Here is a 72,089-nt window from a genome sequence, read left to right as displayed (position 1 = left end):
GACAGGCTATGGCTTCAGCACAACATCAGCCTAACGGTTGTCAAGTTGTTCATAGACAACACAGCAATGCAGGGTTTTAAGTAGGATTTTGAAGGAGGATAATGCATTCGTTTTGCTGATGTTTTGGGGAGCTCCTCCCAAGCAAGAGGGGCAGCATTAGAGGTTGCCACCTGTCCAAGATTTTCCCGGGATCATCCCTTTTTTGAGGTAACTGTCCCAGAAAGTCTGTACGAGTGCTCAGTACATACAGGCAGCTGTCCAGTTTTGTGAGCTGAGGATCATCCCTGATGTCCTGGTTTTTTGTACCTCACAGGTGGCAAACCTAGAGAAAGCAAAAAAAAATTTTGTTCAGATATTTAACAAATGTCTTAGAGAGGCTGGTATCATCAGCTGACTGGAAGCAAGAGTCAATTTTGATACTGAATGAGACACGATAGGTAGAGTGGGGATAATTTGTAAAGGGCCTTGAAAGGGAAAACAAGTAGCTTACGTTTGACGTGATAGAAAATGGGGAAGCCAGTGGATTGATGCAAAGAGTGAGGTGATGTGGTCAAAGAATGTAAGCTCTGCAGTGGCATTCTAAATGGATGAGCAAGGCGGGATTTTATTTGTCAAGACCAAAGAAAAAGATGTTACAATAATCAAGACAGAAGATAAGAGCCTGAACAAGAGTTTTCACTGTGTGGATGGATAGGAAAGGCAATATCTTAGATGTTTTGCAGAAAGAATCAGCAAGATTTTGATATAGTCTGGATATGAGGACCTAGACAGAGGACCGAGTCAAAGATAACACTCAGATTATAGCCCAGAGTGACAGAGAGCTTACAAGAGACAACAGATGGACAGATATATAGACATGGCTGTCCACAGTATAAAGAAAGGAAGTAGTGAGGAGGGGGATCAGTTTTAACCATGTTGAGCTTGAACTGACTACTAGATATCCACAAGATGTCAGAGACAGGCTAAGACTTAATTTTGGACAGAAGGAGACAGGGAAATCTGTGAGTCATCAACACAGAGATGGTAACTGAATTTGTTTATGGATAATTAATAGAGGGAGAAGACAAGGGACTGTGGACAAAACCCTGTGGAATTCCCACAGAAAGTTGGAATGGGAATGAGCAGGATCTTCCAAAGGACACAACGAAGAAGCAATTAGAGAGGTGGGAGGAGAACCAGGAGAGAACTGAGTCACAGACGCCTAGGGAGGACCAGATTTCAAGAAGAGGAGCATAGTCAACAATGTTGAAAGCAGCTAACCTGTTAAGGAGGAAGAGGAAGATAGAGTACTGGTTCTGAACTCTGGCTAGGAAAAGGTCACGATAGACTTTTGCAAGACCTGTTTCAGTGGACTACAAACGGGAATGGAGAGGATCTAGGATGGAACTGGAGGCAAGGAACTCCAGACAGTGATTATAGACAGCATGTTCAATGAACACAGAGATTCAAGGGAGAACGGCTATGATCCCACTTGCCTTTTCATCTAAAGCTCCTATGGTGGGGATTTTTTTTAAGATGGGAGAGACTAAGCATGCTTGTACTGTTAGGAAAAGAGTCAGAAGAGGGTAAAAGATTAGGAAAAAGAATAAGGGATTAGGATGAGAGTGGGTGAGAGTTAGATCAGGAGATGAGATGGGGTCACTGGGGCAAGTGGATGGGTGAAATGAGACGAGCAGACAAGAAACTTCTCCCACTGTGACAGAAGAGAGTGGTAGGAAGGGATGGAAATGGAGGGGGAGAGATTATTAATAAAAATTTTAAAATGTAGGGCCTGATTCTCATTTGCACATTAGCAGTGAAAACTGGCCTATAGTGGGTAATTGTAAATTTATTATCTGACTAAATATACTCAAGGGCAAATGAGACCAATGTACAAAAGATTTATACCTATTTTACAGGCCCTTTACACGACGGAAAGTTTGGAAGTGATGGAATTTAGCAGGGATGAAATCAGAGACAAAATTCAATAGAAAATGCTAAACTTTATAAATAACTTAAAACTACCAGGTAGGATTTTATAGTAGGGATATAATTTTCTATTAAGTCTTATGGGTTCATCTAAAACATTACATTTCTCTATAGAATTCTATAGGACTTTTCTATAAGGGCTACAAACACCACTACTTAAAGCACTACTTGTGGAGCTGAGTTTGCCAGCAGCACTGAGGCTGAAACATATTTACATAAGCCACTCATTGAATAATTTTGGCTAATGAACAAGTTCACAAAGTCAATGCCTGCTTGCCAGTAATCTCTGAACAGACAAAGGGATAATTTCATTGACTAAATTGTTGGCTGTGAATAGTTCACCCAACAATACTGTTCAGTCTTTAAGGGACAGTCTCAAGGGTTTGGTATTCCATAGCACTCTTGCCAGGCAATTTGTGCCGCATTTTGTACCAAAAAAAAAAAAGTTCAGTGAAGAAAGCCCTTATGGGAAAGTCCAAAGATTAAACCCATAGGATTCTACATAAATTACTCTAAAACCCTCAGGTGAGATTCTAACCCTGACTCCAGACCCTTTATATTGCATATACAAGTCCTGAAAGACCCAGTTCCTGCCAGGGAGGATTTCCCCAGTGCAGCCACTATGGACAGTAACCTGAAGGCTGACTCCCAGGAATCTCTCCATGCCAAGCCCCAGCATAGGAGGCATCCCAGGAACAGGGCTGGGGTGTATTGTCTGGAGCGAGTCCACCACATGCAGCACTGCAGAGATTCCTGGAAGCACTGTGGTTCTTAGGGCAGCCCATGAAGGTGCCTTATCTTCGACAGTAGCCCAGGGCTGTCTCAGTTATGGCAGGAGCCTCTTTAGCCCTTGGAGCAGTCCAGGATCAGGCAGGCAAAAAAAGGTGACTTCAGGCCAAAGCTCTCTCGCCGAAGAATGCAAGCTCTATGCTTCACATTTAAGAGGCAAAATCTCCTCCCTAAGATTTGATAGACCATGATGTCCCTTCTATAGAATAGCCACCAACCCATAGCCTGTAATATGGAATTGTATTTCTGGTATAGAATCCTATAGGTTGCTCTAAGAACTCCATTAGAAAGGTTACCCTTTTCTGCTCTTTTCTAAAAGTTCTTCACTTGCTGCTTTTAGAGGCTGAGGTAAGGAGTCGCATTACATTTACTGCATCAGAGTAAGAGAGAGATAATAGGTGGCCTGGGAAAAAGTCAAGGAGAGAGAGAAAAAGCAAGACAACCCCAATCTCTTTTCCAACCAAGCAATATATCCAAAAGGTCCCTACTTCAGAATACATAGAAAAAGTAAGGCCCTGATCTTGCAATAAGCTCAACATCGGTAGATGCCTATAACTTTGTGGAACCCTAATGAATTCAATGGGGCTCCATACAGATGCAGGGGGTCTGTTTGCATGGTCCTCACTGAAGGTCCTAAGAACTTATGTTGGGTACATTTGAGTTGACATGGATAGATAATATTAGTGGTACCTTTTTATCCTAGTTGATGATTTCTCAGTCTGCTCAGTGAAATTTAGCATTTGGAGTAGAAAAATCTTTGCCAGGTTTAGAAGTTATTTTTTTCTCTTTATCTAGTTTTCTCCAGGGCTGGTTCGACCATATTCTTACTCTGTAAGGAAAGCTACCTCAGCAGGAGAGGGAGGATGGTCCAGTAGGAGGAAGGATGATCCGTGGTCAGGGTACTATTGTAGGAGTCTAGAAGCCTGGTTAAATGACGATAATGGTCCTTCCCTACTTCACATGGGTGTTCAGAGGGAAATATGGTAGAGACCGTGAGGCATTCTGATATTACAGTGACAGGGACCATTAAGAACCTTAGAAAGAAGAGATGGAAGAAGAGACAAGAAGCTGCAGTTTTAAAGAGAAGCTTTAATTCTATGGAAAAATAAGTGAGTAGTACATTTATAATTTTTCCCCATGCTTCTAATTTCTAGCAGCCTCAACATCCTCAACCATGAGTTTAGTCACCCAAGTTCTACTTTAAGAAGCCAGATAAACTACACAGGGATAGAGGGAATAAAAATACAGCTGAAGCCAAAGTTCTATGTTCAGACGTGTTTAGATATCATAGTTTTCTTTAGGACTGAATAAATTCATTAAAGTGCAGTTACCACTATAATGCATGTAGATGTCGCTAATTACAATATTAGATTTTAAATGCAACTTGAGTGTCTCAAGTGGCCTTTAAAATGGTTTAAAACCATAGCCAATTCAAACTTAATTAAAACTATTGGTTTAATTTACTTTATATTTACAATAAAAAGAAACTAATAACCCACTAACTCCATTCCAAGTGTCCCCATTAGATAGAGAGGAAAAACCTTCCACACTCATTTCATTCCACACTAGCTAATCCAGTTAGTTATTTACCTTGTTGCCAGCCCATGCTTATACATAGTCTTAATTTAGTAAAGAACAAAGAGATGAGTGTGCATGTTTCCATTCGGTGCTCAGGGAATTAGGCATGCAAGTCCTACTGATAACTACAGAATTTGCTTGTCCCCAAAGCCCAATGTGTTGCACTGAAAATCTTTCTCATTTTGTTTAAAATTTGGATAAGTTCCAAAGGAAGATTTCTGGGGTCTCTTGTAGTGATTCTAGGCAGGGTTATGTTCCCTGTGCTATTCTCCAAGAGCCAAGTCCTGCATCACTGAAGTCAACAGAATTGCAGTCAATTCTTTCTGTTGACTGCAATTGTAGCAGGATTGGGTCAACTGATGTGCAGTGGATTTGTATTAAGCTTATGACTAGTCAGGCTGTGACTATAAAAGGGCCCATGGAAACTGGGCACCTAAGCCCAGAGACTGAGCCTGCAGCCTTGTGTGTGAGAAATCTCACTCCTATGTATTTGTATTATGGTAGGAGTTAGAGGCCCCAACAGAGGTCAGGGCCACACTGTATTAGGTACTGTACATACAGAGAGAGAGAGAGAGAGAGAGAGAGAGAGACTCTCTCTGCCCTAAAAAGCTGGCAGGCTAAGTAGAGAAAACAGACAAAGATTGGGAGGGAAAGCAGAGGCAGAGAAATGAAATTACGTGCCCAAGATCACACAGCAGACCCATGATTAGAACTCAGATCATCTGATCCCCAGTTCTTCAGGACATAAGCCAACTTCTGGCAGACGGTCTAGGAAGACACTTTATGGACAGTATTTTCCCTAACTTCTCACTTCAGGGTTTTTTGCACCTTTCTCTGAAGCATCTGGTACTGGATACTATCATAAATAAGGTACTGGACTAGATGGACCGCTGGTGTGTTCTAATGTGACATTTGGAATGAAGATTGATTTCAGGGTCAGGCTTTTACCATGTAAGTTCATTATGCATTAGCAAGAAAGCAGAACCCCTTACTCTTTATTATATTATACTCAATTTTCTCCAAATATTACTACTGATAAACACTAATTTTATGGAAAGGACACGCACTTTCTCCAATTGCAAGAAGAACCACTGCATGATTTAGTTAGTAGATGATAACCGCACAAAATTCCAATAAGCAGATCTGCTTTTCTTAAGGACATTTTTCAGTAACTAAGGTATTGATTTTTCTTAGCACCATTGGCAGTTTTTATAGTCACATGTACACTCCACTCTCATCATTCTACCATTTAAGAAGTTGAGTACACTGAGTGCAACAGAGGCGTTGCGGTGGCTGTGACAAAGTATTATATGATCACTAAATGTACTCAGAGGCAAAAGAGGGCAAGGTACAAAGACTGCTACTCAGGATATTTAAAAGAAAAACCTTGATTACGTGGGTGGGGTGCACTTACATGCACATAAAAAGATCATAAAAAGGAACTGATTGGGTGTGAGCCAAAGGGATCACTCCAATGTGCTGGGGTCCAAATTCTGAGTTGACTTTGCAACCTGCTTACTTGCTTTCTTCCAACATTGCTTTTTGTCCTCAATAGAAGCCATCTTCTTCCTTTTTGGCTCTATGTTACGACTGCCTTCCTTTGCCAATGATGGCTTACTGGGACACCATCCTGACCCCATCAGCACCATTACTAACAAGGCCAGTGAGGGCACTTCAGAGAGCACATGGTACACACCTCTCCAATCGAGAAGCTTTACCTTCTGTCCACATGAAAGAGCATTTGCATGGCCCCAGGTGAGACGGAGCAAGCAGTGAAACTGCAGATTTCCCCTTTACTTTGTACAATACATAACAGGATCCTATATTTTTAAATAAATACCACATAATTCCCAAGGCATGCAATGTAATTCACAATGCTGCTGTAGGCACCTTAATGGTTTCATTGCCTATTTTATTTTAATTGGACAACCTTCATCTTACACCAAGATGATTTCTTCACTTAAACATGTAACTTTTGTCACAGCAAAGCAACCTGCTTCAAAAACACATCTGTCCCTATAGTTTTTGTAATGTAATGAACTGGGACTTCCAAAATGGATCATGTTGCCTATGTTTGTAAAACTGAAGTCCTTGAAGCTGTAACAGGAATCTCTAGGATACTCCTTGTGTACTCATTTCAATAAAGGTATTTTTTTAAAAGTCTCCCATTCAGCCCAGCATGACTGAGCTAAAATTCATTATGTCAGGCAACCCCAGCCAAAAAACAAACTTAAGCTTTAAAGCAGTACCTTCTACTCTCTGCTATCTGCATTGTGCCTTTGCTGATCAGATCTAACCTTCTCTTTCTATTTCATTCACCAACTTGAAAAAGCTACGGGTAGGGGGTGAAGAGGAAGAAAGAGCTTTATGTGGAGAAAAGGGGAAACAAAACCCAAGTCTCCGGGCACATACTTAGGGGTCTGTATTTTTTTTTTAAAGGGGGGAGGGAGAGCGGGGGGATATCACAAGAAGTTATCCCAGCAAAGGTCTGATATTGGGAAGTGCTGAGTGTCCTAAATAAACATTGAATTCGACAGGCATTGAAGGGACTCATCTCCACACAGGATGGACCTTAGATGGCAGTCTATTGTTTTATTTCTGCAATATGAATTTGTTAAGCTAATCTTGCTGCAATGAGATGTATTTGTACTTTCCTTTTATTAAGTGAACAGTAGGGGTTATATACATCATATGAATTTTGCATATGTTCTATATAACAGTGTGGTGCTACATAGCATTTTACATAACAAAATTAGATACTTATTGGAGAATCAAAGACCCCCATCCTGAAATCCTCCTTTAGGCAAAATTTGAATGGAGTTGAGTAGCAGTCTTGCTCGTATTTATGGGATTTCAGGCAATGAGTCTCTTAATAATTAAAATGATTTCTGCTGTAGGTATCTGAGTCTATTGTTTGATCGTATTTATCTTCTCTTCTTACAAATGGTGATAATAGTTTATCAACTTGCTATTGAACTTTATACTGTTATTTTCTCATAACAGCTGCTATGAGTAAGGATACTGGCAAGTGTTTTAGATTTGCATTCATATGTAACTACAGTGGATGAGGTGAGGAGACAATTCCAAAATGAAGAATTTTAAATTGTAAGAAGGGAGCCTATTGCCAATAATCAAAATAATTATTCTTCGCATAATAAACACTGTAGCACAGCTGGCTGCAAAGAGATAACACCAATGGAAGCAAAAACGTAAAACGCAGCCGTTTTTACCTTTTCACAATAAATTTTGTACTATGGGAGGATTTCTAGGGTGCTTTATTGAAACTGAGATTCCAAGAAGCAGAAAAATCCACCCACAAGAATACATTAATGTACAGGCCTAGGAGGTCAGAGCTAGGAACAGTGTTCATAAAGGTGCCATTTTGAAGAAAGCTATGCATATAAGCAGGACTGTAGGGAAGGGGAGTGTCACATTTCAAGACAGTTGCACCTGTATTCCCCCTCCATGATCCACCAAGGGCAGGGCCGGCTCTGGCTTTTTTGCCGCCCTAGGCAAAAAAGCCACCCGCCGCCCCCCACCCCCCTAGCGCGGCAGGGGAGGGCGCCGAGCGCAGGGGGGAGGTCGGCAAGCCCGGCCGGGTCTCTCCGCTCTCCCCGGCGGCCAGAGCGCAGGGGGGAGGTCGGCGAGCCCGGCCGGGGCTCTCCGCTCTCCCCGACCGGCCGGAGCGCCGGGGGGAGGGCGGCGAGCCCGGCCGGGGCTCTCCGCTCTCCCCGACCGGCCGGAGCGCCGGGGGGAGGGCGGCGAGCCCGGCCGGGGCTCTCCGCTCTCCCCGACCGGCCGGAGCGCCGGGGGGAGGGCGGCGAGCCCGGCCGGGGCTCTCCGCTCTCCCCGACCGGCCGGAGCGCCGGGGGGAGGGCGGCGAGCCCGGCCGGGGCTCTCCGCTCTCCCCGACCGGCCGGAACGCCGGGGGGAGGGCGTTGAGCCCGGCCGGGGCCCCGCCGCGCCGCCCCCCTCCAGGCGCCACCCCAAGCACATGCTTGGTGGGCTGGTGCCTGGAGCCGGCCCTGACCAAGGCTATACTCTAGGCTCCAGCACCTCTCTTGGGCAGAGGCCCATGTCTCTTTCCCCCGACATGGGTTTTTCCAGCCTGCACAGTTCCCTATCTACACTATGGTATTCCCAGCAAGCCAAACTGGCTAACCAGGCATATTGCTTAATCTTCGAAGGATATGAACAATGTCATAGCCAGCATTTGTAAGTTATCACAGAGCTCTATATAAGCAAGCACATTTATTCTTAAGGTGAAAGTATTACATAGAAAACATACTAAAACAACAGGAGTTCCTATATGCATGCTTGAAGCTTATGAGAGGTCACCCATCAGTCTTATGGGGCCTCAGCAGGCCCAAGTCCTTCCAACTCTTCCCAGGAAGGATTGTGCTCTCCCCCCGACCCTTGGACAGAATGTCCAATCCATTTGCTGGATCAGAAACAAAGCCCTGAGTCAGTTAAAACTCAGACTATTCATCCAAAAGCCCTTTTTTCATTCGTGGGTCTTTGGATAATCCAGTGTGAATTAACATATGTGAGTCTTCCTAGGTGGGGGTACCTCTCTGGAGGTGTTACAACCTGAGCAAATAGGCCTACTCACCACCCACTGTTCTTAGTTCCTGGAGGGCTGTCGTCACCCTCCTGCATGCAATTACATACAATCCCTGGCCCACAATGAGACATAAGCTTAATAGAATAAGATCTACAAAGATATTGCAGGACATTGCTTTATCTGTCACAGGGAGCAGCATCAGTTACAGGAACCATGTGGGCAGAGGGACCTTTAAGAGCAACTAGTGGACTAGCAGAGGGCAGCAAGAGAGGCTAGAAAAAAGCTAGAGGCTCTGGGAGGAGGAGCTGCAGAGTCAGAGGAGAAGAGGTGGTGCCATGAAGGAGGGTTGTAGCACAGCAGGGGACTGTATCCCTCTAAGCTCTGAGCTATTCCCAGTGCATCGCAATAGTGGAACAACAGCACCAAAATATTGTTAATATTGTTGGGGCAGATGACTGGATAAAATGTTAGGGGCCACTGTTGCTCATGTAGGTTGATCCCACCTTGTCCACACCTTCCTCTTTGAAATGGAAGGAAGAATGGTCTTGCAGGTAAGACACTAAGCTAGAGGTGGGAGATCTAGATTCTGTTGCATTTTTCCTGTGCGATCTTGAGCAAATGGCTTACTTTCTATGGAGAAAGTTTAAAAAAAAAAAAAGCCTAAAGGCATTAAGGACCATAAGTCCCATTTTCAAAATGAAATAAGCACCTACAGGTGATGTTTTCAAGAGCTCCTAAGCAAGTTAGATGCCTAATTCCCACTGACCTTCAGTGCTACTAGGTTCTTAAGTGCCAGAGTCACTTTTGAAAATGAGACTCCAGTTTCTAAGACACATAAGCACTTTTGAAAAATTTTCCATCCGTGTTTCAGTTCCCCATCTCATAATACCCCCCCACACACACACCTCATGGGGTGTTGCAAGCATAAATTTAATAGTGAATGTGAGATAGGCTTTTCAAAGGTGCCTATTAAATAGATAAATTACAGTGTAACTCAAAAGAGATGACATCAAATCAAAAGAAGCCAGAATGCAGCTGTGGGAGTAGACAACAGTAAACTGGCTTGAGAGAACATTAGTAACATAGTCAAAGTGGAAAGGAAAGCTGGGATAGATTGATAGTTGGATCAGTATCTTCAGCAACACTGCTCAACGTTTGGCACTTGAAGCTGCTGTACTCCATGTCGTGGATTGTGTGATAATGACAATGCATCAAAGAATCCATTTGAAGTCGGACAAGGAATCCCATGAGTCATGATCAACAATGCAACGTGAGTGGTGTTTGGAAAACATGCATCCTCATTTACATTTCATGTGCCAATGGCTATTATTTGTTTGATTTACGTAGAAAAGCCCATGCAAACATTTCCATCACATGAAAGATGACAAATAATTTTGCTTAAACTATAGCACCCCATTGTAGCATTTGGTTCCTCTCCAATGATGTCAGAGTTCTATGTTATTTATTAACTTGCTTACCAGTAAAGCACTCAGTTTTGAGAGCACCAAGTAAATGCAGGTCCATCAAAGGAAAGCTATCCTCACACCACTTCTAGGGAAATAGAAACAGATTTACCTGTCTCTTTGCTGGGGGCTGGGTTTCCGCTTACTAGCTGCAGAGGGATTGAACTGAATCATGTATTTTGCTAGTAAACTGTCAGGAAGCCAGAGAAGGTGACCAAAGCATTTAAGGGTTCACTAAGTTACGATGGCAGGAAGGAATTTGACTAGGGAGATTGCATTGCCCAGTTACAAAACAACTCAATAACTAAATCTAGTGTAAATCCCCATTGCTTCTGAGAAGTTTTACACTGACCACATATCACCATTGAAATATCTGGTTTAGCTGCTGGATTTCTTGTTTTGATTTGCAGAATGACACAGCCATATAGTCCATGCATCCATATTGGGGGGGGAGGGGGAAATGTTAAAACAATATATACAATTCATTAGCCAACAGCAAAATAAAGAGATTCTTGCAACATCAAACATGGTGTCTATAATTCCCTCCAAAGCCTGAGAAACAGACAGACTTAACACCTTGGTTGAAGGTCAAGCTTTGGGTTCTGGCAGACAACTAAGGAACATGAATGCAAGACAAAGGGCCTTCTACCAAGAACTGCCCTCCCTCTATCTCCCAACTATTCCAGTGTAAGGGTTGTTAGCAAAAGAACACCTCAGCTACCCTCAAGTAGCAGCACTGAGGGAGACACGTAGTGTCTTTGGTAGCCAAGTTTGGTTTTCAAAACAAATCAGTGATGCGAGGAAGAAGTTACACAGTTGTACGTGGTCTTCCAGGAAACCAGGAAATTTGACCTTGCCACATAGACAAGTCAGCAGATTATGACGATATAGGTGGATTCATTTTTTTTTTTAAACTTAGAGAAATGATTACAGGACAGCTCATTCACCACTCTTCCAGTGATATATTCAGGAACTCTCATACATGGCCCTTAACAGTCTCTTTAATAGCAACTAAGACCTTTAGGAAAACTGATGGCAAATTGGGTCCTTAAGTACTTTATGTATGAGCATCTTTAAGGTTAATCATTAGTGCTGAGAAAACCTCATGAAATTCAGTTCAGTAAGTATTCGAAAGTTCAGATGTTTGTTTTGATTCTTTCAGGATTTCCAAATCACAAATATTGTTTTTCTTATGTTACTTTGGTATTTCTACTTCTTGTTAGGGATGTAAATATTGTTTAAAAAGTTAACTGTTTAAACCATTAAAATAATATCATTTAATAGGTTAACCCAGGGTTTCTCAAACTTCATTGCACCTCGACCCCCTTCTGACAACAAGAACTACTACACGAGCGAGCCCAGGACGGGGGACCAAAGCCTGAGCCTGCCCAAGCCCTGCTGCCCCAGGTGTAAGGCCAAAGCCCAAGCCCCACTGCTCCAAGCGTGGGGGGACCAAAGCTGAAGCCAATGGGCTTCAGCCCCAGACAGCGGGCCTGTAACCTGAGCCCTGCCATCCAGGACTGAAGCACTCTGGTTTTGACCCCAGGCAGTGCAGCTTGGGCTTCACCCTGGGCCCCAGCAAGTCTAAGCCAACCCTGGCGACCCGATTATAATGGATCACAACTCACTTTGGGGTCCCGACCCACAGTTTGAGAACCACTAAGTTAACCAATTAAAGGAAGAGGGGCTGGAGCTGCTCCAGCTGGCGTGGAGCTGGGGTCGCTCTGGCCAGCCCGGGGCTGGCGGATGCAAGCCGGTGGATGCGGGTTAACTGGTAAGACTAATGCTTACTGTTTAACCATTTTATATTTTATATCCCTACTTCTTGTCCTACCCGAAACTAGGAAGCAATACTGCACTACTACATTGCATTTTAATTGGGAATGCCCTTGAAGACCTGGAAACTTCATACCATGGAAACAAGCTACTCACTTGTTCAGGAAAGTCAACATGTGCAAATACACCTCAGTCCCAAACTCGGCAGAGGCTTCCTATTCACATCTAGTTGTATTCCCAGATGATCATCTATAGAGACATAAATGACCTAGAGCCCAGCTTCCTCCAATCCTTTATCTCCGAGGGTTACAATTACAGCCAGCTGGGACACTCTATTCTCAGATTTGAATTCCCTAGGTGGGAAGGACGCTAACCCCAGTCTCCATCTCTCACTATCACCCGTGACCTGCCAAATCTCAAGGTTAGCCACTTTAAGGAGGTTGTGCGAGGCATTTGTTTAATCAGATTTTTAAAATTTAGCCAGGGTCTTTAGGGGTAGGAGTAGAGAGAGAAGGCAGTGAGCCATCTAATTTTTTGGCCGCTTTTGTACCTGTGCGACAATACACTGTGCATATATATATAAAAACAGCTGAGAGATCCTACACTAAGCAGCTGTCATCCTGAAGATCTCAAAAGCACCACACAAATATGCAATTTTTTCAGATGTTCACTGAACTGAAGCCACTTTGAGTGGAACACAACGGTGGTTTCACACTACATCATAGCTTAAGGAAATAATATTAGACCAGATCCTCATCTGGTGTAAATTGGCATCTCTCAATTGGCTGCAGCTGAGAATCACTCCCATCTCATATAACAGATGCTACAGAGGGATTTTGGACAGGTTGTCACTACCCAAGTTGGAATTCGGCCAGGAACTAAAGCCCCTACTGTTATGAGGAGTACTATAGGCTTTTTTAATTACCTTGAGTGGACAGGACTTTTCCTTTGTCTTATACAAGAGAAATACAAAGTCATTTTAAATTATTGATTTAGAAAACATTTACCAAAGCATTTTTAGCCTCAGAAAGCATCTGAAGTGCAAGATGCCAGCCTACCTCAGAAAGGATGCAATTATCCATGTAAACAGAACTTTTAAACTGTAACTCCATGCTCATGATGTTCCTTCAGCACTTATTTTCTGAATAGCTATGTGCAAAAAAATAAACCTTTCATGTTACGGCCAATAACAAATGCTAATCTTAATCCCAGCCACTGATCCTTGCTCAAAATTCCTGCTGATTACAAGGGGCCCTTTCTGTGCAAGGCAGGATTGAGAAACATCAACAAGTTGTGTTGCAGAATACCTCATTCCGTACCCTCCTCCTGAACCATAAGTAAGGCTACGATTTTATCACGGAGGTTGCAGAAGTCATGGAATCTGTGACTTCCAGAGATCTCTGTGACTTCAGCTCATAGTGGCTGGGAGCTGTAGGGTCCCTCCATAACCCGCAGCTCCCAGTTGCCTGGGGCCCCTGGGAACTCCCAGCCACCACGGGCAGCAGGGGGACCCCCAGGAACTCTGAGCTGCCACAAGCAGTGGGGGCCCCCAGAGCTCCAAGCAGGGCTCTGCAGCTGCCCAGCCACTGCAGGCAATGTGAGGACCCCACAGCTGAGCTCCCTATTTTGCAATGCATATTTTTAGTAAAAGTCACAGACAGATCACAGGCTTCTGTGAATTTTTCTTTATTGCCCATGACCTGTCCCTGACTTTTACTAAAAATGCTTGTGACTAAATCTTAACCATAAGCCATCCTACTCTTATATTCTCTGCAGACCACACAAAGCAACTCGCTTTTATAATGGAGTCTCCCTGAGACAAGTCTACTCTTAAGTTTGATTTGCTTATTTCTGACTAACTTTTCACCCCTCTGAAAGACTATGGGGGGCAGAGGGTTGGGTGTTTCCTTACACCTGGGATTGTGGCAAAAAAGCATGCCAGCATGAATCCATATATCAGTCTGCTGGAAAAGTGCCAGGCTGGTAGAGATTGTATTTAAAGTGACAGGTAGGAATAGGCTTACTATTCAGGGTTTGTTCTAATAGGAGAAAAGTCAGCAGAATAACAAATATTAATTTTGATAAAGCTCTGCATAAGCTTATAGCAATTATCAAATGAAGTGTCTATATAGTTTCTGCCTCACAACTGAGCCAAGGTTATTATCAATTTGCTCTTGCTATAAGAAGTGATTTTCATGTACTTATATCTGCTCTCAGAAGGAAGGGAAATGGTTCATAAAGTTCCTATTAGCATACAAAAGCAGCAACATCTGCTGAGAGTCTTAAGAAGCTGATTGCCTTCACTTAAATCAGCAGCACAGGTTACACTAGTTGGTCACTTCTGCCCTCAACAGCACTCTAGGTATGGAAGCATTAAGGAGTTATTTTTATGGAAATTTCAAAGGATGATCTGGCCACACAACTGCTTCCTACAGGTAATTAATTAGTTATAAAAGTGTTCCACCCTTTCTAATTAGCAATGGGTACGTGATTCCTGTACCCTGATTTTTCCCTGAATAGATCTGTAAACAGTATCATAGCAGAATCTGTTAATACTGTAGTACAATGCCTGAACAAAGTTATTTGGCATTTACCAAGTTAAACATTTGTTTTGATAGCTAGCAGCTTCTTAAGCATAGTATCATTTCCATAGGATATAGCTGTAGCACCATCTAGAGGATTTGAGAGAGAAACTCAAATTTACCTGAAGTTAATTTCTTGAGGGTAAAAAATTAAATCCAAATAGCCAGTGGCATCAACTTTAGAAGTTGTGATAGGTTATCTTTGTGCCACCCAAAATTTTGAAAGGCCTTTCATTCCACTGTCTATAGAATTGTTTTACCCTGTATTAAGTTATGGATCATGTTCATATGATTTTTTTTATTAAAAAAAAAATCTCACTATAGCTTACAACTTTTGGAATTACCAAAATAAGATTACAGCAGATGGATGGTGGAAGAATATTTACTGTCAGCAAGTGGGTTTGGGGAAACAGTCTGCATCTGTGCCCTGGCAAATAGTGTTGTTCATACCCTGCAGGATTACTGGCTTTACTCAGGCTTCCTGAATTCCACCCTTTAAGAGTAATTTCCAATACAGAGAACATGACCAAAATTTCAATGGGAAGGTACTAACTTGAGCTGAATAATAAAGAACTATGTTTTGTCATTGTTATTTCACCAACAGTAGTTGCTGGTTATCAGTGGTTGCAAGCCAACAAGAAATGACCTGGTCCAGCAGGTTGCTTTGTTGTGTGTGTTCCAGGTCTTTTCCATCCATCCCTTTGGCCCCTAAGAGTTTGACTGCTCAGACCACATGAAAGTTTCCTTTGCTCCAGGAGTGCAGGTTCTACAGTTTAACTCCATAAACCAAGTTATTAAATATGCCACAAAGCTCACAATCATTTGCATGCCCAGTAATTAAAGTGTATTTTCCCCTGTTAGTTCTTATTTTCTCTTCCCTTTGATGAACTGTGTGTTCATGTTCCAGACTTTTGATCTTTGGTTCTGTGATATGGTGCACGGCCAGTAAATGGGATCTGCAATACTACAACAAGGTACTATGCTGAGCTGCATGGAAAATCCCAGCTCAGCATCCCTTTGAACAGGGACTCAGGGGGAAATAATTACACTGGGCTGTAGCCTGCAAGCCCGTCAGACAGTCCATGAGCAAGGCCAGAAATACTACTGGAAGTTCACCCCTGCAATGCTAGCTGAAGGAATCAAAAAGAGGCAAACTTTTTCCTCCTTTATTCACATGTGCCAGTCCTGAGGCTCCCCTAACTTCTTCTCTTTCATGTAAGGATGCTACTCCTCCTCTCATCCTTTACCTGCCCTGAGCCATCCCATGCCCTTCTGCAGGAAGGAGAGGGAGAGCAAAGCTGGTCTCATCACCTCTGACTCCTATACAGGGTCTCTTGAGCCAGGGGTGTTTCCATGGGGCCTCTATGTAGCTACTAAGTGAATTAAAGCACATGAGCTCAGGTCTCTCCATTGGAGTTTTATGTTCATAGCAAATCTGTGAAATACATTGTTGAATCTAGTGTAATTACCCAACACAGCAACAATTCATTCAGATCACTCTTATAGAACTTTAAGGCTTGGGGGGGGGGGACTCCTTTCATGCAGAGTTTTATATAGCACAGGCACTTTTAACACCCAAGTTATGACTCAGGAGACAGATAATGGGATTCTCAGCTGTAGGTCACTGGATCAAGTTCAGCTGGGAGTGATAAAGACCAAAATCAGCTGCCTAGAGCTGGGCAAATTGTAATGAATACTTTCATGGATTTTAACTCTTGCAATTTGCCCATCAGACTATGAAATCCTCACCTGTATTCCTTAGTCTAATTTATCCAGATTTTTTTCCACCAGATAGACCTGCAGGCCAAGAATTAACGGTTTGCTAAGGAAGTTAAAAAATATTCCCACTCTGTTACGAAAGGCACAAGATATTGGTTGTTCTCTGACTGAAGATTTGTGTCTAACCAAACACAATTTCAAATTAAATCTTTAAATGTAAATTTTAAATGCAAAGCATCTGACAGACATAAAATCTTTTATATGTGTAAAAGACAGGCATACACACAAAGCAAGTTGGTTTTCAAATCCAAATGAATATCCGCAGTCAGTTTTATGAAGGATTCACCCAATTCTTGTGCTAACAGGCCCCGATCCTGCAAGCGGATCTGCTAGCATGGACCTCTGTGCCCATGTGGGGGAGTTTTACTGATTCCACCAAATTCCTCTAGTGAATATTTAGTTAAGAAACCAAGATCCAAGAAAAAAAAATGAAACTTAAGGGTTAATTTCTTTGCCCAGGTAAAATAGTCTCTCTTAACTTGAAAAGCCAGATTCACTGGAGATATCTTTGTGCATACTTTCTTCTAGGTGAATGGGAGAGGCTAAAGGAAGTTGAGCTACAGATGGTGATAGCTTGGAAGTGGACATTGACATTCATGATTATATATAGTGAACTCAGTTCTGGTAAGAAGATGTGATATTAACAGGATGGTGAAGCTTTAGCCACTTAATGTCCTATTGTTCTGCCATTGCCCAGTCTGTAGTGTCTAACCAACGTATTTCAAGCTAGACTTGTCAAACACACCTCTAGAGATTGGGATGCAATTAAAACCCTGGGCCAGATTAATGCTATTTAGGAGTCTAATGTCATTTTCAAAAGTATCTAGGCACCTAACATCTATTGAAATCAATGAGTTTTAGGCACCTAGATGATTTTGAAAATCCCACTAGATGCTTAAATACCTTTAAAAACCTGGCCCCATCTATAATGCCACCAATTCTGCAATTGGATCTGCTAACAAAGGCCCTTATGGCTTATGGGGCTTTGTTCAATTTCCATAGGGAGTTTTGGGTCCAACAGGAATGAGAATTATTCATCTGTTAATTAACAGGTTAGGTTTGTTTAGCCTAACCAAAAGAAGGCTGAGGGGGGATATGATTGCTCTCTTTAAATATATCAAAGGGATTAATACCAAGGAGGGAGAGGAATTATTTCAGCTCAGTAGTAATGTGGACACGAGAACGAATGGATATAAACTGGCCGTGGGGAAGTTTAGGCTTGAAATTAGAAGAAGGTTTCTAACCGTCAGAGGGGTGAAATTTTGGAACAGCCTTCCGAGGGAAACGGTGGGGGCGAAAGACCTTTCTGGCTTCAAGATTAGGCTTGATAAGTTTATGGAGGGAATGGTTTGAAGGGATAACGTGATTTTAGTCAATTAGGCATTAACGTGCCATCGCGGGTAAAATGGGGGTCCGGCTGTAGAATCTTGCCTGTATGCTCGGGGTTCTGCTGATCGCCATATTTGGGGTCGGGAAGGAATTTTCCTCCAGGGTAGATTGGCAGAGGCCCTGGAGGTTTTTCGCCTTCCTCCGCAGCATAGGGCAGGGGTCGCAGGCTGGAAGATTCTGTTGTGGGTGGGTCAGCTTTTGTGGCCTGCATCATGCGGGAGGTCAGACTAGATGACCATATTGGTCCCTTCTGACCTTAAAGTCTATGAACTATTTAATCAGTATTCCCACATCTTTCTCCTAGCACTGAAGAAGGTATATGAAAAATGAAAGCCACTAGCTTAATATTAGTCTTGCAGCACTGCAGTCTTTACTGTTTTGCGTACCCTTATCTAAGCTGAGGTTTGCTACCATGTAATTCATTTTACTGTGCCACACATGCACACAGTCTTCACATATTATTCCCAAAAAGCAAACCGTTCATATGACCTTCATTAAAATGAAGAGAATTTCACCAAACTTGGGGAGAGATTCCCCACTCCCCTTTGATCCTAAAGTAGGCACAGGGCACATGCCTGGTTTCTACACTATATTCCCAAGCATTCTGCACATCCCATGACACACACAACTATTAATTTGCTTTTTTTGCTCTCTTACACTTCAAGCAATTCACCTCCACTTCATGCTTTCAATATCATTTTACACAACCCATCTGGGTATGTCATACCTAGCTAACCCACTCCATCACAAGTGCGTAACCTTCTCAGATTTTCAAGGACAATGGTGGTCAGAAATATAAAACCATTCTTCCTATCTTTCATGAACACAGCTTGATGGTTCTTCATATGAGTGTTTGTCCTTTTGGGGGGGGGGGGGAATCTCTGTTGCTATTCTGGAACAACAGAGTTCAAGTGTCTAGGTCATGACCTTGCTTTCACTTGGTAAAAACAAACACACTGTTCTAGGATGCACAATACCAAAACAATGTGAAACTTGAGCACTTTTGTATTCAACACATATAAAAACCTCAGTCACATTCTACCATCTTTGTGTTCTCAGCCATGCTAACAATTCCCCTCCGCAGTGATTTAAATAAAAATAAAGCAATATCTAGATTTTTAAGGCCTGATTCACTTTTGCATTATTCCAGTTTAATGATTGTTTAGGGTGGGCAATACTGAAAGTTACTCACATGGTATGACAGAGTGACTCAGCCAGCATGCCCCTCGTGGCTAGGCACAGAATTGTAGGGTCTTCCTCTCTCCTGCCCTCTCCACACCAGATGGTTTACTTTGTCTTGTGACTCAGCCCTCCAACTGATCACGTTCAATCCCACCTCTTCTAGGGTAAAAAAGGGTCCAATGCAACAACAGTCCTGCAACCTCACACCAGGTCTTCAGACTTGCTAAGGGCTTAATAGTCCTTCCACCCATTTGTCTGTGAGCCTGCAGAGGAACTCCATATGCCCTGCGGTTTAGTCCAAGGAACCTGTAGCAAGTAGTTAAGAGCTACCGCCTCAGCCCCCTTGCTTCCTCCCTCAGCCTGTTTCTGGGCCATTCCCAGTCTCAGAAGCAAACAAAGGAAAACCAAAAAAAAAAACCCTACAGTCCCAAACATGTCCTGGAGGGAGTCTGCAAAATGTCTGAAAAAGAAAACCAAACTAACAAAAGTAAAAGGTTAGTAACAGACCTTCTGTCTCTCAATCAGCCTCCTGCCATCTAGAGTACTGCTCAGGTTTGACAGGAGTCCTAAGGTAGCCATTCAGGTCTGGCTCACCTTCTACTCAAGAAACTAATGCTAGTTACAACCACTCTTTGTCCTTAGCCACACTCTTCCTTTAGGAACTGAGAATGAGAGATGTATACTCCTTCCCACTGAAGGGGGTGGGGGGGTTCCCTTGTAAGGCTCCTCCTCCAAGCCTGACATGCTGTGCAGGTGCAGGGCTGCCTAAACTCTTAGTTGCTCTTTAACCCCTTTCTGCCTGGTGTGGGGTTTGTATGCCCCATTGCACATGGGCAAGCATTTGCAGGGTTGGAGTCCTAGTTTGTGGACAGTTCCTGGTTTTCAGGTGTAACTACAATACTGTGGAATGGCACATATATCACTGAGTAGCCGAGGAGTGTAAACATTTTTAAAAGCTGTTTTCAATATGATTTAAAAAGTAATCAGGAAGCTAGTTCTTTTGTTTTTATTTGTCTAGATTAAAAACCTAAAATTGGGGGCTTGAACTATGTAGTGACACAGAAAATGTTACCTCTAAAAGGGTGTGTATTTTAAACTGTAATGCTGGGCATAAATTATGCTTCTGCAATTAAATCTGCTTCTCACTTACTATCACATTAATTCCATTTGTAGGATTCCCTACAAAGATATATTTGATAATTTTAAGAAGATTTTAAAAAGAGTCCATACCCATGCAGGGAGGGATTCAAGGGCCATTTAAGATGAAGTAGCAGCTAAACTGGAGGATTCCTTATTCTTACCTCCATAGATCTCTGCAACTGAATCCCAGTTATTTGGGATGGGCATTGGGCAGAGAATTTCCCATGAAAGCACATTAGTATCTTACACTTACAGGATGTGATCCTTCAACCCCCATTGACTGCAATGGGACTAAGTGAGTAAGGGTCACTCCTGAAAATAAGGTTTTGCAGCATTAGACCCATGAAATATAATACATACCTTTTCATTCAAAAACATCTACAGAACTGTGCTAATAAAAAGTTGCCAGCCAGATGTTCCAGTTAGATTCAATAATCATGCACCAGTGCTTCCAATTATTTAAAAACGGGGAAATCTTTGAAGGGATATTTCAATTCCAAGGATTCAGAACATTGTACTTTTTATTATGTGAAAACTGTTTGGGTGCAGCTTTTCAGATTTCATAGTTGGCAGGTCTGAATTAAACATTTTGCAGAGAAATTAATTCTTTCTGTTTACACATAAAATGCACATCATACTGTTGGACATAACTCTAGTCACTCATATGAACCCAGTCCTGTGCATATTCAATCAATTACACCAGTGTAAATCCACAGCAACTCCATCAATTTGATTATCAATCTCACTGGTGTAAGAGACCAAAATATGGCCCCATGTTTGGGGAAACTGAAAGTATAACTTCAACATGTGGGGCTGCATTATACACAGGTGTTATTTTAATTCACTCATTAATAAGTTTCAAAATGAAGTAGACTTAAATAAAGGACCTTTTATAAATAAAGAGAAGGGATGGTGGGGAGGGGGTTGATTTTATTGTTCTGTACTGGGTTTTTGGTGGTAGTATTTGTTGGGTTTGTTTGGGAGGATACTGGTGGTGGTTTTCGTTTGGGTTGATTGGTTGGGGTTTTCAGGGAGGGGATGGTGGTGGTGGCTTTTGTCTGAGTTGGTTGGGTGCGTTTGTTTTGTTAGGTGGTTGGGTTTGTTTGGGGACATACTGGTGGTGGTTTTTGTTTTGGTTAGTGTGGTTTGTTACTTTGTTCGTTGGGTTTTTGCAAGGGATGTGGTGGGGTGTATTTCTGGGTTAGTTGGGTGTGTTTGTTTCATTGGGGGGAATGGTGGTGGGGTGTTTTGTCTGTGTTGGGGGGATAGTGGTGGTGGTTTTTGTCTGGGTTCGTTAGTTTCATTGGGGGCTAGGTTTCTGGGTGGGACGGTGGTGGGGTGTTTTGTCTGGGGTTGGTGTGTTAGTTTCATTGGGTAGTGGGGTTTGTTGAGCTTTTGTTGGGGTTGGTTGGGTGTCAGTTTCGTTGGGTGTGGTGGGGGATGGTAGTGGTTTTTGTCAGGGTTGGTTGGGTGTGTTAGTTTCATTGGGTGGTTGGGTTTGGTGGGAGGAATGATGGTGTTTGTCAGGGTTGGTTAGGTGTGTTAGTTTCATTGGGTGGTGGGGTTTGGTGGGGGTGGTTTTTGTCAGGGTTGGTTGGGTGTGTTAGTTTCATTGGGTGGTGGGGTTTGGTGGGGGTGTGTTGGGATCAAGGAGACGCGGAGTCAAGAGGTTTGTCAAGCAGGCGTCCCAAGCTCTCTTGAGCTGGGGTTTTTATTAGTAATTAGATCAAAAGGCATGAGATCATAGTTACTTGTAACATATTGATTGGTTCACCCATAGCCATCTCCCCTTGTGCAATAAATCATGATTGGTGAAGGGGCTACGTGAACTATTCAAGGGGACTACGTGAGCTATTGCCTAGTCTATGCTTAATCAATAACCTGAGCATAGTTTTACCTTGCATTGCTTACCTTGAGAATAAGCCAGGAGTAAATGTAATAAACACGTGTGTGGTTTGCCAGCACAGCATGTTTCACTACACCTCCCCCTTTTTGTTTTTAAGCAATTTGCAGGCATAATGAATGCTCTGTTTAGTATTAAGTCGTTGCCAAGGGCAGCCTTGGACAAATAGGCTAATAAGGGAAGGAATACACTGTAATATACAACAACAAACTATTAATCCTATAACTATAACAATAACATATGCAAACATTTGCTTTAGCCAGTATAGGTCTGGCAGCCACCCAGTAAGCCAGTCCCAGAATCCTGAAAAACCAACATCCATTGTAACTTCTTTTGTTAAAGTATGTAGTTTTACAATTTGGTTGTCCACTGCTTTTTCATTATTGCTTAGGTTAAAGCAACACATACCATCCAATTTTTCACACCCATAATGATGTTGCATTAAAAGATAATCTATGGCCGCTCTGTTTTGCAAAAGTCCATGTCTTAATTCGCTCTGTTCCTCATTTAACAAGGCTAGAGCTCTAGACGTTGTATTTAAGGCTTTTACTGCTGAGCAGGCTAAGGCGTTAATGTTTTTACTGTTTCGTGCCGCCAGACCGGGCACCCCAACCAGGGATACGGCCAGTGCGACGTATTCGGCCTTACTAATTAGGGCCGCGTGACTATTACAGCTTTCATCAAGGAATACACTTCGTTTTGTCTTAGTGAGTGATGTACCCTTAGCTTCCTTTTGAGGCAAAACCAAAGACAGCCTACTAAGACAGCATGGAGTTTCATGACTGATGTTGGCTGGAATGTAGTTAAAGGTATATCCGGGGCAGGACCAGAACCAGCCCCTTGGCAATTGTAGGTACTCATACATATATGATATATTAACCATACTTGAGCAATTGAAGTTCCCTTTTGGGAATTGAATACAAGTCTTTTTGGTACAATTAACCATTCTAGCACAACTAACATTAAAACTAGCAACATGCGGTGTTAACAGGGTAACAGCAAAACGCGGCTTGTGTGTTAGTCGATTTCCCCAATTATGGTACCCAGGGTACCCTAAGGCCCTAAGGGTAGAATTTTGTTTTAGAGAATTATAAAACCATGTATCATTGTTGATGTCTGTGGGATTATGGCACACTGGTATTAGGCAAGATCCTAGCACCTCCCCCACCGCCCTCTGCTCCGTTAAGCAGAAGGTGCTTAGGTTTAAAGTCTTTGCAAATACCTCCCATATATTAAGACGAACCCCCCCAGTCACTACCGGCCCCCCTTCTGTAGGGACTATAGTTAAACTGCAAATAATGATTGTTAACAAAAGTACAGAATTGGCATTTAAGGAGGCTATTAATGCCATCATATAGTTCTCTGCCGTTTTCTCTTGGTTTGTTTTTTCCAACAGTTGTTCAGCCTGATTAGCTAGGTTCTTCACTTGGCCCCATGTGGCAGGTGCATTTCGTTGGCCCCCTCGTTTTCGGCCCGTTGTCACTTTTCCTTGTTCATCATATAAGTGTATGTTGAAGTCAGGGATGGGGTTGCTCAGTCCCTGATGCCACGCCATCCTTGTATGGTCGAACGTATCGTGCAGGTACCCAGAGCGGGCCGCTTGGTGTTGATACAGCTGCGTAACCGCGCCCCCAGGTGATTAGTGGCACAGGTTCGCTCCACTCCGGGCCAGGTAGCTGACGATAGGTTACCTTTGGAGCAGGAAGAACTTCGGTCGTCCGATAATGCCGTTGTGCCCTGGTGAAAAATTGAGAATTGAAAGGTAATAGATTTAAATGATTGAGTGTAAACAGTACTTGAGCCAGCCATTCTTCCTTTTCTGTCAGGCTGCCGGGGACAATTCCCCCTTTCTGTTTTTGCCGCAGGAGAGCATTTTTTAATGTGCGATTAGCTCGTTCTACAATGGCTTGTCCTTGGGAATTGTATGGGATGCCAAAGGTATGCTTGATTTCCCATCGCGTGCAGAACGCTGCCATTGCTGAAGAGCAATAGGCTGGGCCGTTGTCAGTTTTTAAAGCTGATGGCTTTCCCATCACTGCAAAGGAACGAATGAGGTGATTACAGACGTGTTGTGGGTTGGGCATTGTTTAGGACTGGCACTGTGAATGCAAAATATTTTTTATCCTTTTCCTGTAATGGTATCGTAAAGAAACAATCCTTTAAATCAATTATTGCTACCTGGTAGTCATATGGGATTAAATTTGGATTGGGGAGGCCACACTGCAGGGGGCCCATTGGTTCTAGTATTTTATTAATTTCACGCAAATCATGAAGGAGCCTCCATTTTCCTGATTTTTTCTTAATTACAAAAACAGGAGTATTGTACGGGCTTGTAGTTTGCTCAATGTGTTCATCTTTTAATTGTTGCTCAACTAATTGCTGCAAAGCTTCTAATTTCTCTTTAGGTAATGGCCATTGTTCTACCCAGACTGGCTTATCAGTTTTCCACTGTAACGGAAGAGCCTGAGGCTTACTCATCTTCCAAAACCAGTTTTGCCCCTATCTGTTCTAACAAATCTCTTCCCCAAATGTTAAACTGTAAAGGCAATATGCAGGGTTGAATATATGCTATTATGGGGCCTTGTTCCTGGGATTTTACTGGTAACCATTGAGAGCTCTTTTGAGATGCTTGGCTTCCTCCTACCCCGAATACCGCAGGGGCTAGCTTAGAAGGCCATGTAGGCTCCCAATCCTTTTCAGCTATGACAGAAACATCTGCCCCTGTGTCCAACAAACCGGTCAGCCACTTACCTTGGAGTATATACTTACGTTGAGGTTTTTGCAGGGATATTCGGTGTACCAATGCTGCCACCTGTGGGTGAAAGGAAGAATCGCTGTCGCCTTCAGTACGGGTGGATCCGAATCCTCCTGTGCGTGTTACCTGTGATTTTTCTCCAGGGAGCTCATATGGCAACAGTATCATCTGTGCCCAGGAGTCCCCTTGTCTTAAAGTAAAAGGCAGGTGACTCCAATACTGAACATATATTTTTCCCTGATAATCAGCATCAATCACTCCTGGAACTACCATAATTCCTTGTTTACTTGCTGATGACCGAGGGAGTATAATGCCCACCGTCCCTTCAGGAAGGGGCCCTTTCAGTTGAGTAGGCATTAAAAGAACTTCCCCCGGTAAGAATGAGGATTTTTCTTCTTGATTATACAAGTCTATTCCAGCACTGCCGGTCGTTGCCGGTTGTGCCCTAGTCAATTCTTCCGCCCCCGTTGTTTTTCCGGGGCCCGGGGAGGGCCCGATTACTGGTTTCCCTGCCCTAGTCCTGATTGACATTGATTTGCCCAATGATACCCCTTGTTGCATTTAGGACATTTTTTGGAGGGCCTACCCCCTTCCTGGGGTCTTCCTTTATGTGCTCCTCCCCCGGGTGCCCTACACTGGCTTTTAAAGTGTCCCGGTTTTTTGCAATTAAAACAATTTCCTGCTGGTTTATTACCTTGTCTTATAGCCCCCGCCAAAAGAGCCATAGCATGGGTTTGACTACCGACATCAGCGCAAGCCTGAATCATGTCCGCTAAAGTGTACGAGGGGCGATGTATTATAGATTGCAGTACCTTTTTGCAATCAGCATTAGCCTGCTCATAAGCCAGTCGCCGTAAAAGCTCTGTCTGTGCCTCCTCGTTATCGATCTGCCGCTGTACTGCTTCCTTGAGCCTATCTATGAACTGCGGATACGGCTCTGTAGGCTGCTGCCGGGTGGCTGTGAAAGACCTAGTCGGTTTCCCACTTACAGGAACCCTTCTGAAAGCTCTCATAACACTAAGTTTAGTACGAATATATGTGTCTGGGTCTAACTCCAACTGTCTCTCTATAGTGCTAAATTGGCCTGCTCCATAAATCTGGTCGGGTATGGCAGCTGGGGTTGAGTAACCTACAGCAGCTAACCTGAACTCACTATCCCACACCATATACTGGGCGGGGGTCAGCACCATACGAAATAAGTCTTTCCAATCTTGTGGAGCCATTGTGTAGCCATTTCCAATTCCTTCTAAGATGCCTGTCACGAAATTAGACCTGATGCCTGTCTCCGTGATAGCTTTTCTCACCTCCCTCAGTACTGTATACGGTAGCGCCGTCCACTGTCTGACGGCATTGCCCTGTGCATCGACTTCTGCCGTTATAGGCATTAGCATGGGCAACTCCCCCTCCCACTGATGTTTTTCCTCCAAACTCAATTCCCCTGTCTCACGCGCCAACGCAACCGCCGCCCGGACGCAGCCCCCACGATTCCCCCGGAAACAAGGCTGATCAGTTCCTTTATCAATGGGGGGATCCGAGGGCCGCTGCCCCGTATCCGACACCGCAGGCGCTGGTGGTAGCACCCGCGGGTACGGAGGCGGTGTCGTCAGCGTGAGAAGCGGGGCGGCAGTGAGAGACGCCTGTAGCCCCAGTTTTCCCACTGCCTCAGTACAGCGCTGCCACATGAGCAGGTGCTGCACTGCTGCTCTCGGTTTCTCAAAGAGCTGTGTTCCTATTTTTTGCCAATCTTCTTGCTGCAGGGACCCCTCTTCGGGGTACCAGGGGCATTGACATTCTATTTCCTTAACAAAATCCTCTACATGCCGCAGCGTAACCGCTGGGCAACCGCTCCCCTCAATGAGCTTAAATAATTCCTTAGCATGAGCCTTTTGTGGCACTGATAAATCACCCCCCATACTCACGAGTGGCTGTTTCCAGCGGGTGCACCTAGACTATTCCAGTCGGATGAGCAGGGGTCCTCGGGATCCGGTGAATCACGTCGGGGTCACCAGATGTTGGGATCAAGGAGACGCGGAGTCAAGAGGTTTGTCAAGCAGGCGTCCCAAGCTCTCTTGAGCTGGGGTTTTTATTAGTAATTAGATCAAAAGGCATGAGATCATAGTTACTTGTAACATATTGATTGGTTCACCCATAGCCATCTCCCCTTGTGCAATAAATCATGATTGGTGAAGGGGCTACGTGAACTATTCAAGGGGACTACGTGAGCTATTGCCTAGTCTATGCTTAATCAATAACCTGAGCATAGTTTTACCTTGCATTGCTTACCTTGAGAATAAGCCAGGAGTAAATGTAATAAACACGTGTGTGGTTTGCCAGCACAGCATGTTTCACTACAGGGGTGGTTTTTGTCAGGGTTGGTTGGGTGTGTTAGTTTCATTGGGTGGTGGGGTTTGGTGGGGGTGGTTTTTGTCTGGGTTGGGTTTTTTTCTTTGAGGACCTGCTTTCCAGGGGGGTTTGTTTGTTTAACAAAGAGAGTCTGCTGCTGACGGCTGCTCCACCCGCAGGGAGCTGTTCGGGGCCCCACCGCCCTGGCTGCCCCTGAGCGCAGCTCGCCCCCGGCTGCCGGGCCACAGCAAAGAGCAACGTGCTGCTGGGGCAAGTCACTGGAGGTGTCACACGCACCGCGCGCTGCGGGGCCGGGACACGCGGAGCGGGGCCTGGGGCGGCGGCAGGAGCCGGCAGCTACAGAGCCAGGGGCCGACGTCTGGCGGGAGCCTGGGAGGGGAGGGGTTCGCGCGGGGCAGGCAGGCGGCGGGGCTGTCCCTCTCCTCTCCCCTCCCCCCGCAGCTCCCGCACTTCCGCTCCCAGCAGCGCTTCCGGCCCTGCCCCCATAGCAACCGTTGCGAGGAGGAAGTCCAGGTCTCACGCTGGTGACTCCTCCAGCGCGTCCCCGGCCATGGTAACGGGGTGGGAGCGGGGCATGAGGGGCGCTGGGCAGCAGCCGCAGTTTCAGGGCTGCGAGGCACTGAGCAGCAGTCTGGGGGGAGCACTGGGGGGGGGTCACTAGGCAGCTCTTTGGGGGTACAGAGGTCACTATAACACACTCTATTACACAGTGCTGGGCCTTCTTTTTTTCTCCATTTCCCCATGGGGAGTGCCCTCCCAGATCCCCTTCCTTTCGGAGAGGAAAGCCCCACTGAGAGTCTTTGACCCCTCTGCCAAACTAGAGCACCTTACAGATGCCATTGCCCCTGAAGGGCACCTGCAATGGGATGCTGCTTACCTGTTCCGCGCTAGTCACTGCCTGGGTAAATGCTGCTGGATGGATCCTCCTGTTTTGGCACGCAGCACTTTTCTGCAGGGAGGAAAACCAAGAAGCTAGTCAGCCCTCAGTAGGGATCCAGGGGTGTAAAGGAGGGGAGGAGAGGGGAGGGATACCCCCGCACACACACACATTTTGATGAGAGAGCTGGCACACAACTGTATTACAGACTGTTAATTTACTTGACTTGACTGATTTCATTTTTTTTTTTTAATAGGCAGAAGTAGAGGAAACACTAAAGAGGATTCAGGCACACAAAGGGGTTATTGGAACTATTGTTGTAAATGCAGAAGGTAAATATACTGCAGTTTATAAATCCAGAATAAACTTCAGAGAGGCACTGGATGTAACCACTTAAATCATTGCACTATATCCTGTGTTATTAAACAATGTAACCACTTTACAATATTTTGCAAAAATGTAATCATTATAGGTTAGACTTTCAAAAATGCCCTCTCAAAACTGATGCATGCAAACCCAGATTTGTGCAGCAAAAATGCATGCACTTCTGTAAATCTGATCTTATATTTTTAATATCCTGCAGCTTCTTTAATTCAAGATACTGAAAGCTAGAAACATCGCAAATTCCAGAATTTTGTGAATTAGGAATTAAGTGGAGACGCACTTGTTAAAAATGCATCACATTTTATTATTTTTGTCAACTGTAGTTCTATTTTTATAATACTTTGTAGTCTGCTAGTCGATATTAATATATGCATTGTTGTTGCTGCTGTGTTGGTCCCAGGATATTAGAGAGATGAGGTGGGTAAGATAGTTGCTTTTATTGGAGAAGCTTTCGAGCTTACACAGATCTTTTCTTCAGGTCTGAGAAACTTAATATTAATATTTATAGTCTGAGACCTTGCTACAGCATCTGCCATTAGGTCTTGCTGAGAGTTGGTCAGAGACCACCATTTTTGTATGGCTTTTTAAAGTGTGCTGTTTAGCCAAATGTGGGTTAGCAAAATTCAACCATATGATGTAGAGTTGAAAGGCCAGACTTACAGTACTGGATGGTTGGCCCTTGGCATAGCTCAGAAGGTGAAGAGGGAGCAGTAAGCAGCCCCTCTTAGAATCATTCCTCCGTTTCATACCAACTCATTTCACATTATAATATTTTAAAAGAAAATACATTAGAAACTCACTTTCTCCCCCCAAAAAAGACAAAAATATTGAGAGAAAAATATCCCACAGCCAGAAATTAGGCTTAGCCTGCTGGGCAACAGCCTCAGGGCTGCTCTAACTTCAACCATTTCAGAGGTCTTCAAGTGTCTCCTTGGGTTATCAGGGATTTGGTGGAAATAGTGGCTCCTGTGTTATGCTACCTGGTCCTTAAGTAGAGGGCTGCAAGTGGGGATGAGCGGGGCATGGCATGTAGTCAGATATATCAGTCCTGTGCTCCTGGAGAAATCCCCAGTTGTTCACTTAAGCCTGTTTGTGGGGCCAAGGTTCTGACCCATAATATTTTTATTCTAGTCTCTCCCTCCCCCAAGAAAAAACACTGCATTAAATAGTTGAATATACTGTTGTAATGCTCTGACAATCCCTTGTCACTTTCACAATCCAAATAAACCCAGTATCTATCTGTTGCCCTAGTAGCAGTTCAACAACAGAAGGGAGAAAACCCAAGAGGGAATTAGAAGTGTTCTTTCAGAGGTTGGTAAATCTTGATAATTAATTTACATGCCTGGACAGGTCAAAGATGGTTCACCGGGTCACAGAATAGCTGTTGCAAGTCAAAAGAGAAATGCATGCACTGACATTAACAGTAATTGAACAATTGTATTGTGCCTGTGCATATTTGTGTCTTTCTATTAACTGTTTACTAGCTTGATGGTACAATTTGGTTTTAGGACGACTGTTTAGAAATAATACTATGTGATTTGGTCCAGTGAGCAATTATGCCCTGATTAACTTGCACACTTAAACTCTGGACAAAAACAACCATTTAAATGGTGATGGAAGTATGACTGATCAGTGTTTGGAATTTGCAGATTAATTGATTGTTTTAGTTTTTTATGGACAAACAAATTAAACATCCATCCATAATATTTGAATAGGAAAATAACCCCAATATTTTTAAAACTTTGTTAATTTCAAGAGCAGTATTGCTTAAAATGTTGCCTACTTTATGCAAACAATATTTTTCTCATTTTTGTTGTCTTAAATTTTTAGAGGAAGAATGTTTTCTTTATTCAGATTATGGAAATTTGAGTTTCTGCTTTGTCTTTTTAAATATTGTGAATCTTGTTTGCATGAAAGAAAGCTCACTTCTCAGCATAGCTTCATCGACATAATACAAGTACAGTATGCTTTCTCTCTCAGATCTGCTAATGCACCTCATCTTCACCTACACTTTTAGGCAGGCTCTTATGTCATTGTTTAGAGGTTATCATGGTTGTAGTATCTTTAAAGATTAACAGAGTACAATCATCATCAGCTTCCTGTTCTTGGGTCTCAGTTTCCTTGCACAGGCAGGTCAGAACACTTTATCTCTCTGGTTTGACCCATTGGGGCACTGATAGATGAGCATGAGGCTCTCCCTGTGTTCTGTTCCAACTGCCATCTCCTCACCTCCCTCTAGAATCTTTTCTGGCCAGAGTCAGTCAAGGATCTCCCAGGACATGTGCATTTACTTCAGAGATGTTGCATCCAATTATACTGGAGACAAATGTAACAAACTTGCTGTTAAACTGTGGGCATATCCAAGATACGAGAAAGCTAGAGTGACCAGGCTACTGCCTTTCAAGAAAGTCAGGTTCATGACTGCATGCCTGATTTGTGTAACTGGTTCCCCAACTATCCAGAATCACCATTTGCCTGTACAGTTACCTGAGACTTTGCCCACACAAATTAAATGTACTTCTTTAAAATAAATATACAGTCATTTTTCATGTTCCTGGATGGAAAGGAACAGATTTTCAAAGTTAGTCATACAAATTAAATGTACATTTGTGTGACTAACTTGTTTGAAAATCTGTTCCTTTCCATCCAGGAGCATGAAAAATAACTGCATTTTAATTTTAAAGAAGTCAGTATAAGACCAATTTGAATTCGTGGTCCAATAGCCACTTTATTTTTATTTATCTTTTCGCCAGGTGTCTACATTTTTCTAAAGAGATTAAGGTGCCTATTTTTAAACAAAACAAACTTGTTTTCATCTTTCTTTTAAAGTGGTTAACAATGTAAATAAAATGGTGATAAAATTCTTGAAACAAGCACATAATATTGAACATCCTGTTAAAATAATATGTAGTAGAGTTAATTTAAGAAAAGAGTAGAGTTTGTTACACCTGATAGAGCTGTATTCAATTGTTTGAATTAAAAATGTTTCCAGATTGATTCTGTCTTTCACACATATAAGATCACTAGTTTAAAAATTATCTGCACTGGTGGTTTCTCTGTTAATATCCAGTTTGTTCCACAAACTGAGCATCAATTCTTTTAATCTAGGGAAGTCACTAATGTCAACCATTCATTTTCAGGTTATTTTTGGCCAGACATTTCACTTTATTTACACCTTTAGAGGCTGACAGATTTTATTAAAGATGCTGAATTTGTTGGAATGGTCATTTGTTTTCAAGGTCATATAAACTTGATATTTTTATTCATTGCTGCTTTTTAAGTGACTGTTGCCCTATCTACACAATATGTGATTATGCAGATGTTCTCTCACTAACATAGTGCCTGAGAGCACCTGTCTTTGTCCTTATTAAATCCCTACTTATAAATTTGCCTGAGTTCAGTTTCAACATACTAAGGTTTCATAGATATGAGAGAGAGAATATATTTATTCGATCATCCTGTTATATCCCCTTGCAGTGAAAGATTTTCCTTGAACAGGATAATCAAAAATTGAGATCATTTTGGGTTTAAATTGCTCAAGGAATGCTTTTCTAAAGAGATTAGGAAATAGTTTAAAAGATCTAACTCTTAGGAACTTTTCCCAAATATTTGTCCTCAATGTTCACTTTATCACTTTCATCCCATTGTTCCCTTTTGTATTTTCACTTCTTTCTTCATATATCACCCTTCAAATATATTTGAAAGTTGTTATATTCCTTCAATACTTTTTTAGCCAAGATTTACAATATTCGTATTTTTAATCTTTCCTCATAAATCAATCACTCCTTCCTCTTAAATTTTAATTGCTCCTTTCTGGATTATTTACAATGTCAAAATGTTTTGTGGCATTGGGATATGCAAAATTCTACCTATTATTTAGGAGCTGTACCATCATCAGTGTGTAAATAGGGAATATTGTCTTACGGGCTTGTAACATGATGCCTCTGGAAGCAGTCAAAAAGCAAGGTAGCTTTTTATAAGTGAAGCAAAAATATTAAGCCCTAATAGTTTTGAGTTTTGCAGTTACACCATAATTGTAAAGACATCTTTTGTTCTGACTGCATAGTCTATCAATATGGAAATTATTATTTGACAGAAGATTACAGTTAATTCATCAAAATGGATGTTGATGTTACATTGTCAGACTTTTAGTAGTCGCTTGGATCCATATATTGTCAAACATTCGTAATATTTTGGATCCATATAATGTGGACTATCTATTGTCAGCATGTTGCATTGCAATTTTAAAAGAGCAGTTCTAGAAGGTGCAATATGCTCAACAAATGCAAATACACCATTTCACAATAGTCTCCTTTGGTATTTGACAGAAATTATAAATTTCCAATCCTATTCCATCATTAAATATGTAAAATGCTTATTATATACAGTTGGCTAAAATGATCGTTAGATGGTTATATTTAAAATACACATAGTAAAAATATGTAAAAAGCAGCAACATTTAATGTAATCTTAGAGATGAGCCAATGAAACTTGTAAGTACTATGGGCTAGATTTTTAAAGGTATTTAGGTATCTAAAGATGTAGACAGACACCTACTGAGATTTTTCAAAAGTTTCTAGGCATCTAACTGCCATTGACTTCAGGTTCAGAGATCCTTTTTGAAATTTGGCTGTATGTATTAGTAAGGCTAATATTTTGTCACAGATATTTTTAGTAATAGTCAGGGACAGGTCACGGGCAATTAAAAAAAAAAAAAAATCACGGAAGCCAGTGACCTGTCTGTGACTTTTACTAAAAATAGCCATGGCAAATGGGGAGCTCAAATGCGGGGTCTGCACTGTGCCCACAGAGGCTGGGCAGCTGCAGGGTCCCGCTCCGAGCGGGCCCCCACTGTCCACAGCAACCAGGAACTCCCAGGGTCCCCTTGATACCCACATAGCTCAGAGCTCTGGGGTACCCCCACCAGGCAGCAGGGGTACCCCGCAGCTCCCCGCCGCCGCGAGCTGCTGGGGCTGAAGTCACGGAGGTCGCTGGAAGTCACTGATTCTGTGACTTCTGGGACCTCCGTGAAAAAATCGTAGCCTTATGTATTAGTATTAAGCAATGTAATTGTTTTTCCTATACAATATAAAACCCAAAATATAATGAAAAATTTCTATCTTGTTCTGTTTGCCACTTTGTTAATGTGACAGACAATACAAGCATTTAATAATAAAATTGCTTTAATATGCCTGTTTGTTTGCAGGAATTCCAATCAGAACAACCCTAGATAACTCTACAACAGTACAATATGCAGGTCTTCTTCATCAGCTCACAATGAAAGCGAGGAGCACAGTGAGAGATATAGATCCTCAGAATGATCTAACCTTTCTTCGGATCAGATCAAAGAAACATGAAATCATGGTAGCCCCAGGTAATTTAAGATTTCTATTCCTAAAATATTGTTAAAATTTTGTGTGTGCTATAAGTTTCTCAAAGCACAAAGCTACTGTAGAACATGTATATGATATATGAAAACAAAAGAATAAGAGGCAACTTCTTGCTTTTGCTATAAGTCCTTTACATTTGGATAGGGTGCACATAATATTGTTCACTTATTTTGTCTACATAGACAGCTACACTAGCATCTTGATGCATAAGGATTATAGTATACAAGACTTGAGCAAGAAGATAAGACCAGATCTCACAGAAATGTAGGTCTAAGGGACCTCAAGAAGTCATCAAATCCAGCCTCCTGCACTTAGGCTGGACCAAGTATCCCTGACAACTGTTTGTCCAACCTGTTCTTAAAAACCTCCAGTGACTGGGATTCCCAAACCTCCCTTGGAAGCCTATTCCAGAGCTTAACTACCCTTATAATTATGTAGTTTTTCCTAATACCTAACCTAAATCTCCCTGGCTGCAAATTAAGCCCATTACTTCTTGTCCTATCTTCAGTGGACATGGATAAATATTGCTCACTCTTCCCTTTTTAACAGCCTTTAATACATTTTGAAGACTTATCAGTTCTCCCCTCAGTCTTCTTTTCTCAAGGCTAAACATGACCAATTTTTTTAACCTTTCCTCATAGGTCAGATTTTCTAAACAATTTATCTTTTTTTTTTCTTTCCCCTGGACTTTCTTCAATTTGTTCACATCTTTCCTAAGCTGCGGTGCCCAGAACTGGACACAGTACTACAGTGGAAGCTTCACCAATGCTGAGTAGAATGGGACAGTCACTTCATGTATCTTATTTACAACACTCCCGTTGGAGCTAATTAGCTTTTAGTAAACATGGCAAATGTGTTCACTTTTTTCACAACAAATATCAAACGAACCACTAATGATCATCCATCTATTGTTGTTTCTAAGGACAGATTTTTCACTTGATACTGTACAGTATGTACCAAGCTTCTCATTGTTCATAAGAGGGTTTCTTTTACAATATAGTAGGTCATTGATCACACAGGTAGTATTAGCACCATTAATATAACAATTATGATTGAATTACTTATTTGTCAATAAGAGAAACTTGTCTAAAACTATGTATTTGTCTTGTTCATCTTAAGTACAAATGTTTTGGATTTGCTTTGGGTTGTTTCCCCTAATTAATATGGATAAGAGGCCAGATCCTTAGCTATGGCCAAGGAGCGTACACCACAAATTGAGGCAGCTGGGATGGGGAGTGCAAAGGTGCTGTGACACTGGGCGTGTGCTAGACTGGTACCCCAGCATATATTATGCTGGCTGCCAACCACCCCAATGGGTAAAAATACCAGCTGAGAATGTGTAGGGTATAAAGAAGACCCAACCATGCCCCTAATGTTGTCAGTAGGGAGGGAGGTGGCATTGGATTCACTATACTTGTACCGCCATAATACCCCTTTCACTGAGGTAATCCTCTCAGTGCCAGATATACTGATTCTGTCGTCAGATTCCACCGGCAGCACAGTGCAAAGTGGCTGCACTGATACCACTGATCTCACTGTTCCTATTAGAAATCATAAGTAACTCCAGTGAAGACAATGCAGTTACATTGGTGTAAAACCAATATAAGCAGAATCGGGCCCTATTACTTTAAGTGATAGCAATTAGTTGACAATTAATAGTAAAAGACTGAAATCATTTTTGTCAAGCATGTTTTAGGGCAGGGGTCGGCAACGTTCGGCATGCGGCTCGCCAGGGTAAGCACCCTAGCGGGCCGGGCCAGTTTATTTACCTGCTGACGCGGCAGGTTCGGCCGATCGCGGCCCCCACTCGCCGCGGTTCACTGTCCCGGGCCAATGGGAGCGGCGGGAAGCGGCGCGGGCCGAGGGATGTGCTGGCCGCGGCTTCCCGCCGCCCCCATTGGCCCGTGGGGGCCGCGATCAGCCGAACCTGCCGCGTCAGCAGGTAAATAAACTGCCCGGCCTGCTAGGGTGCTTACCCTGGCGAGCCGCGTGCCCAACGTTGCCGACCCCTGTTTTAGAGTATAAATTCAAAAGTTTCTTTCTCTTAAGATAGGAATAAATCAATCAGGGCAAACTACCAGTAGCCAGATGTTAATATTTCTGTAATATTTTAATTGTTCTTTTTTTCTTGATGATTTTGATTAAAATATTCTTGTCTCTCTTCACAGATAAGGAGTATCTTCTAATTGTTATTCAGAACCCATGTGAATAGACTTGACGCAACAATATTTTTAGAGACACCAATGCAGCTGTACTTTTTAAAGTAATAATCCTTTATTGATATTTATTTTCAAACATACCACTAAGTTCTTACATAATGTATGTAACTTGTCATTGCTGAAACTTTCCCAAGCTAATATTCTCAGTTGTAGCTGTACTTTAACTTATGCTTGAGCAAAACAAACATTGTATGTGTAGATAAATACTCAGAAGAGCAACAATAGAACAAAATGTTTAAAAAACTTTTGTTAATGGATTTTCTGGCTAATTCTTGTAACTAAAGAATTCTCTTTACATCACAAGTTTAGATTTTTTTTTTTTTAAGCAGGAATCACATTTCATGGAAATTAGTAACTTCTGTATGTACTTGTAACTGTACCCATATAAACTCAAGAATACAGGGTTAAATAAGTTACTAATCTCAGTTCCATTGGGGTAAAGAGGACTGTGTTCTGTCTCTGTAATTTCTGCATTTTGATCATTCTAAAGAAATAATTTTACTTCAACCTTATGCTATCTTAAGTGCCCTTCAGTTTCTAATGAACAAATGAATCACAACAGCTTCAGTTAAATATTTTAAAGCTAATGCTGAAGAAAGGTCCAGATGAAGAGAATGGCCCTTCCACCTTGAATTAATGCTAAACTGTTATTAATTTGTGTTTACTGGCAATTCAAAATAGTGCCTCTAAGTAAACTCATCAGAACTCTTGATAAAACACTCAAATGTGTCCACCTTCAGATCTAGCATGTACTGAATACAGCGAGCCATTTCTTCCAGCATATTTTGCAACACTGCCACAGATCTTGCAGTTCTCTCCAAAATTGGAAACCTGTTCAGACCATTGTTTTAAATCAGACACTTAAAGTGTATGTAGATTTTCACGTTACTAATGATTCTTTAATTTTAAAGTTGAAACTTTTCCAGCATCACTAGGTCAAGAACAGGTTTTTTTAATGCTGATATTTCATCATAGGGCAGGGGGTGGGAACAATCTGGAAATTGGGAGAAGAAAAAATAAGTGGTAGGAAGCCTGGCTAAAGAGACCCAGGGAGAAAATGAATCCAGTTGCTTGGGAATAATAGAAGCCAAAGGGATGGTTAGTGATGGTACAGCCGCAGTATCATATCTGCTTGCTGGGTGACAGTTGAAACTATGAATGGCTGTCATGAAAAGGACCATTACATGGAAATAAATATAGCAAATCAATATCTTTACATACTGAAGTAAAATAAAGCAGAGCATATGTTTGAACATTACTAATGTACTCTGTGCTGTACAAGAAAACACTCCCTACTTCCTATAGTCTTTCATCTAAATTATTAATTCTAAATTATTTAAAATGACAACAGTTCATTAGTGAATGTTGACAAATATGGCTATACTGTACCAAAACTAAGTGTTTTCCATTTATCAACTTCCCTAGTTCTGTGGTACTAATGCTTCTTAACAGCAAACCAGTCATTGTCAAATGTCTAACTTTTATTCATAAAAAAAAAATACTTTGGCATTTTGGGGGATATCCTGTGTAACAAGTGAAAGTCAGTGTGTCTGGCTTTCCTTTCACTTACTCTAGTTAGCATCTGGACTAATTCTACTGAAATTGACAGTCACAGCAGTGTTGAAGGGAGGAGATTTAGCCCCATTCTTATTATTTGTCTATTTTAGATGATTAATTTTCTTTTTTGTTAACAAATAACTAAATTAATATCCAATATATTGTTTTTGCATTATATTACTCCAGCAAAATGCTGAAGTTAGTCCTTACTGTGTAATATTTTCTAACTTGTCAAAAATATCATAGATGGCATCACCTCTTAACACCTTCCAGCGCCATGAAAAATGTCCTTCAGTCAGACACGGCAGTACTCTCGTGCATAGAGAAAAGCTTTGTACATGGCAATATTTGTTCTTCACTTCTTTTATCTTTCTTTTGTGTGTGTAAATTTCTTTTCCAGACTTTAATCTGATATTCTTGAAGCAACTGGTGATCACTTTGGTTTGGGTCCCAATTTATCAAAGCACTTGAAGGGGTTAAGTTCATCCCTATTCAATAGTGTACTTAAGTTCAAAGTTAAATTTAAGCATGGATTTAAGGCCAGTTGAAATTAGACTTAAGACCATGTTCAAAAGTAAGCACAGACTTAATTGCCGAAAAGGGGCTTTAATGTGCAGAAATGGCCTATAAGTCATTATATGCAATCTTCAAATGTCCAAATAATGCCCACAAATTCATTCCCATCACAACTCATGTTAGAAGCCCTGGGAGTCATGGATGCAGATCTGAGGGCAAAGTCTTGTCTACTGTTGGCTGTGTAACCAGTGACAATTGCAGTGAAACTGCAGGCTGAGTTCTGTTCCTTAGTGTACTGTAGAGTCTTTACCAAGGCTCCTTACAAGCTGTGCAAGTATATGCAGTATTAGCAACATCCTCATTACAGAAGATAAATATATAATGAAATATCTTGCCATTTGTATTTCTGTTTTCTATTAGAAAAGCTACTGGATAGCTGTGGTTTTTCAACAGACAAAGGTAAAAATTGTGTGAGTATCCATAATCTCAATGGAGTCTGCTGTCAGCAGATTCATCTGAACAAAGGTGGGCAGTAATAGAAGGAAAAGCAGAATCAAAGAATGAGAAAGTAATTTTAAAATTACAGTACGAAACTACACCTCTACCCCGATATAACGCGGTCGAGCCAAAAATCCCTACCGCGTTCTAGGTGAAACGCCGTTCTATCGGGGTAGCGGTGGCAGGGCTCCAGCGGTGATTTAAAGAGCCCGGGGCTCCAGCCGCGGGGAGCCCCAGGCTCTTTAAATTGCCGGCAGAGCCCTGCTGCCGCAGCCCCGGGGTAGCAGTGGCAGGGCTCCAGCGATGATTTAAAGGGCCCGGGGCTCCCCGCAGCAGCCGGAGCCCCGGACCCTTTAAAGCGCCGCCAGAGCCCCACTGCTACCGCACTATATGCGAACCCGTGTTCTATCTGGTCACGTTATAGCAGGGTAGAGGTGTATTACTTAAGACTGCTCAGGCTATGGTGAAGTTGGTGTTTATGTGATAGAACCACCAGTGTAATCTCTACCAGCCAATTGTATTTAGAATCCTGATAACATTTAACCAGGAGAAAAAGATAATTTCAGTGACATCCATAGTATTCTTTAAAAGACTAATTTTATGGATAATCATTGGCTGATGGACTAAACTAGCATGTTCCGAGTTAATCAAAATGCTGCTTTTCTCTGAGCAACAATCACTCTAGTGTTCCAACATCCATCTGACAAAATATCAACGTCACACATTTGGGATGATAAAAATAAACTCTTCTAATTGCAATAGAAATCTGTCACCGGATCATTCTCCCAATTTAAAAATACAGTAAACATCTTGGCTTTGCCTCAATATTTATTTTTGACTAATGTATAAGCTCTCCTGAGACACCACCTAGTGCCAGTCATCTGTCCCATTTACGATAATAATGCAAGCCAGTTGTTTATCCGCTTCAGGTTTTGCTTATCTGCCACTTAGCATGAACATCTTTGATCAATATATTTGCATATTGTAGTTTGTTACAAAGTGGGCTGTGGGCATGTGTAATTCAGCTGGATGAGATATGCACTTAATGAGTTAGTGTACATTACATTCTGCATATAGAAATATTCAGGTCACACGTTTTTCAAATGTACTTTCAGCTCAACCTTTCTGAATTTTAGGTAGATGTGGTTTAACATGAGGGGGGGAGGGATAGCTCAGTGGTTTGAGCATTGGCCTGCTAAACCCAGGGTTGTGAGTTCAATCCTTGAGGGGGCCACTTGGGGATCTGGGGCAAAATCAGTACTTGGTCCTGCTAGTGAAGGCAGGGGGCTGGACTCGATGACCTTTCAAGGTCCCTTCCAGTTCTAGGAGATGGGATATCTCCATTAATTTCTATTTCTATTTCACTGTTAGAATTCTTCTTTAGGAATCGATGAACGAATGATTCACAAACTCCCTACAAGTGACAAAAAGTACATGATCTAATTGATTGTCATCTGATTTGTCACATCTGCCGATCTGTAGGAATTTACAAGTCACCCCTCTTGCCAAAACAAAAACAGTGCATCTTTATGCTACAGAAGATTTTAAAAGGCATTTAGTAGTGTAAAAGAGGGTATTAAATATTCAGTCACAGCAGGCTAAAAGGTCCCATATTTGGTAACAGAATTGAGTGTGTTCATAGATCATATAGAAAGTACCAAAAACATAAATTGGAATTCCTCTAACTCAATAATATTTCAGTGCCAGTGACTAAGGTTTCAGATCTTTGTTTTTTGTCATGTGTTACTAATACTCACCAGTCTAAATCCCAGTGAAAAAAATTTCACGTGTGCTGAAGATATCTCTTTTATAAGCACACAAATTAGAACTCTTCAGAAAGCTTGCTTTTAACATCAGTTCTGTATAGTGTTCTCTTATTTCACATCCTGCTGTAAATTTCACCTAACAAGGTGAGCTATTTGGACAACACCAGATTCCCTGAAGGGACATTGTCTGATCATAAATATTAATAATAATGAACTTGAAAAGGCCAGCTTAAAAAAATACCTGAAAATGCAATTAGACACCATTACTATTACTGCCAAGAATTATGCACCTGGTTGCAATGTTACATGGCAACAGCAGCATTTTCAGTTGATGTAGGCTTTCCCTAATTCAGGGACAAGTCCTGCCTCTATTACGTGCATCAGTAGTCCATAACAGCAGATTGGCCCCATAGAAAAAAAAACAGACTATAAATATACTGGTGGTTGCCCTTTTATTATATTCTGTTTACCATGTTATTGGCTAGAGATTGGTATTACCTGGGCTGCAAAATAATTTTTGGAATCTCAGGCATTCAAATTAGAGGAGTCATCAGTAGTACAATAATTTTTGTTCTCTTTTCCTGGACAAATTAAAACACACAGTTGTATCGGTTACTAGAGAGATTTAGGTCACAACAACAAGGCTCAGTTGTATGACTTTGCCGTGGCCTTGGGAGCAAGGGTGACAAATACTCTTGCGAGACTGCATTGGGTGTTTCACACCTCACTTGATGATTTGGAGCCTTTCTTGAATCATACCATGGATATTTTTCAAAGAAAATCAGCATTTGGCTTGATTCACCTTTCACTTGCATTGGTTCTGCACCATTGAGTTCAATGGAATTATCCTCAATTTACTAGTGGGGAGGGAGGCCACTCTGCCGCTTGTATTGGGCGGTAACCCTCGGGTCGCACTGGCGGGGCTGAGTTGTAAGTGGTCTATAGGTCTGGGCCCATCTAACAGAGGCAAACAAGAAATAATAGTCGGGTGCTCATGTTCCCACCCTTGGGCGGAGCAGAGCATGGAGGAGTCTTTAGCTCGCAGCCCCTCAGCTGCGGTCAGTACTTAACAGTTTGGAGCTCTAGTCCTTTGGGCAGGGCCGAGCAGAGAGCAGGCTGTAGCCTAAGCCTCCTGGCCAAGACAGCCAGCTAACACACAGACAGTCTGGGGCTCTAGCCCTTTGGGTGAGGCAGAGCTTTGGCTTCAGCTTGTGGGCCAAGGCAGCCAGCAAACACACACAGTCTGAAGCTCTAGCCCGTTGGATGGGCAGAGCAGGAGGCAGGCTCTAGCCCAGGGGTCGGCAACCTTTCAGAAGCGGTGTGCCGAGTCTTCACTTATTCACTTTAACTTCAGGTTTCGCGTGACGGTAATACATTTAACGGTTTTTAGAAGGTCTCTCTCTATAAGTCTATATTATATAACTAAACTATTGTTGTATGTAAAGTAAACAAGGTTTTCAAAATGTTTAAGAAGCTTAATTTAAAATTAAATTAAAATGCTGATCTTACGCCACCGGCCCACTCAGCCCGCTGCTGGTCTGGGGTTCTGTTCACCTAGTTCGGCAGCGGGCTGAGCGGGGCCTGCGGGACCCCGGCTGGCAAGGGGCCGGCAGCCAGGACCCCAGACCGGGGGTGCAGGTGGGAATGTGGGGGTGGGGGTGCCGGAGCTCCCCTTTAGTGCTCAGGGTGGGGGTGGAGATGTGGGGGGGTGCAAGAGTCAGGGCATGGGATGTGGGGGCTGGGTATGTGTGGGGGTGCAGGAGTCAGAACGGGGGCTGGAGGTGTGTAAGGGGCTGGGTGTGTGTGAGGGGATGCAGGGGTCAGGACAGAGGGCTGGGTGTGTGTGTGGGGGTGCAGGGTTGAGGGCAGAAGGCTGGGTGTGTTGGGGCGGGTGCAGGGGTCAGGGCAGAAGGCTGTGCGGGGGGTTCGGGGTTCAGGGGTCAGGGCAGAGGGCTGGGTGTGTGGAGGGGGGTGCAGGGGTCAGGGCAGAGGGCTGGGTGTGTGGGGGGGTTCAGGGGTCAGTGCAGAGGGCTGGGTGTGTGGAGGGGGGGTTCAGGGCAGGGACACCAGACCGGGGGTGCAGGTGGGAATGTGGGGGGTGCAGGAGCTCCCGTTTTGTGCTCCGGGTGGGATGTGGGGGAGGGGGTTCAAGAGTCATGGCATGGGGTGTGGGGGGGCTGGGTATGTGTGGGGGGTGCAGGAGTCAGAACGGGGGCTGGAGGTGTGTGAGGGAGTGCAGGGGTCAGGGCAGAGGGCTGGGTCTGGGTGGGGGGGTTCATGGGTCAGGGCAGAGGGCTGGGGTGCTCGGCTCGTGGGGTGCTCATGGTAGGGGGCTGGAGGGGATATGCCCCATTCCCACCCCTTTCCCCAGGGCCCCATCCCCACCTCTTCTCTGCCTCCTCCCCGGAGCAGCGAGCACGCTGCGGCTCCGCTCCACTCCCGCTCCCCTCTCCCTCCCCCTCGCAAGGGCAATCAGTTGATCGGCGTCAGGGAATGGGAGGGGGAGGGAAGCACCATGCTGAGGGAAGAAATGGGGGAGGGGGGAACTTGGCTGCCGGCATGACCAAGCTTCTGCCTCCTGCCCACACAGGAGAAATCAGTGGGCAGGGGTGAGTGGGGCCAGGACCCCAGCAGGCAGCAGCGTGCCATCAAAAATCGGCTCCCTTTGGCATGCGTGCTGCAGGTTGCCGACCCCTGCTCTAGCCTAAGCCTTCTGGCTAAGGCAGCCAACAAACACTGAGTTAGGTTAGGATGAGCACCCAGTCTAGGGGCTCCAGAAGGGGTGAGCACTCACACAGTCTAGCATCCTAGCTTGCCGGACAGTAGATTGACACAGGCCTCCTGGCCTATGGTGGGGAGTCGGCTACCCCAGTGGTGGGGTGGCAGGGGTAGCAGGCCCACCCGACTCCACCACTTCCCAGCCCAGGGAAGAGTGGTCCACCAGTGGGTCAGCAGGGATCCAGCTGCAACACACTGACCTAGAAGCAGTCAGCCACATAGCCAGACAGTCATGGGCTGCCCCGGGCTACTTCCTACTTCCCTGGGGTTTGGTATCTCTGGAATCCACAGGTCCTCTGGGTACACAGTGGATGGTAGTCCCAGCAACTCCCCTTCTGGGTCCGTCTCCTCCGGGTGCAGGGTGCTGCAGAGAACCAATTCAGCCCCCAGGTGGCAGAGCAGAGGCATCCATCTCCTTCCCTGGCTCCCACTCAACTGAGCTGCAGAGCCCTCCTTTTATACCCTTTACTTCCTATCCTGCCCCGGTACTTCCGATGAGGGCGGGTTCAGCTCTGCCCACCAGAGGGAGTGTAGTGATCCTTCCCTCTCCAGCCTGCAGGGAGGCCACTCCGCCTCTCCACACCATGATGTAAATGGGGGGGGGGGCGGGAATCACACCCATAGTCCAGAGCGTGGGTTGGCAACGTTTGGCACGTGGCTCGCCAGGATAAGCACCCTAGCGGGCCGGGCCAGTTTATTTACCTGCTGACGTGGCAGGTTCGGCCGATCACGGCCCCCACTCGCCACGGTTCGCCGTCCCGGGCCAATGGGGGCAGCGAGAAGCGGCGTGGGCGAGGGATGTGCTGGCCACGGCTTCCCGCCGCCCCCATTGGCCCGGGACAGCGAACCGCGGCCAGTGGGGGCCGCGATCGGCCGAACCTGCCGCGTCAGCTGGTAAATAAACTGGCCCGGCCCGCCAGGGTGCTTACCCTGGCGAGCCGCGTGCCCAACGTTGCCGACCCCTGGTCCAGAGTCTATATCTCTTGTGTCAAAAAGAGAACTCTCCTAGGTACATCCTCATTGCTCTGTATTCTAGAGGTAGACTTTAGTAGGCCATACCATTCATCACTGAAGATGCACATAAAGCAGCAGCTTATGGACTAAACTCAAGATGTATTGTTTAGACATTGTGATCATGGGGAGTGGGGGCAGAAATCTTTGTAGAGAAGACCAGCAAAAATTATGAAATAGGCAGTTGGGGGTTACAAATTTTACTACAATATGGTGTATGTTTAATAGTAAATAATAGTAATAAATAGCACTTTTAGAGTGCTTTACATTTAAAAGCACTGTAGAACGGCTGGGCTGAATCCTACACTCCTTACTCAGGATTAAGTTAATAGGAGCAGCAGATGCTCCACTTATTTTGGTGCCTATGAAGTCCATAGTTAAGTCAATGAAGAAGATGGATACAAAACATGGCAATCTACATTCAAATCAACCGGAGCAACTTTTCAAAAAGTGGACGTGAAACTCCAGGGTCTGGTAAAATTATTCCTACTACTACATTCCTCTTACCAGAAGGGCAACATACATTTGTCAGATGGGCAACCACGGAACGGTCTTGCCAAAGGCTATGTTGGACAATATTAGCAGCGCTAGTACTAAAACCAATGTCTGAAGTGGTAGTCCAACATCTTATCCACTAAGTCAGAATCTCTGTCATACAAAATTGCTTCCAATCTCTGCACTTAGACCCCAGTTCAGGAAAGCACTAAAGTACATGTTTAGTTTTAAGCATGTAAGTAGTCCCTTTAAAATTAACAGAACTAATCATGTGCTTAAAGGCAGGCATGTACTTAAGTACATTGCTAATGAGGGCCTTAGTTAGGTAAAACAGGAATAAAAGGGTTCATCCTATATTGTAAAGGTTTGCAAAATTCTACTGGAAATCTCATGAGAGACCTCCACGAGATTTCTGGGGTATGAGTGGCTCATGGTATTTCAGTGTTTCCAGTATTGGCCAGAACCCTGAACAGAAGATTCAAATAAAGATAATATATAATGAAAAATGTTTGTTCAAACCTATTCAACATGCATCCTGCATAGGAAAATAATTTCAATTAGTAATGGACTGATAGCCACGGCGCTGGTGTCTTAGTAAGGAATTATTATTGCCAAATGTGAAAAGCTGCCAGTTTCGCTCCAATCTACTAATTATCTGCAACAATTTATGGGTTAGTGTCCACCACCTGAATTATCTGCTTGTCTGCCAAGCAGCATGGATTTCAGCATAAAACTCTGGAACTAAACTGGCAAGCTAAGTGGACCCTTGAAAGCAACAATGTTTCAAGCACATGGATTGCACCAGGAAGAGGAAATTGTAAATGGTATCAGCTCCTTTAAGGGAATGGACTGAAAAATGCAGACTATCCCTCACAGGTGCTAGAACTAGGGGTGCTGCTGCACCCCCTAGTTTGAAGTGGTTTCCATTCTACAGTTTGGCTCAATGGCTCTCAGCACCCCCACTATAAAACTGTTCCGGCACCCCTGCCATCCCTGGTTAAGCAAGGATTTCATTTGCTGTGCATGTTGTTAAAAAGATGTTTAGCACTAAAGCATAATTCAGAGGCAGAGGAGAATCTAGTCTAGCCTCTTTCCAATGCCAGATTGCTCATTGCAGAATATTCTCCAAGGCAGATTGTACAATCTGATTTTGCTATTATTCCAGTAGCACCTACAACGTGCTAGGCATTCTCTATACACACAAGAAGACACAGTCCTTGACCTAAAGACCTGACCGCCTAAGGGCCTGATTCTCCTCCTTTACACCAGTTTATCACTTATTACGTGTAAAGCATGAAATGCACTACAATAGCCCAGCTATGGTCCTTTATCGCTCATGAGTATTACTGTGGCTTCAGAAAATTTGAGCACCTGAAAGAGTGCTGTTCTTCATTATTCCAGCTCTGCTGAGGCATGCTCAGTGATAGCCATTTCTAATATAGATAAGAAAGAGAGCGGATATTAAACCGGAACATCTCCACATCCTTCCCTTGTAATTTCTAGCAGAAATCTACCTCAAGCACTTTCTCAGCACTGTGGAGCGAGTGTCAGTTATTGCAGATGGCACTGTGGGCTGCCCAAGAGGAAGACCCAGAGGTATGAGCTGACATGCTACTGTCAGTGAGGAATCTGTATTACTGCACTTTATAATCCAGCATGAGAGAATGAGAGAATGAAGAAAGGGTCTTGTTGAATTTTGTTCGGGTTTTTTTCTGGGGGAAGGAGAGGGATTTCTGTTTTTGTTTTGTTTGCTTTTTACTCAAGAAATTATCCTGGTTTTAAGGGGAAATCTCAAATTTCATTTACATGAAGATCAATTTTTGCATTAAAGTACACAGTTTAAAAAGAAAACATGTTAATAAGCACTTGTTTAGTTACTGCACTTTACAGTCTGGCCACTAGATGGCAGATAACAGAAAGAACAAATAGTTAACCCTTAGTTGACCAGATAAGCAGGAAAATGGTACTGCTCTATAAGATAACAGGTTTCACATCCACAGACAATGAAATACACTTCCTTCCAAAGTCCTCAAAAAGTCTCTCTTGGTCTTTACTTGCAGACTATATACCACGACAACCCAAGTCCCCTAATAAAATAAACAACAGCAAATGCTCTTTCTTCCCCTTGCAGAAAGGATGTGTCAAAACTTAGGCAGAAAGCATCTTCCTAACCTCCTGGCCACACCCCTTGTAGTCCCAACTGGTCTCCACAACAAGGTAATCGGTCTCAGCTGAGCCCAGGCTGATTTTTCCCATGGCCAGATTTCTCAACAGTGAGAGAAAATGCCTGACAAAGCTCTCCTAAAGAACAGAGGTTTAACCATCTCCCTGCCAGCTATGGTGTGGAAGTCTGTGACTCCTCCCTCCTCCCACCACTCATCCATCACAAGCACAATAAAGAAAAAAGAAATCAAATCCAAACAGCATGGACAATATAAGTGGTATGATTAATTAAACTAATAGTATCAGGAGAATATAACGGCACATTCACAGCCCCATTTTCAAATGGGTACCTCCACATTTGCAAGTACATCAGTTTGTGAGCTACAGTCTCTGCACTTGGTGCCTGCAAATGCTAATTTCTACATACTACTGCCTATTTTGTGAGCACATTTGCAATGCCTGAATACACATTTCCCTAAGCAAACGCAAGATTTGGAGCACACAAACTTGTTTGTTCAAATAGGCCCATTATATTTTGTTTAAAAATATTTGGTCCTAAATGTAACTATGTCATTAATATTTATGAAAAGTCAAAAGGTGAACTTGAAAATGCTTCCCTCCATCACATTAATGATGGCAAATTCTGATGTACCATAGCATAAGTGAAGTGTGACGGATTGTTAATAATGTGTGTACTAGTTGAATAGAACTATGAACATGACCATCAAAAGTGTAAGATCTCAGCCAAAATAAACAGTGAAACTAGTTTAATATATGTCTTGCTTAACTATGGCCCAGGTTCCATGTAAATAGAAGATGACTAAATAAAGTGAAATTCTTGCCCTATTCTTCAGCTGGCAATTTTACTCATTCTTTCATTTTCCTGCCTCTATGGAAGACGCCTCTATGGAAGACAAAGTAGAATGTCAGACCTATGCGTTGTCTTTTGAGCATCTGAGACTACTGCTCTATATACATCCGAGTGCCCTGAAACTGATCTACCTCACTGTGTAAGGGTTTAGCTTCTCTATTTGCAATTGCACATACATAGCCTATAGTTATTCATGCCTTTGTCGCCTGTCAGCTGAACTATACAATACAGTATGCTGAAACCTTCAGCACTTAGGAAACTCCAACTAGCACAGAATGCTGCAGTGAATCCCCTCAGCAACATAGGCTACTGCGAACACATCAAACCTGTCCTCCTGCTCTCCTCACAGTCTTCCCATAGGATTTAGAATCAAGTTCAAGGTCCTGGTCCTTATCTTCAAGTTGCTCTATGGCCTGAGTCCAGGATATCTAAAAGACTGCCTAAAGCTCCAGGAGAAAGACCTTAGTTGACAATTCTACTCCCCTGGCAGTGAAACTCAACAATAAAAGTAAAGCTTGTGGGGGTGTGGGGGAGACAGAACTTTCTCTGGGGGCAGCCTGAGACTGTGAAAGATTTCCCCCAAGAACTAAGGACCATCGCAAACCTCACCTCCTTCCACTCCAAGTGCAAGGTGAATTTCTTTGACCTTGCCTTCTCTAACAAACACATAGCAACAGGTATATTTGTATTAAACAAGCAAACCAACCCACCAAATAAGACATTCCACTGCAATGCTTCTCCCCCTGGAGAGAGGATGAGTGAACCAACAAGTGACAGATGTGTAGTCACTTTGCTTGATGCACTACTGGAAGGTGCTCAGAGACTGCAGTGATAACAGTGGTATAAGAATACAGATGGCCAAGACCAATTTACTTCCAGAGGAGTTTTGCCTGAATAAGGACTATAGGATTGAGGGCCTGATTAAAGATCATGGGAATCTTTCCATTTAATGGGAGTCTTTCCATTGTCTTCAGTGGGCTTTGGATCAGACTCTTGGTCTGGTCCACAAGGTGTGTTTGTGGTGGGGCTACATACACATCCACACACACACAAATACACAAACACTAGCATATTGTTACATGATATCACACTCTGAGTCTCTCTATTATCGGAGCTAAAACCCAATACCCTGTTCTCTTTTGGAGTAACAAAAATGCTATTTCTCCAAGTCAATTATCACATTTCTTTACAATTATTTTAAATTACTCCTGAAATGCTACTGAAAGGTGCCACACTGATAACACTGGAGTCTGAAGAATCCTCCTTAGTCCATACAATAGGTTCAGTAAGGGCCGCCACAGTGCCCTACACCAACCCACAAACATGCAGGGACCAGCTGTGTATGTGTGTGTGGACAGTTCGGTTTCCTTGCCAGTTCAATCCCTGGTGCCTCCACTAAAACCCCAAACAAGGGTGCCAACAAGTGCCAAGTATAGTAAAAGATTACATCACGAAACACAAAGCTCTAACATCACTGCAAACCTGGGCACCTTTTTGTACAGACTCTGGGCCTGATTTTGATCTTGTCTTCATTGGAGTTACCTCTGCTTTATACTGGTGTAAGTGAGATCAGAATCAGGTTCCTTTTGATATAAAAATCTTTCAAGGTTTAACTTCAACTGTATTTCTGTCTTACTTTGTAAGTGCACCAGTAGATATGCAATAAACAGACACTATCCACGATCCAATGCTGTTTGAGTATGGATTTGCAATTAGCCATCCAAGATTCAGTAACTGATTCAACACTTCGAACCATGTAAAGCATAAACCTTGCCCACTTACATATCCACTAAATCAATTATCTGGTGATTCATTCATCTGCTGTAAAAACAATTACTTCTGCATATTAAACTCAAGAGCTACATACTACATTATCTTGACCAGAAGTTGATACTGTGACATGCCAAGATTTAATTTTTGCCCAACAGAAACACAGCATAAAGCTGACGGTGTGTATTAATATGTTGCATAATATTACCAGACCTGTCTACAGCTTAAAGTCTTTTACACCATATTCTCCGCCAACCCACAATACAGCCTGGCCATTTCTGAGCAGCATTCCCATCAGCCTCAGAATACATAGGTTTATGTATTGCAGTTATAGAATTTGCCATTTAAATACGGAGCTTATTTTGGAATCTCTCTCTTGGGAAATGTGTGGTATTGTGTTTAATTTCATTAATAATTTTTAATAGATTATGAAGTTTTCTCTGCTCAGCATGCTCTGAAAATGTTAAATAACAAACAGTTCCAACATCAGAATATATATGTGTTGGCTGAGCAATAGACATTATCTACTTATGTTGTTAAATATAGGAAAGAACAATTATGAATCCTGTGCGTAGGAAATTTTTAATACTATAGCACACAGGAAATCTTAGTGAATAGGCTTATAATGCATTATTCATTACAGACTGTCCTTGAACAATGAATCAGAGTTCCCATGACTACAGGATAAAGCCAACTAATGCTATGAGTCCAAGAATATGCTCCAGCATATCTACCCTTTTAAGTCATCTCATAACTAGATAACAGTGCAGGGTATTGGTATTGTTCATTAAAAAATGACTAAACATGGGTCAAAAGGTCTGGGTAAATGTGATCATCCCTATGTCAAGTATCTTTCCAAACCAAAACCAATATAAACAAGTGTAATAGGTATCAAGAATTGAGTTCCACTAACAGCTTGTGATGTTGCTGTGTATGCATCACTGGCTTCCAAAGCAGTCAGAGCCTGGGAGGATGGCTGAAAGCAGCATGGTCCAGTGGACTCCACAGACTAAGACTCAGGAGACCTGGGTCCTATTCCTAACTCTGTCAATGACCTGCTGTGGCCCCTTGTACGAGTCACTTCCCTTCTCTGTACCTGTTTCCCCTCGTCTACTTGGATTGTAAACTTTTCAGGACAGGGATTGCCATTTAATATGTGTTTGTTCAATGCATAGCACAATGAGGTTTGGTTAGAACCACTGAGCATTACTGCAATGTAAACTATAAAGATCAGCCCAGCAAGACCCTGTGGACACTGACATTATGGGACAGAGGGAAATTTTCAAAAGTGCCTAAATCACTTAGTAGCCTAAGTCTCATTGACTCCTATATCTCTATTTAGGAGACTAAGTCATTTACGCAATTTTGAAAATTTTAGCCCAGATTTTGAAATCCCGAACTTAGAATTTGAAACTGCAATTAGTAGGCAAAAATATTTGTGGATACTAGTTTGCACGCAGTTTAGGCCAATGAGATGGCTAAGTACTCATATGAAGTGTGTGAGACCTATATATTATAGAACTGTTTGTTTTAGAGCTCTGGTCAAGTGTAGGTAGTCTCTTGGTCTATCCAAGGCCGTGATCAAGTGTCTTGATGTTTTTGGTCTTTTGGCCTCGAGATGAAAACCTTGTCTTTGTTTCTGGGACCTTGAAGTGAAAAAATTCTCTAAGTTATATCTGTTTATGTTAGCTCCAAACAGGGCCGGCTCCAGGCACCAGGCAACCAAGCACATGCTTGGGGCGGCGCCTGGTAAGGGGCGGCCAATCTTGGGGTGGCGGGGGGCAGCGCAGCGCGGCGCGGCATTCCGCGGGGGGGGGGGCGCTCCGGCGGCGCGGCGCTTGGCAGGGGGGCGGCGCAGGGCGCGGCGCTCGGGGGGGGGTTCCGGCGGTGCTCGGGGGGGGCGGGCTCCGGCGGCGCGGCGCTGGGGGGGGGGTGGCACGGGGCGCGGCGCTCGGGGGGGGTTCCGGCGGCGCAGCGCTCGGCGGGGGGGCGGTGCGGGGCGCGGCGCTCGGGGGGGGTTCCGGCGGCACGGCGCGGCACTCGGCGGGGGGGTTTCGGCGCTTTTTTTTGCTGCTTGGGGCAACAAAAAAGTTAGAGCCGGCCCTGGCTCCAAAGAGCCCAACTGCATATTTATATTCAATTATTTTCACACTCCCAGACAGTCTCTGCTGAGGAACATTTGCCCTGGCCTGTTATTAGAAATAATCGCTATAAATGAATTTTTTGCTGATTTTTCCAATCCACGAATACAGTGAAAATCAATATGCAATCATTATTCCCAGAGTAAACCTGAATGGCTCATGATGTGTTGAGGACCCGCATCTCTATCTCACACACAAACAAACACAGGCCATAGTAGCAGGGTTTAAGTGTTCATTTCCCCCCATTTTGGATTGTTACATTAATTATTACCATTCTGTGGTGAATGGTAAGTTCACAGCTTTCCTTCTTATAGCCCCTGTGCTTGTGATCATTTCTACCTCTGAAACTACGGCAATTGGCTGCTCACAAGTGTGGTTCTGTTCTCATTAATATGCTCACTTCCTGTGTCACTTGTTCATTTCAGCGGGTTTGTTTCAGACTTTCCTTTCTGTCTTTATTGGAGTGTTGGCTATTATCTATTTACAATCTTGGTCAGACAGCAGAGCAGCAAACAAAAAAGCAGGAAGACAAGATATAAAATAAAAGAGGACAGGTAATTCTCAGGCCACAAACAATCCCTTTCAACAACCTCCACTTAGAAGCCAAGATCTGAACAACAACATTATTATTATTCTATCTTTGAATAGCATCATCTCTGTGCTCGGTGCATTCCAGTAGTAAAGTGACACAGTCCCTGACCAAAAGAGTTGAAAATCCAAGGGACCAGATTCTGATCCCCTTGCTGATGTTGAATGTAGTCCCTTATGGAAGTCAATGGGACTATTGTAGAGTCAAGTGCTATCCATCATGATTAAAGGTAGTAGAATCAGCATTAAATGTCTGATTCTGACACCCTTATCCATTCCTGTGTAGTACTTTACTCCAGGAGTCATGGCAACAAGTAAATTTTATTTTGCATATAATTTTTCACACAAACTAGTTATTTCTGAGGTCTTTGTCACTGTCAAATCAATTTTAAAAAATGAAGAAAAGAGAAGTGAAAGAAAGGAGAGCACTTTCTATCCAGATTCATCTGTTCCCTTTTAAGAATCTAAATAGCTAATCATCAGTGCAGAATGTTTTCAATCCACAAAATCCCAGATAAGTGGGGGCACCTTTGGCTTTAAAGTAATCCTTCTATGCAATTCAAAGGTAACAGTATTTTGTATAGCTTGTGCACTGTGAGAATTATGCATCATGTGGGTGGCTGAGCAGACTTCCAAAGGCCAGGGAGAGCCACCACTCTTCAAAATTAAGTACCATTGCCATTCTCTTTTTTCTGTTCGCAAGCGTCAAAGCTATTAAACTCATTGATAGGGTGAAGGCCCGGCTGTATTCTCAGTGAAGTCAAAGAAGGTTTGGCCATTGACTTCAGCAGCCTCAGCCCACAGAGGCTTGAAAAGCAGTTTTCAAGTTCCAGCTATTTGTTTCCCCAGCACCACGCTAGAAAGAAAACAACATCTGAAACACCCAAGGATTTGTATTTAGAGCAGTTCTGCATAAAAAGTGGAAAGCTCAACTTAAAGGAATATTAAATTTGAGTCAGAGCCGAAGACATGTAAGGCAATTTCAGCTTGATACAGTTTGAAATGGCAACATTATAAACCCTGGGGAAATGAAGTTTCTAATGCAAATGGCCGATGCTTTAAACTCCCATGGCACTGCTGCAATGAAGAAACAAGAGGTTACAAACATCAGATTTTTTCCTTGTTTAGTTGACATTACTCTGATAAATATTATCATAACCACCAATTGTACATTTCTCCTGGGCCTTCCATTCTCCCGCTTCACACATTAGCCTTTAATGATTAAAACCATCTCATTACTGAATAGATGGAGTTATCCAAAAATCTGTTTAAACATTTTCACAAGCTTTTTTGTTTAAAGCACTGATTTGCCACTATGTCAATGAATGCACCTCTTGATCATTTTACTGACTAATAGCAGCTACACGGACTTTTAAACTTGACAGATGTCAGCTTAGCATCCTATTGAGAAGATAATCATGTGTAACTTTTGCTATAACTAAGTAAATTGCAGTAAACAGGAAGCATAAAATAGCTGTCTGTAAACATAGCAAGCAACTACTCTAAAACAAAGTCCATGGCTTTCAAAGATCCAGCATGTCATTTTATTCACTGATCTGAAACCAAGGCAAGTTATCACCTCATGCACAAGCACTAAACTGGATGTTTATTAGCTGAGTTTCATACTTTATATTATGATCAGAATTGTAGTTCTAGAAAAATAAAATGCTAATTCAGACTACAGCTATCCGAATAAATTATAGCAATTATTCTATTCTATTAATTTTGCATTTTCATCTATTTGTGACCTTTCTGCAAACAGATTATAATCTTTTTTAGATTTGTTCATTATTCATATTGTTCACCAAATAATTACTTCTTATGGTGCTTGCTCTGTAGTTGGTTTGTGAGCAGTTTGTTACTAGTATTTGACATTCAAAATGTGAGTTATTTTGACTGGACACTTGGTCAAATGATATGTCTAACCAGTTATTTGCGTATGCAATTATCATGCATGTGTCTGCATGCAAAAAAAAAAAGGAAAAGAGAAAGGAAATTTAAACCTGAATCCAGATGTTAAAAATCACAAAAGTTTTTTTTAAAAATGCTGAATTACAATCAAACTATTATAATATTTTTTAATGACCAGGATCTGGTTTCATTTTTTGATAGTGAGATAGCTGGAAACTGGATGAGGGAATGTGAAAACTCAGACATCTGGCATCATTCAGTAGAGTGCTACTAAGAAGAGAAATATATACAAAGCAAAGAGAAAACCAAAAACACAGGATCCTAGAGCATCTGCAATTTATGAGACTAAACTGGACCACTCATGAGTCGCTGCTATAAACATTCAGCAATGACCACTAGATGTATCATTAAACAGTCTCTGCTTTTTCCTCCCATGAATCAAGACTTTCCAGCCTATGTACATTTGAAAGAGTAGAGAAAGTCCCCTAGGAAGAGAACGACAGATGATGGCTGAGAGGCTGGTGGCTGAGAGGATACAGAAATAATATCATGACTTTTTGCATCCAATGACAGTAGCTTTGGAAACCAAAACAAGTTTTTAGAATATGAAAAGGAAATAAGGATGGAAGAGAAATTACTGAATTCCAATCTCTCATGTGAAACAGTAAACCAGGTGATCAAAATCAAAGAAAAAGACAAATTGTCAGCTGGCATTTTAAATACTGAGATGCCAGTTATGAAGTCCTTAGGAAGATATACAGCCAGGCTGACAAAAAACAGGTTCACTCTAGAGGTGGTCCTGTCAGAAACGCTTTGTTTACACAGACATGCTCCTGATATCCCGAGAGCTATGAGTATTCAGAGTGCCTGATTCTAATCTCACTTGTAATTTCAGAGCAATTCCACTAAAGTCAATGGAGTAACTCTGGATTTAGAGTGTTCCTGACCCAGTGACTTTTAGTCCTCAGTGAGATTTCAGGGGAGCAGGGCTTTTAGCCTGCGGGGACATATATTCCAGAATTATTATACTTAAAGCTATAACCACCTTATCACATATGTTAGAAATCAAACAACAGATTCCTAAATCACCCTTTTACTGCTCTGACTCTGTAAAAAGCCTGTCCTCAGTCCAGACCAGCATCTTAGGAAAAATCATATTGCTATAACTGCCAGAGACAGAGAAATGTTCGTTTCTATATTATAGGCTATTGTATGGTGTATTGACTTCAATGGGGCTAGGAGTTCACCCATTGTAGATTGTTTCTTATCACTGCTCTCTACTGGAAGTCATGTAAGACTTGCAGAAATGCCAAAAGCCCTAATACTGCTACAGCTGTAGTTCAAGAGTTAGGAACCTGGAGTAAAATAAGTCCTGAGCAGCATTTGCACTTAGGTCCATGAGACCCTAACTGGAACTTAGCATGAATCCCAGTACAGAAAACATCTGTCTTTGATGTGTACATTTCTTTCATTTTGCTAGCAATAGCATGTGCTGTCATGAAGCTAACTGCTTTGGACACCATTTGTCATAATGATGTTTGTTTCACCGCAATAGTAGCGGTGGTACAAAACTGTGACTCCTCCTTGCAGCTCAGCAATACTGTGGCCTCTACCAAAGGTCCTGGGATGCTGCAAACATTCTACAAGACAGATGATAGCTACAGACTGTCCTTCCTCATTGACCTTTAGCAGCATTGCAAAGCAGTTAGTGGCTTCATATTGTTCAGACATTCATTCAAGCTTAAAGTGGGTGGAGTTCCACCTGTTCAGGACGTGCTGTTTAACACAGTACAGGGAAGGTATTTTTCATTGACAGAGCGTGACCAGTTAGTATGAAAGAAGCAAATTAACCTTAGATTTTCTTTGCAATGGCCGGCATGTTACTCACATTTATTTCCTGTTGAAGAAACTATGCACAATCAAAATAAAGCACAGGGCAAAACCTGTAGCACAGATAAATTGCTCTGTCTTTGGTTGTCTGTAGTGGTGTTGTAGCCATGCTGGTCCCAGGATATTAGAGAGATAAGGTGGGTGAAGTAATAATTTTTATGGGACAAACTTCTTTTGGCAAAAGAGACAAGCTTTTCAGCTTACACATAGCTCTTCTTCAAGTCCTGAATAAAACATATTACCTCACCCACCTTGTCTGGCCTTGGTGCCAGTCAGCAGCCAGACCTTAAAGTAGTCTCCAAGACGTGCTAGGTCTGTTATTGCATTTGCCCCACTTTAAGTCTTGCATTTTGACAACTCTGAGCTCTGTTACATTCTCTTATACATATATCTTATGTGTGAATCCCTTATGCTTAATCTGTCCCAACTTGTATTTAGCTTAGGCACTCTGGTTCCTCAAACCCGAAGAAGAGATTTATGAAGCTCAAAAACTCATGCCTTCCACCAACAGAAGTTGGTCTAATAAAAGATGCTACCTCACCCACCTTGTTTCTCTCATATCCTGGGAGTAACACAGCTACAACAACACTGCACCAACATTCTCTTGTCTTGAAGAGCATATTATCTGTTCCTCCATTTAATGCTTCTTAGGGCTTGTCTTCATTATGGGGGTAAGTCGACCTAAGTTACACTACTTCAGCTAAGTGAATAACTAAGCTGGAGTCGACGTAGCTTAGGTCAACTTACCCTAGTGTCTTCACTACACTGCATCGACGGGAAACGCTCTCCTGTTGATTTACTTTATTCTTCTTGGAGAACTGGAGTACCAGGGTCAACCAGAGGGCTCTCTGCCATCGATTTAGCGGGTCTTCACTAAACCTGCTAAATCGATCCCTGCTGCATCGATTGCAGCAGCATCTATCTCCCCATAGTGAAGACCAGCCCTAAGGGAAGAAAATAACTTAAATTTGTCAGCAATTGTGTTTCCCTTTAGTAAATAAAATAGCAAATATTTTAATTCTTCAGTATTCATTAAATGAAAACCCTATATAACTTATGATTACATTTGAGATGGTTCTGTTCATATTCATATTAATGACCATATATTTATGGTCCTTGTCATTTGACAGGCATTTTTACACTGTATTTAATAGAGGTGTTGCACTGATGAGCCTGAGTTGCAAAGATGATGTGTGTTTGGGGATTCAACTTTCGAAGTTTCAATTTGCCCAGAGTTTAAGAGTGTTCTCATCTGGGATTTGCTTAGGCACCATCGCCAAGAGTTATAAGTTCTCTGGATGGTAATTGCCTGCGGAATTTGTTTAGCAGTATGTTAAATTAGCCAATGACTGACTTCATGACATCCTTTTGCAGCAACCATTCATGCATTCATGTCCAGTACTGCCAGCCCAATGCCAATCTCAGATGAACAACAACAACTATTGGCCCTAATATGCCATGTCTACACAAAGTGGCAGCAACTCTGGGGCAGAGAAGCAGGCATGCTAATGAACTTCAGAAGCCTTAATTTACATTCACCTGTTCTCACCCTGGGATGCAGATCCTTGACTAGGCTGAACAGGCTGCTCACTGAAATGGCCAGAGGGACTGCCACAATGCAAAAAATTGGCTTAGTTCAATCTTCACAGTGTGACTGCAGGGCAGTGATGTGGACAGTCAAACATGGTGGAGGAGAACATAACTGAAAGATTGGAGGGTGGGCTGCAACACCTTTCTACCCTTGATGATGCAGAAGTCAGATGCTGAACAATTTAGATATCAACTTGTGACACATACAAAAGAAGATCATATGGAATTCTCTCATGTGTAAATACACTGGCCAGATCCTCAGCCCAAGCTAAGTCCCCTTTGTGCCACTCTAGCAGTAGCGATACAGAGGAATTCCCATGTGACATAAAGCGAGCATAGCTGGATCTTTACCCTCTTTACCACCACCACCCCTCCCCTGACACACACACAGCACGCTCTAGGGCAGGGAGGAGGTGTGATGAAGGATGAGGATATGAGGCTGGAGCATATTGCATATTGGCAATCTTGGACCAGCAGAAAGATTGCTAGGCACCGACATGCATTGGTTAGTGCATTCATCTAGCTGCTATATTTATGTCAGGGGCTGTCCCCGCGGGTGGTAAGTGGTAAAGGTGATTTAGAGTCTGGTCTGAGGATCAGAACTACAGACTTCTATTAAGTTATATCAGGGATAAATTTGGCCCATCATGTTTCTTTGGTGACCTCTTTTAAGCCATTATATTGATTTAAATTAGAACGGACAGATTACTGGGTGGTGTAACGAAGTGGGGAACTCAAGGCTGTATTTGATTCACTTGTGTTGATTGAAAGTGCTAGTTTAAAGGAGGGGAAACCCTTGTGGTGAGATCATTATCATTACTTACAACAAAGTCTGTAGAAACAGACAAGAAGAACAGGGATGTAGGATGTAAGACAAGAGAATAAACGAGTAATTTGCAGAAGTCTTTTGGAATCCTGATTTTTAAAATACACATTCAAAAATGTGTTCTTATATGCACAATTGCTGTGAATGCACATGTAAATACTCAGTTAAATGCATAACTAGTCATTTGCATGTCTAATTACTGTAATTGTGTGTGAAAAATCTGATAACTGAGAGCTAATTAGGCATGCAAATAGCATGTATTTGTATGCCTAAACCACTGTAAATCATAGGTCTGTTATAGAGGGCAGAAAGAACAGGAGTACTTGTGGCACCTTAGAGACTAACACATTTATTTGAGCATAAGCTTTCATGGGCTACAACCCACTTCATCGGATGCCACAAGTACTCCTGTTCTTTTTGCGGAGAGGGCAGAAGGCTCCTCTTGGCTGTGAGAGAAAGGGTACAAAAACAAGGAAATGGGAGAGCAAAATCCTAAATTAAAATTAGAAATTAAGCAGAACACGACTTTTCAGATTCCAGGTTACACTTGCAGGAGTGGCACTTGGGAAAAGCTTATCTTTATGTGTAAACTCAGAAAATTTGCTCAGGAAGGGCATTGACAAAAAGTAAATACGGAACGCAAGCAGGTTGGCCAGTTTGCTCACCTCCTTTCACATGCAACCCACACTCATACCAATCTGCAAACAGTCCCCTGCAAATAAATCAGCTATCACACTTAAAACGAGCATATGGAAAAATAGGGTAAAAGCTAACTGTATTAGTGGCTTTAATTTAATCCCATTATCCCTGGTTATGAAAAATTTTCTCTCTCTCTCTCTATGTACTTATCTGGCCCTCAACACCATCATATCTGAGCACCTCAGGATCACTAATGGATTTTATCCTTGCAATGCCCCTCTGAGGTAAGGAAGTATTTTTCCCATGTTACAGATGGGGAACTGAGGCACTGAAAGATTAAGTGACTTGCCCAAGGTCACACAGGAAGTCCATAGCACAGCAGAGAACTGCACCTATGTTTCAAGTCCCAGTCGACTGTGCTATCCACTAGTCCACTAATTCATCTCCCTCCTCAGTACTTACCCGTTCAACTGTTCATAAATAGTTACAGTATCTCCTCTTAGTCATCCCTCGGACAAGCTATACATCTTGTTCTAGTACACTAAATAAAGTGAAACCAATTCCTCCAAACCATTCCTGACTTTTGTTCATGTTCTCTGACATCCCTCTAGTTTGCCCATATGTTCCTAATAATGGAGTCCCCAGATAATGAATACATTATTCCAGATTCAGTCCCATATGAGCTGCCTAGAGAAGGACCATTACCTTTCCTTTAATTTCCTCTCTCCGTTTTGAATAACTGACTCTAAAGAAAAACTCTTCCATCAGCACTGCTGCCATTCTCAGGACAAGCCCTGCCACCCTGGTGGTATGAATGCCCACCATACGTCTATGCAATATTAATGGCCTGACTCTACCAAGCAAGGACAGTCCAAGTTAAAACTGAAATTGCACTAACAGACCAGGTTTATCCTGTACTCTTATGCCTTCACCTCCCCTCACACTGCAGCTAGAGTTCAGGGCAATGAATGAATGAGTCCACAATTTCAACCTTAACTCTGAATGGGAGGCTTAGTTGCAAGTTAATAGATTCATGCAAATGAACAATGCAAAGATATTTTGTCCTCTTACATTACATCACAAAATATTGTAGGTACGTGGCTAGGTAAATAAAAATCATCAATTCCCCAAGGCTCCTACTATACTATAGTTAACTAAGAGCTATGAATGATTATTTATTAATGCCTATACTAATGTAAAAGGGTGATCTCTCGGACTATTTTAATGAGCAAACACCCTGGATGACAGTGTTTACTTCTCTTGCTTTGACTCCTCTGTAACTATTTGGAAGAAACTAACATGAGATGATCTTCCCAATATTAGACTCAAGCTGCTTGTACAGTTTTACCTGAAAGGCAACAAGGCAGAACAGGGCATAGTGACCTACCTCTGACTCAGTTATATAATAGTTTCAAAACAGACAGTGTAAATTGAATCTAATGTGACTTGAATTGTGACACTTCATAATTCCCAAAATAACCAGGATTTATCTCACTCAGTGCAATTCATTTATTTTCATTAGTTGCAAATAACCAAAGACTGATAAATCTAAGTGGATCACTATGAGTCATACTGTAATTCCTTTAACACTTAAAACACATACACACACATCATCATTATTAACTGTGTACATTTACAACAGCAGAACTAATGTGATATTATACCACTCAGCTGTGGAAGGCTGCGTAAAATATCTTGCTCAGCTTTACAATTAATTTTCAGGGGCAAATATTCACAAAAAGCAAATTTAAAATTTCCCACAAGTTTTCAAGGGTGCAAGCTTAATATTTGCACAAGCAAATGTGCAAGGGAATGCTAAATTTGTATAAACATCCAAGCATGCAAATTTAGCATTCCCTCTCCACAAGTACTTGAGTGTGTGAGCTCTTTCCATGTGTATCTTAATAGACTGTACAGTTCAATTGCAGGAATATTCATGGAAAGTGAACACAAAGGGGGCACAAACACTGCCTATGCAAATGAATTTAAAAATCTGAATCAATATTCACATATTTTATATTATATGTCCAGCTCTCATTGAGTGTTAAAATTACAAGTTACCATTAAGTTATTATAAGGGGCTTCCTGGCCTTGCTTACAGGCTAGGGGGCTCTAAAGTGGGAAGGATGTGATTTCTGGGTCCTGTACAGTCAGTCTGCAAAGAACCAGCCTATAGCAAGGTGGGGTGAGTTGTGCTTCTCTGCTTGAGGGAGCAGCCTGCTTTCTCTCTCTCTGTTTTGGTTCATGTGTGTTATGCTTCCGGATTTTAGGAACTAAAGTAGTGTTATGTTGCAACCTTCCAGCAAGAGAATTTTATGTTTTGATCTATTTTCTCTGTTTGTATGCCATGAACATAACAAAAGATGGTTAAATAAAAATATAGAGTTGCTTTCCAAATGACTTTAAATAGCCAGGTCTTAAATAATTTAAATATGCAGAAAGAATGTCCAACTCTAGTGGTGACCCCAATCTGATTTTAATATCAGAAGTCCATTGAGTTTTTTAAAATGAGGAACAGTTGCCAAAAGTTTATTTTTAATACCAGTTGTTATTACAATCATGTTGTCATTCAAGAACTTTAATAAAAGGTTGCATGTTTTTGGTTTCCTATCACATATGAAACACTCCATGGACCCAAATGGATGCATCCTCTGCAAAGCACTGCCTTTCAGATGTTTGGCATCATGTAATAAGAGGGTATTAAATAGAATGAAGGTAGAAATTTGCCAGCTATGTAAGTGAGCTCTCAGATGTCAGGCACAAACACAAAATTACACTTACATTTAAGTGTGTTACAGCTTGGGAAACAAATTCAGATTGGATTATGTCATTGGCACTTCATTGACAATCTCCATATTTAATACTAGAAATGATGGAGTATAGTAGCTAAATGATGAGACAGCTTGTAAGAAATTCAGAAGGAATGTACATAGGCAATGCTATTGGCCACACTTCGCAATGTGCTTGTTAGAAAGTACATCCCTTAAAAAGCAAGTGATGTCATATCCCATAAAATATCATGGTGAAGGCAAATTGGAAAACCAGATGGACTGGTTTACACCCTCTTCCAACTCTGCCGCTGCCACCTCCAGTCTAACTCCTGTAACGTCAAGTCTGGCATGCCCCACTCATAATGGCTGGCTAACCATACAGACTAAAAATGGGTATGGTACAAACACACGGCAAGCCATTCTAAAAAGGCATTGGTCTGTTCTCTGTTGCAAAGACATTCATTTTTGTCCTGTTTACAAATGGTGCTATCTATCAAACCAACCCAGCCCATTTAGCTGATGAACAGGGAGGAAGGGAGGAAGACTATAGCATGAGATGGCAGCTGCTGAAAGAACCATTGCTGTTTTGGGCTGCATGCAGAAAGTCGTCATGTCACAGACCAGAGAGGTAATAGTTTCTCTCTATATATGGCTTTGGTGGTACACCTGAAACGCATCATTAAGAGCCTGATCCAACTTCCATTAAAATTAATGGGAGGCTTTCCATTGAATTCAGTGAGAGTTGCACCAGGCCTTTATTTTTAGGTACCACAGGGGCAGTCAGAAAAATTAATCCAAAATAACTTTTAAAGTAGATTACTTAAACCACTTTAAACCCATGTGGACTCTTATTCAGAATTAAAGTAGTCTTAATTTGGTTTAGCTTAATTCACTTCCAAAGGAGGGAGTTGAGTGGAAAGCAACTTTGACTTTTTTCTCAAGTGTGATGGTTTCATTGGTCAAGTTCTGCTGCTTTTAATGACTCGAGAACATTTTTTGTTTGCTTACTCAACCACATCAATGCTGCTCCTGTATCATGGACCCTTCACGGAAATCTCCTGTTCTCGCCGTGCCTCTCAGCCAGCCATCCTACTGGCCACCTGCTCACCACGCCTCTCCACCAGCTGCCCTGCTGGCCGCTCATTGTGCCTCTCCGCCGCACCAGCCACTCATTCACCAGCCTTCTGCTGCCACCTGCCTCTCTTCTGTGATCTCTGCACATCAGTATCTAAGGCTACATCTACACTACAGGGGGGGGTCGATTTAAGATACGCAAATTCAGCTACGCGAATAGCGTAGCTGAATTCGACGTATCGCAGCCGACTTACCCCGCTGTGAGGACGGCGGCAAAATCGACCTCCGCGGCTTCCCGTCGACGGCTCTTACTCCCACCTTCGCTGGTGGAGTAAGAGCGTCGATTCGGGGATTGATTGTCGCGTCCTGACGGGACGCGATAAATCGATCCCCGAGAGGTCGATTTCTACCCGCCGATTCAGGCGGGTAGTGTAGACCAGGCCTTAGTAATGTTCAGCTCTTTGCAGGCTGGACAGAAGCACTACCCCATCTCAGGTGATTTCAGCTCTCAGTGGTTTTTATCTCTTAGGAGGCAGGGCAGAAACACAGTCCGACCACAACTGATTTCAGCTCTGATTGAGCAGTTAACATAACAAAGGGGCTCCTGCTGAAGCCTATTTAGCGCTATTCTTTAAACAGTGGAGGGAACAGGTTAAACCAGTCTAGGGAGGACCCCTGATGAGGGCCTGCACACTCCTAGCTGGGGATTCCTGTCCCCCCCCCCCCCTTACTTTCACAGGGCTCTGGCATTCGAGCCCCTGGCTTAACGACATCCTTTCAGCTGAAGGTGACCCCCCTCATTTGGGACAGGTTAAGCACAGTCCTGCTTCCCTGTATTCCCACAATAATTATGTTTGGGTAACAGCATTTCACTACCTCTGCATTCAGTACTAAAGTGATTTGTACCCAACACCAGCAAAAATTGATTACTTTGACACTGCTTTGTGCTGAATATCTAAGCAGAGCAAGAGCAAACTGTATTTACATACACACACTCAAGTCTCTCCCCCTCCCAGCTAGCTGTCAGGGAAGCATTCATTCAGACCCTGCTTACATATTAATTTATGATGATTATTTATTTGATACAAAAAGGCTCCAGTCCTGCAAACTGGACTACATAGGCAGACCCCAGTGTCCAGGCCGAGTGTCACCGAAGTCCCACATGGATAGGAATGTACAATCAGGGCGTAAGTGATTTACATCAGTCGATAGTAATGTTTGTGCCCCAATCCTGCAATTGGTAGCACACAGGCAGACTGTTGGCTTTAATGGGGCTCCGTACGGGTTCAGCAGTCTGGTTGCCTGCTTCCAACTGCAGCATCAGAATCTGTGTTGATAGCTCTGTTATTGATCATGACTTCTAGCTATTGTATGAATGAGGCTCAAAGGAAGAAACCTTTGTGTTGAGATGTTAGCTCTGTCTTCTAAATAGCCAGCATTCCTTCTTTGCTATTAACCTAATAGCATATGACTTCCTTTTTATTTATAGTATTTTGAGCTATTTTGCCATGATTTGTGGTGGACTACAACAGTCTTTTTATTGTAATTGCTCATTTGTTCCTGGAAAACCACTTAGCTATGTGAAGCTTTTGTAACACGTTTTTGTAAATATTTCTAATTGACTGTGTGTCTGATAGATTTGATTCTTGTTATACAGAAATTACTAATGAGTGAACCTCTAAAGATCCCGGGTTTGGATTTAGTTCATGTAAATTAGCAAAGAGAAGAAAGTGGATATTTTGGGAGAATAGCCTCCCTTGTGAAAAGTTTGGGGCTTTGGTTCTGGCCCAAAATACCAGATGATGAGACGCCTTTGTGGTACTTTCGCACATACAAACACAAACTGATCCTTTATTATGCTGCCCAATTAGTTCAACAGAGCTCCACCAGGATGGCAGTGCAAAACTAAGTGATCTATAAGTTTCAGAACCTCAAGGCAGGCTTGGTTGCAATTCCATTCTAAGGAAAGGTAAAGGCAGAGGTGAAAGTGGGCTGGTGCGGGCCGATACAGCATATTTACTGGGGCACATGACTTACAAGGAGAGGCTGAGGGAACTGGGATTATTTAGGCTGCAGAAAAGAAGAGTGAGGGGGGATTTGATAGCAGCCTTCAATTACCTGAAGGGGGGTTCCAAAGAGGATGGAGCTCGGCTGTTCTCAGTGGTGGCAATTTACAGAACAAGAAGCAATGGTCTCAAGTTGCAGTGCGGGAGGTCTAGGTTGGATATTAGGAAACACTATTTCACTAGGAGGGTGGAGAAGAACTGGAATGGGTTACTTAGGGAGGTGGTGGAATCTCCATCCTTAGAGGTTTTTAAGGCCCGCTTGACAAAGCCTTGGCTGGGATGATTTAGTTGGTGTTGGTCCTGCTTTGAGCAGGGTGTGACATTGTGCAGTCTATATGGTTTCATAAAAACATAATAAAGTGAATATAATGTAACTGGGATCGTTTTAGAAAAATATGGTAATAAGTGAATATAATGTAACTGGAATATGCTTCATGCAAAAGGTCTCTTGTAAGGTATCATTACAAAGCTTATAATCTACTGAGTATGATCATCTGATTTGTATAAATGTACAACTCTTGTATCTAAAACTAGAAATATGAAATATAACTCTGAGGGCCTATTGTAATTATGTAAAGTGTGGGCCATTAATGATGGTTTGGAATCTTGATGACTCCCATTAACAAGGACCATTGTCCGCAGATGGCTGTGTTTACCTGTTAGTCTTCCTGTATATGTGTGTGCTGGCAAGGGCAATGAAGTCTTGCAGTGACATGGGCAATGAAGTCTTGCAGTGACATGTGATCATGTCACCTGAACTGGAATCCATCTTTAACCTGGTGCTTTTCCAGTGCGGGGGGGGGGGGGGCGTGGAAACCCAAAGGGACAAAGGGTTCCCGCCTTATGCAAAAGATATATAAAGGGGTGGAAGAGAACAGAGGGGGGGAGAGGAGCCATCATGAAGAATCCCCTAGCTACCACCTGAGCTGGAACAAGAGCTGTACCAGGGGAAAGAATTGTGCCCAGGCCTGGAAGGTGTCCAGTCTGAGAAAAACTTACTGAAGCATCTCTGAGGGTGAGATTATCTGTATTTAGTTTGATTAGACATAGATTTGCGCATTTTATTTTATTTTGCTTGGTGACTTACTTTGTTCTGTCTGTTACTACTTGGAACCACTTAAATCCTACTGTCTGTATTTAATAAAATCACTTTTTATTTAGTAATTTACTCAGAGTATGCATTAATACCTGGGGGAGCAAACAACTGTGCATATCTCTCTATCAGTGTTATAGAGGGCGAACAATTTATGAGTTTACTCTGCATAAGCTTTATGCAGGATAAAACGGATTTATTTGGGTTTAGACCCCATTGGGAGTTGGGCATCTGAGTGCTAAAGACAAGCACACTTCTGTAAGCTGTTTTCAGGTAAACTTGCAGCTTTCAGGCAAGTGATTCAGACCCTGGGTCTGTGTTGGAGCCAGACGGGAGTGTCTGGCTCAGCAAGACAGGGTGCTGGAGTCCTGAGCTGGCAGGGAAAACACGAGCAGGGGTAGTCTTTGCACATCAGGCGGCAGCTCCCAAGGGGGTTTCTGTGATCCAACCCGTCACACAGGGGATTGGACTAGATGACCTCCTGAGGTCTCTTCCAACCCTAATATTCTATGATTCTATATCAGTAAGAAGTGGCCACCGGTATGGGCCTGTACACAGCCAATGTTAAAGCGCTAAAGCATTAAAGGGTCGCCAAGAGGGGGGTGCAAAAGGGGCAGCAGCCGGAGCCCTGGGCCCTTTAAATCACTGCCGGAGCCCCAGGCGGTGTGGGCCGGGCAGCGCGGAAGGGCTGGCTGGGGAGGCTGACCCCAAGCCCCACCCTTTCGCCGGAGGCTCCGCCCCTTCCACCCAACACCCCACCTCTTCCGGGGGCCCGGAGCCAGGCCCCCATACCGGTAAGACATTTATGTTACTTTCATCCCTGGGTAAAGGTTTGAAGGACAAGAAGTGAGGGAGGAAAGGGTCTCACTTTTGCCAGACTGGTCTGCCAGTCCCCAACTGGAATGACTTTTCTTTGATAATTTGCTGCAGGTTTGGAAGGAGGGGAGTTTGGCCCGGTGCACAAAAAACAAAAGGAGGAAGTTTGAGGAGAAAAGATCTTGGGTAAGAGTCTGTGCTGAGCCTCACAGCTCAGGAGGAGAGGGAAGCTAAGGTGACTTTAAGCCACCTTTGTGTCCTCCCAATCCTGGGCTGCTCTGGGACCTGGAGAGGCCCCCCGGTGGAAGTTAGACAGCCTTAGGGATACATCAGCCTCCCCAGCCTGCCCTATTGGCCACGACAATGAATGGACTCTCTGCAGCACATAGGTCCCTGACGCACCCCTTCCTCTTGAGCTCTGTCCCCAGCATGTCCTAAGGCTTGCAGGGGGGTCCTCCAGAGGGAGTTTTACAGCTGTCTTTCACAGTGCCTGCTTGGGGAAATCCTCTCCTGGCTGAATGTGGGGCTTTATATACCACTCTTGCCCTTTTCTGCAACATAAAGGAGTCAGGGAGGGGGTGAGAATCTCACTCTTGTCCCAGCCTGGAAAAGAACACTGAGAGAAAGACACATTATCCTCATATCTTTCCATATGTGCAGCATATACCAAAAGTTACAAACTAGAGTGGATCTTAAGTGAACCCAAAGGCCAAAGTAGGAGAACAAAATTTAGTCTATTAGTTGCATTTCCATTAATGTGTTTAATAGGTACTAACATTCACATTTTTCTTCATAATGATCATTTAAGTTTGCCAACTAGACATTATTTTTGGCACTATAAATGTACTGCAAAGGATAGATGCTACTGTACATTGCTTTATTTGGGAGCAATTAAGGGGCCTGAGGAATTAATTGTTCTGACTCCAAACAAAGAGATTAGATTCAGTAAGTTTGCATGGGGTCAGGAAGAGTGAAGCTGTTCCTGTATTTGTTATACATAATTTTAAAAACACAATAAAACTGCCTTTAAAATGAAGTAGCCTTGCTCTGAATAAATAATTCTTCATTAACTTATGCATAGTACAAAAATCCTCACTGAATGTGTACGAATACAACCTCAGTACAGTATTATCCAGCATGTTGGGGGAATGGGGGGTGCCTGTTAATCAAAAATTCTGGTTAACTAAGAGTTATACTTACCAATGGAATACTAATTTTCAAAGAATTAGAATACAATAAAATGAATTAAGTATAAAATAGTATACAGGTACTTACCAATCCAGTAGTAGCACTGAACTGCAGAGTGGTCGGTTTCTTAAAGCACTTAGGTATATACAGGTAAAGTTTTCTATACATTAGGTTACCTTATGACACTCCATATCACTATGGGCAGCGCATGGCGTACACCCAGATCACTAAAAATACACTTAACGCTAAAACTAGACTGAACATAGTTTAGTCTTTCTTTGATGATTCAGAAGGCAATTCAGGATCTTGCAGTGCCTCAGGGTCATCATTATCAACATCAATTATCATTGTAGATGTAGAAGGTGTAGGAGATTGGGCTGAATCTGTAATGACCCTATGACACACCCTGGAAGCTGCTTTTTTGAATAAAATCCCTGATATCAGCTTGCTTGTCTTGTCTTCTTGTCTTCTGTCTCTTTGGCATAAAAGTAGAGTGCAGAATGTGCAATTGCATAACCTCCTGGTCCCTGGTAACCTACTAGTCCTGGTTACTAGATTGAAGATTTGTATAGGGAGGTATCAGAAATGCCAGTTAATAGAGCTTTCTGGTTGATAAAGTGCCGGATAACACAGCTTTTACTGTATGTTTCAGCTAAATGTTGTCTATTTCCCTTTGGAAATAGCATCTGGCATTTGAAATAGGAATATTCTGGGGAAGGGGTGGAGAAATTGTAAAGAAACTGATACATTCACATAATGAATTTAAAAAGTCTCATGGCAGATATAAAATAATAAGCAAATAAATTGTCAAGTGGGGGGCGGGAGGAAAGGCATCACTTTCCATGCGAATCCTGAATGTATGCTAGCTCTCTTTTGAGAGTAGCTTTATTTTCAAAATGTTTATGCAAATTCAGACAGGGTGCTGTAACTGTGCAGACGAAGGCAGGTGGCCACATCATGGGAACATTAGAACAATCTGTTTTGAGGTTAGAATAGATATTTTAGGGTTGCACACTCTCAGTATAAACAAAACTGCTTATTTCTTTAAAAGGGGTATTAGTGAACTAGAAAACTGACCCAAAGCCTATTGAAAACCAATGGGAGGATCAGAGCCTTGATGACTCTAGGGGTTGGTAGTGGGACCGAGGAGTGAAAATTTTCAGAGTTTGTCTTTTATTGTAGGTGCCTCAGATTCTTGGGGGGGCGGGGTACTTTAGACTCCTAAGACCTGATTATTAAAAATCCTGAGTACCCACAACTTGGCTTGAAATGGTACAGATACCAGGACATATGACCATACAACTATCCAGGTCGTCTGCATTAGGAGTCAAAGAGCAAGATCAGAATGTTAGATACACCAAAAGAGTATTTGGAACTAAATCAAGATCTCTGGGATGGTACTTGGTGGAATCCAATTAAGAACAGATACTGTGTGTATCTAACTAAAACTCAAAGAAAAAATAGCTGTATTTTTTAATACAAAATATGGAAGCAGCTCAGAGGTGGAAGCTGAAAACAATGGCTACCACAACCATACTGAACTCAAAGGATCAGCATCTATGTGAAAACTGGAAAGGTCGAATGTTCAATTTATTTTTAAACTTAAAAGGAAGTGTGTAATAAAGTACTTTGAATTTTGCATTGATAGTGTTTTTTTAAAGGAGCCTACACCCAGGTGACAATATAAACTTCTCAAAGATCTAAATCCTCTGCATTCAAGTAAACAGAGTTTCTGACATCTCTAATAGTGCTTAGCTAATAAAGATTTCTGAGACACAGGGATCCCATCTCATGATTGTACAGTAAACAGCACATCAGAGTCCTGATCTTGACTAGACCTCTGGGCAACACTGTAAGACAAACAATAATAATTAAATGAATTTAAAACCTCTATGAACACTTAGTGTGTCATATTCATTTCCACTAACCCTAGAATCTGTAGGATTACATCCCTAACAGATCTCTCTACCTACAACATAAATAGTTACCTCAACCAAATTAATGAGGTCACTAGAGAGAAAAGAGAACCCACAAGAGATATTAACTAAGTAGCTAAACCACCTCTAATTTGAAAGGGAACGTCTCTTACTCTTCACCTAGTTATTACTGTACTTAAATGCCAAAAAACTCCATTCTAGAGCAGGAATTTAGAGCAGTTTATGGGGTTCAGATTATGCAGACTACCTCAGTGTATTCTCCATTCCTTGCTGTTTTCTCGCTTTTTCAGTCTGTCATTACTGTGATGTGCTTTCTCCTTTCCAGCCATCCCTAGCATATCAGTTTCATAAATTAATCCTCTTCCTCTGTACACATCCCCTAAGAGGAGGTATTTATACCACAGGTGCTCCTTAGTTATCCCAATTAATCTAAGCAGCATCTGCAATCCAGGATAAGTGGGGGAGGGGATTTAAAGTGATAAGACACCCTTCTGTGATGATATATATAACTGATCAAATACAAACAACATAGATTGATTATGAACAAAGATATGATCACTTTGTGATGAATCATATGTTTTATTTCTATGCTTCATTTCATCTCAAGGTCTCAAAGTGCATTCCAAAGCATGACTATATCCCCATTTTGCTGATGGGGAAAGATAAGTTATTTAAGAGGTGCCATCAATTTCTGTCTGAAATATTTGCTGCTTGTGAGAGGAAATCATAGAAATGCAAGGTTGCAAGGGATCTCGAGAGGTTATCTAGTCCGGCATCATCCATGAAGGTTCATGCTCACCCGAAAATTAGTACCTACCAAGGTTTTAACCCAATAATCTTTTATTATAATTACCATATTTATTATTTTTATTGGGGGGAAATTTAATTTCTTTTCACGTAATAAGTTCAACTGCCCCATCCCTTATCTTGCCAGAAATTAGGGCCAAGATTTTTAAAACCTTTAAACCTACATTTGGCCTTGTAGCTAACGCAATCACATGGGTAACCCAACAGAGAGATTTTCAAAATTGTCCAGAGGAATAAGGAACTCAAATCCCATTCACTTTCAGTAGGACTTGTGCTCCTACATTCTTTGGGCATTTTTGAAAATGTCTCCCCCTTTGAGTCCTCCTGGTCTGTGGATGACTAAAATCAATCTTTAAAATATAAGTCTATAGACTTTGGGATGGGAGGGTGAGTGGAAAGAAACTTCCAAATTACCATTCAGAATCTTAGAGGGGATATTCAGCAGACGTTAGAACTGGCAGCACTCGTATTTGACTACCCACACAGTTCTAGAATTGACTAAGGGCCAACCTTAGCATTAACACGTTTGTGAACAACTATACTTTCTTCTTGTCTGTCTCTTGCACATTTTTTTTCCTGCAGGGTTTCAAATAGGAGCCAATTCAGTTTCTCTGGGTACAGTTTAAATGTCATTTTCAGGGGAGAAAAGTAATTTGTGTTATACATTTTTTTCAAGCTTCGTAAGCATTACCAACTCTGTACAGCATTAGTCATATCCTTATGGTCCAGCAATGGTATAATCACTGCTTTACTATGCAAACACTATCACTCATGCTTAGACTTTAACTAACTCTTCTCTCAATGCATTCAGCCTGCTAGAAATCTTGCCTGACAGGTTCTTTATATCTACGCAGTGTATTTGCAAGCCTTTGGCAACAAAACTGAAGTATATACAATCCCTGACAATGTCTCATCTGATTCAACTGAGGCTTCAGTTTGAACTTCAATTATTTATGAACTATTAGTTTTCTGAGCTAAAAAAAAATAATTTACCCTAACTAGTTGTATGGCTTTTACCACGTAGTACAATGCTATTTTTTATAATCCATTTTGACAATCCACTGCTCTAAGTAACTAAGTACGGAATGTTCTGCATGTGGCACATGGCACTAAAACGGATAACAAACAGTTGGAAGATAAACATCAATCTTCCACACACATTAAAAGACACAGGTAGAAACCAGTGCCCAAAATAATTTCAGGCACCAGAAAACCCCAAGCCATT

The 72,089-nt window shown here is 42.5% G+C and overlaps 1 protein-coding gene across 1 annotated transcript; it reads left to right on the top strand.

The window, feature by feature from the left end:
- Positions 1-27,729: 27,729 nt before the first annotated feature.
- On the top strand, positions 27,730-36,399 carry DYNLRB2 (dynein light chain roadblock-type 2). Its single transcript, XM_065416652.1, has 4 exons — positions 27,730-27,785; positions 28,366-28,441; positions 33,700-33,867; positions 36,052-36,399. The coding sequence occupies exons 1-4, from the start codon at positions 27,783-27,785 to the stop codon at positions 36,093-36,095; spliced, it is 291 nt and encodes a 96-aa protein (XP_065272724.1). The 5' UTR covers positions 27,730-27,782; the 3' UTR covers positions 36,096-36,399.
- The last annotated feature ends 35,690 nt before the right edge of the window (positions 36,400-72,089 follow it).

The sequence above is a fragment of the Emys orbicularis genome, chromosome 14 (assembly GCF_028017835.1).
Source record: "Emys orbicularis isolate rEmyOrb1 chromosome 14, rEmyOrb1.hap1, whole genome shotgun sequence".
NCBI classification, from domain to species: Eukaryota; Metazoa; Chordata; order Testudines; family Emydidae; genus Emys; species Emys orbicularis.
Note: the sequence above shows the minus strand (reverse complement) of the source record. Positions and strands in the feature narration are given on the sequence as shown.

Excerpts from the sequence above, each read along its gene's own strand:
- DYNLRB2 (XM_065416652.1), top strand. Across the intron at positions 28,442-33,699 it reads TATTGTTGTAAATGCAGAAG|GAATTCCAATCAGAACAACC; the intron begins GTAAATATACTG and ends GTTTGTTTGCAG. Across the intron at positions 33,868-36,051 it reads TGAAATCATGGTAGCCCCAG|ATAAGGAGTATCTTCTAATT; the intron begins GTAATTTAAGAT and ends CTCTCTTCACAG.